Source organism: Syzygium oleosum, unplaced genomic scaffold (assembly GCF_021117445.2).
Source record: "Syzygium oleosum isolate NSW1041296 unplaced genomic scaffold, Sole_v2.1 Sole_v2.35, whole genome shotgun sequence".
NCBI classification, from domain to species: domain Eukaryota; kingdom Viridiplantae; phylum Streptophyta; class Magnoliopsida; order Myrtales; family Myrtaceae; genus Syzygium; species Syzygium oleosum.
This window is the reverse complement of record NW_026607519.1, coordinates 1,977,648-2,046,921: the sequence shown is the minus strand read 5'-3', so window position 1 is coordinate 2,046,921 and position 69,274 is coordinate 1,977,648. Positions and strand designations below refer to the sequence as shown.

The window sequence follows — 69,274 nt, the reverse complement described above, 5'->3', positions numbered from 1 at the left end:
ATTTTGTTTGTCATTCCCATTGCATTCAAAAGGGAGCAGATCTGGAATGAGAGTGTGCTTTTGTGAATTATACATGTTTGGTTGCCATTACGGGCATGGTGCATTAATGCAGATACTTCCTTCAGATGCTGGTCTAATCTCATGTCTGAATTTAAGGAGCTGAAAGTTCTGTTGCTCGCATTTCTTAGATCTGATTGTCGTTCGTTCGATCTTTCGCAATCATAATTATCTGCATGGGGGCTTTTGTAATATTATGATTAACCATGTTCACCCGCCATGTCATTCCACAAAATTCTGATATGGAAGTTGACGTGATGTTTGTTTTTTGATGCTTTTCAGGAAGGATCTAGCCATGATCGTGGTCTATATGCTCGTTGTTTTGAGGAGCTCTTCGATTTAGCGAATTCAGATGCAACTGCTACATCTAGATATGATTTTTCTGTCACAGTTTTTGAACTCCACAATGAACAGGTTTCTTTTCTTAAACTCACCTTAAATAGCTTCAAGTTTCTTCAGGTGTTACCGAACGCCTACGTTTTGTTTTGATGTGATTGTGCTTCCACATGTTTATTTATGTAGGTACGAGATTTGGTGCGTGAATCAGGAAGGAATTCATCGAAAGTCTGCATGGGGTCTTCGGAATTTTTTGTCGAACTTACACAGGAAAAGGTCGACAATCCATTGGATTTTTTGAAGGTCCTGAAAGAGGCATTTCAAAGTCGAGGAAATGATGTTTTAAAGTTCAATGTTTCTCACTTGTATGGTTTGAATTCTAAGCACCCTCTCTCATTGCTTTTTTGGGTTTTGTGATTTCTTGATATATTATGATGACAATGTTAGCTAGAAACTATATTTTGCTGAAGGGTGAATAACTGTGCAATTCTTTTTGAAAGAATTCAAGATAAATTCAGGAGGATACAAAGAATGAAAAATAAATGTGAGCTATTAGTACAGATATACCATAATGTCTACTGCTATCAATTACCCCTCTTAAACAGGTTCAATCGATTGTGGTGCCAAGCTTCTGAAATGAATGATGATGTTTTCCTCAATTAGATGTTAGGAACAGCATTTGTGCATACCTTTCATAATGAGAGTTTCAAGCCCCCCTTGGCTACTTTGTCCTCATTTGCTGGATTAGTTTGTTAGGCTGAATTTATTCATAGGTATTGCATGGAAGAGGATGCTGCTCAACCTAGCTGTTTACTTTTACTTTCAGAGAGTACCACACCTTAATAATTTTCAGAAAGGATGTGTTCTTTTATTTTTTAAAGCAAAAGCTGAATACAAGAGATACACATGATAATTACAAAATGTTATTACTTGATTAAGCACTTGGCAGTGGCCTCTAACCCTACCACCCCCAACCCTTTGTTGAGTTTCTAATTGATACTTTTTGACTCATTCTCCTGTTATGTAATCAGGATTGTCACAATCCATATATCCTACAACAACTTGATTACTGGAGAAAACCTGTATAGCAAGCTTTCTCTTGTTGATTTGGCTGGAAGTGAAGGGTTGAATGTGGAAGATGGTAGTGGGGAGCGGGTGACGGAACTTCTACATGTTATGAAGTCACTTTCTGCGTAAGTCTTGGCATGTTTGCTATCATTCTTATTATTATTTGCATACTTGACTTTATGTTAGTATCAATATTTCAGTAGTGGTTGCAATACTGTTTCTGGCTTTCTTTTCCCCATTTGATGAGTTACTGCCAGTGCTTGCTTTCTAGCAGTGTACGAGCATCCGAGACACAAATCTTGCATGACACTGATTATCCGCTACTTTCAAATTGTTAGGCTTTTCTACCCCATTTTGATTCATTGATGTGTTGGTGCTTCAGACCTATCTCTGTCCTCAACTATAATTTAGTCAATGAAAGAAGTTCAAACTCGTCACTTTGGAAATGCTAATCTCGCGGTTCTTTACCTTGTCATTAAGTGGAAGCAGATCTTAATTGCAGATTGAATGTGTAGAATGGTCTATTGTTCTCTAGTAAAATAACTCTGATATTCTGGAGTGCCCTTGGGCACGGGTTTGTTGAAATAGAAGGGAGACATGCAGTCATTACCTTTTAAGATTAAAAGTTTGAATTAATCTGTTTTTTTGTTGATATAACGTTTTATGACTTGTCTTTCATTTTGTAGGTTGGGGGATGTTTTGTCTTCATTGTCGTCAAAGAAGGATATCGTTCCATATGAGAATTCAACGCTAACTAGAGTACTTGCTGATTCACTAGGTACCTTTTGGCAATGACTTTCTTGGTTGCATACATGATGATTGGATTTTCTGAAGGTGATGGATCTGACAAGTGCGTGTACTAGCTTGTGCCTGTCAGGATAGCACAAGCTATCTTTTTTTTTTTTTCACTTTAATGGTACAAAAAAAACGAACTGTAGTTGACATCTTCACATTAATAATTTTTGACAGAAAGAACTTAAAATTTTGAAGTGCCTGATGAAGAGAAATGGAATTTTAATTCCTGATACCTCTTCAATGGATCAGAAAATTCATGGATGGGATATGACATATCTGGTGCAAAAAATCTCGCAAAACTATTCATACGATACTGTGGAGTGAATACATATTTCACGGGGCTGCATTTGCTTTGAAATATTTACCCTTAATATATAATGGAATAAGTTTGTGGATGGCCTTTCCTTTGTTTTATCTTTTAGCTTATATTCCATCAACATACTCTTTGGTGCTTTGGTGGTGCATAATCTAGGTTGTTATTTAACAGAAGTTATTTTGCTTAGAAAAGCTCCTGACTTACCTGCATTGATGTTACTGTCCTCATAGCTGCTAATAGGTGTTCATGACAATACCTGCACTGTTTTTTGGATAAGTGTCTCATCTTTGCAGAATGACTGTTTTGTACACCTTTTTTATTTGAGCCTAAAAACAAAAGTAGCTCATTTTCTCTCCTATGGCACCGAAGGACCATTATGAATTGGACGCTTATTCACAAGATATCGACTAGTCATTCTAGAATGTTGTGTGAGCTTATGCTGTCAGTGTTTTCATGGTATCCTTGTTGCAGCTAAAATTGAACCTTTTCTCTTTTCCTTGAGTCTCAATTTAAACATTTGAGCAAAAACTTTGCAGTGACAGTCATTAATTTCTGATGGCTTGTTCATTTTCTTTTGCTAAATGTCTCTACAGGCGGAAACTCCAAGACTCTGCTGATTGTTAATGTGTCTCCTGATGCATCAAATGTATCTGAGACGATATCATCCCTTAATTTTACTTCCAGAGCACGAAATGCTACGCTAAGCCTTGGAAACAGAGATACGATAAAGAAATGGCGGGACGTTGTATGTTCTGTATTCCCTGGTAGACTGAACCTTGGTTTGGGAATTTTGGTTGAACTAGTGTCTATGGTTTATGGGCACGAACCCACATTAGAAAGTTTTGTTTATTTCTCCCCTTGAATCTTTTTGATTTTAGTTGACGTGAGAAGATGTCCATGTTTGACTTCACCTTTTGGTCGTCTATTGCTTGAATAACTGTCTTGTAAATTTTTATTAAATTGCTAGTTATCACGAGTATACTCTTTTCAGCTCGTCCCTTGTGATGTGATATGTTCAATAATTTGTCATCATAAAAGAATGTAAAAGCATTTTAATACAGAATTTCTGGCCCTTGTGATAACACGTGTCTATTGTTTGTCATCAAAGAGGAAAAAGCACTGAACTTTTGCAGGTGGATGTCTTTATCTTTTTTAGGCCAATGATGCGAGGAAGGAGTTGTATGAAAAAGAGAAAGAATTACAAGATGTTAAACAAGAGGTTTTGGGGCTAAAACAAGCGTTGAAAGATGCAAATGATCAATGCGTCCTCCTTTTTAATGAAGTTCAGAAGGCATGGAAGGTCTCCTATACTCTGCAGTCGGATTTGAAGGTGTGCAACTTTGTAGTGGCATTTCTCCAATTGCGTGGAACTTGTATGATGATCAATTACTTTGGTTGATATGATATATATGTCATTTGCACTGCTGATTAATGCTGGCTTCTTTGAGGAAAAATGTGTACCAGATTTATTTGAGCAACCTCTTTGAACAAATGACTTTGTTTGGTGCAAGATTTCCGTGTGGTTGTCCTCCAAATGACCACCTTTCCCCAAGGGAATTAGATACTATTCTCCCAAGAAAACTCTCTCTCGTAATATTAGTTCAATGGATGCTTAGGGTTGGTAGACATTGGTCTCCATCTACATCATTCTTTGCAAAAATATATTCTATTCGTTGACGACAATTTTAGCACAAGAGTACGAGGGATTTCTCTTATGTCCTGCAACTTTTATCCTCTATGAATTACATTTTTTATGATGGATTTCTGTGCAGTGTTGCAATAGGTTTTTATGAGTCTTTTAGTGCGAAGTTTTTATCAAAGTTTTTAGTTATGATAAAGTTTCTGGGAAATATTTAATGATGTTAACACCCATAATTAACTTTGTCCTCATCTTTAGTATGTGTGTGAGCAGTTCAATATAAATCCAGGAAATGTTGTTTTTTAATTTGAAATGATTTCCATCTGTGGTTTTCAATTAGGATTATGTACTGAAATCATAACTTTTCTGATGCAGTCTGAGAACATAATGCTGGCAGATAAGCATAAGATTGAGAAGGAGCAGAATGCGCAGCTCAGAAATCAACTTGCTCAACTGGTCCAGCTGGAGCAGGATCAGAAGCTGCACATACAGCAGCAAGATTCAACTATTCAGTCCTTGCAAGTTCGTCTTATTTGAAACTTAATGCTTTTCAGCATGTGCTTTTTCATCTATTTCAACACTGAGTTGATCATATGCTTTGCTGTTCTCTTATGGATCTTGGATTCTTGGAATTTGCCTCTTGGAACTCTTGAAACGTGCCTTTTATGGTTATAGTTGCTCCTGGAAAGTTTTGACAATGGTCCTATATCTGTATAATAAACCACCAAATATTACTGAAAAAAAGTCGATATAATTTTACTTTGTATATGATGGGAGACAATGATATGGCTCCAATGTTTTGTTGAAGTACAGAGATGTTGGCGTCTGAATGTGGTCTTTGTGCACCTTTAAGTGGGAGCATGTGCTTGTGTGCCCATGCTTTCTCATTGGTGTATGTGTCTGTGGGCTTGCAGAGCCTGTCTCAGCATCCACAAAAGTGCATGAGGGTGTTTGTATGTACCTCAGTTTGGTACACATAGTTCTGCTGCAATAACATATAATTAGAATGCATTAGACAATTTGTATCTGTTAAGTACGTTGGTTGCTTTTCCTTTTTATGTCATGATCTGTACACCCTATCTGTGCTACATGTTATCTGGTCGCTTAGTTACTTTTTTAATGAGGAATAGCGCATCCAAGTCATTAGGAAACTAGTTTTTGCATCTTCTTGTCCTGCCATGAATCGTTTTCCCTCCTTTTTGGTTTAATTAGTATGTGACTTCACTTAGATGTAGAAAAATATATACATGCTGTACTTCTTGTCAGTAATAATGCTTTGGGTTTATGGTCATCCAATGCTGGAAAGTCAGATATTTCATGACATCTTCTGCTTCCAGGTTAAATGCAACTTTTATAATGAAATTTTTCTCTTGTCCTTATTTTCATAATGCAGGCCAATATTAGAAATCTTGAGCATCAGCTTAATGAAGCCCTTTGTTCAAGTGAAACTAAGTCAAAATCTGGCGTAGATTCAGGCCTTGAAGTACAAGCACTTCCGAAAGCTTTTAGTGATTCAATGGACTCTTCAATAGTGACCAAGAAACTTGAAGAAGAGCTAAAAAAACGTGATGCATTAATTGAGGTATGCTCATTCGCATGGATATTCTGTTGTATAATCAATTCTATATGCTAATTTTGCTGCTCTTTTCCCTCTGCCTCCAATTACTCGCTCCTTTTCTCGAGCATACACAAGAAAAGAGAAAAATTCGCTGTCTTTTTTACCCCATTAGGTTACTTTCTTGTTATCAGAAGTAACAATTACTAAAGTTGGTCTGCCTATATGCGTAATTCTTTATGCTGATCCTGTAATTCTTTCAATTATTTCCATGAGAAAATTATCCCACCAGAAAAAGGATTTGCTTGGTATTTTGCTTTTCTTTTTTGGTTAAAGGTTGACAGCCTGTTCAGTTGGTGGTTTCCTCTGCCGTGATGTGTGAGGCAGAGTCATTAAAGGAGTTATGTTGTTTATCTTTCTTCTCTTCGATTTGCACTTTCTGTACCTCTGATGTTATTTATTTCCGTGGGGATGGAGGCGTTGTGAGAGAGGTAAAGATTGGGCAGTACGGTTGTGTTGCTCACATATTGACAAGGAAGATACTAACAACCAATAAAATCTGAAATCGGAACCAGGGCTAGTGGCTTCCAGTGCTAGTGAGTGTAGGAAATCCAAATTACTTCATAAAAGCATGATGATATTTTCTTCAGCAAAAGGAGCAGCTGTAACAACTCTATTTGCAACAATTTCTATGTCAATAGAACAGCACTGAAGCAGATGAGTTGTTAATGTTGGAAACTAACACAAAAGCATAAGTTGATCTCATCGACCTTTTGGCTTGAGGTGATCATCATATTTTTGAAATGATCTGTTTGTTTTTTTATATGCATGCGTAGTTTGATAGCTGTGACCATGTTTGCCAAACGACGGGCTTCTTTGTTTTCAACATTGTCGAAATTTATGTGGGCGATATGTTGGGAAAGTTGTAGTTTCATAATGGGAAAATCTAAAACACACTCGTAAGCAGTTAATTTCTTATAAATCATGGTGTATATGCAATCTCTATCTGGATGCCGATAAGACTTGATGCTTGTAATAATGAATTACTCTTGCAGAGATTGCATGAGGAAAATGAGAAACTATTTGATAGACTCACGGAAAAAGCTTCGTTGACAAGTTCACCCCAGGTAAACTCTCATTCCAGTTAGAATTATAATTTTACCTAGCTGTGCCATGATGCAGGGGAAAACTGTACATGGACTTATGTAGTATCTCAGTTTCTTTGAGTGCTGTATTCAGTTCATATCTCTGACTATTGCTCTCGTTATCCTCTTCCTTGACTCTTTTGAGAGCTGCAATGGCTCTTGGGTTGCATAGCTGCTGTACACCACTGTGAGGTCCCACCTAGGGCTTGAGTCGATTCACAGTTGGTCAGACTTTGGATTGGAGTAGCACAGTTGTGCTTAATCTTCACTGCCTCAGTTATCAGTTTATAATTTCCTGTGCAATTCAGTAGGTTCGCTTATAGTCATTGTTCTGCAAATATATTGTTGAACCTTTGCTCGACTCTTCTGCTTTCAGCAGCACTTCATTGTGATGAGATGAGATATATGTTAGTAATCTGGTTGTGACTTGTTTGTAAGTTGTAGAGTTCTCATGGTGCTGAACTGGCAGATGCGATGGATGAAAAGATACTTGCAGAAGCTATGATATGAAATTTATTGCACCATTCACATATATTGTCGTGTGCATCAATTGACAATTTTCTTTTGCTCTCTCCGGTTAGAGAAAGTGTTTTCTATTCTCTATGCATAATGGAATAAAATTTCTGGAGGTCCAAATGTCCAGATAGGAGAATGTCAAGTCTTACCTGGTGTTAGTTTGATAGCATTGAGAGCTCATGGTTTGAAATACTTGTGAGAGTGTGCAATCTGCTCATGGTAGTTCAAGGCATCCTTAATCATATGTATATCTGCCTGCACGGTCCAATTTATGAGTTGAGGCAGTATAATTTGGGTCATAAAAAGGGGGGTAATTCGGGTCATCTTTAGGTTAGAACTGCACTGACAATGAATTTGGCAAATAATATGTTTAGGGAAATTAAAATTCATTTGGATGAAACCTTTGAACATGCAGTAAACTTTCATTTGAGTTCATCCATGCTGACTAAGAATCAACTCGGCCTCTTTGAACTCGTTGGCTAAAGTGAAAGGCATTTGACTTGTCTGCTTCCTCTATTGTTTTCATGGGCTTATTGGCTTTTCATAGTTGGAGGCTTCTACTCCATTGCCTAAGCTTTTGTATATTTTAGGGTGACTATGCAAGGTGCTCTTCAGTCTTCTTGTTTCTTTTGCTAAGGATACTCTCTCAGATTTCTGACATGCTTGTCTATTTTTTTAGATATCAAGTCCAAAAGGAATAGCAAATATGCCATCTCGGTACGTTTCTGAGATGAACGTTGGTTTGTGTTATTCCAGCCGACAGCATGTTACACATTGTATATTCTTCCATTGTCGGTTTTTCAGGACAAATAACAACAGTGTTGGACGTACTCTGGATGTTGTTCCTTCGCCATTAAATGCTGAAAAGTCAGTTGCTCTGGTCAAAACAAGTTCTGAGAAAGTTAAAACTACGCCAGCGGGAGAATACCTCACTGCGGCTTTGAATGACTTTGAACCGGAACAGTATGACAGTCTTGCTGCCATTTCTGATGGAGCAAACAAGCTTTTGATGTTGGTATGCTTACTTAATGATATTCCCGTGCATTTGAAAAATAGTGAGGGCTTAATCGCGTGTTCATTAAGTGGAAAGGAAAACACCTTCTGATGAATCTTTCATCCCCGGTGTGTCATTCAACATGTATAAAGTTTTATCTTTTCGTAGGTAGTAGTTTCATGATCGAATCATTGTCAATTGGTGTGCTTTTTCTTTGGTAAAGAAAAATAGCGATTGGTAATAGTTTGTTACTTAATCTTTTAATTTTTATTTCAGAATTGTTCATTTGCGTTTCTTATTGAGTGTGTTTTGTTCATTTTGTGGAAGACCAAAAAGTAGCTTTTGGTTTTCTCTTCTGAATAGTACGTTTTCGTAATTTTTAAATGATATTATTTGACTTCAAATGAATCTAAATGCCAAATTTATGTCTTTAAACATTTAATGTGTTCAATATCAAATAAAACTCGAAGCTCAAATGCTAAAAACAGAAGTATGAGAAAAAAGCTGAAAAGAAGTAATTGCAAGTAGAATATACATCATGAATACACAATTTCCGGTATCCACAAATTTGGGCTTTGAATGATAATTTTTTTACTATTTTAGAAAGAATTACAGCATGCCGGTGTTTCAAAAATAGAAAGATACCGCTGCTGTTTATGACATGTTGTTCATTTAATTTAGTATTTACTCCATTCTGCATAATTTCGTTATTTTGTTGATAATGGTGAACTCCTTAGAATATATCAAAGTTAATTTTTAATGTTATGGTAGTGCAGGTTTTGGCTGCTGTCATCAAAGCAGGTGCTTCCAGAGAGCATGAGATTCTTGCTGAAATTAGAGATGCTGTCTTTGCATTTATTCGTAAAATGGAACCGAAGAGAGTCATGGATACCATGCTTGTCTCACGTGTCAGGATATTGTATATTCGGTCTTTGCTTGCTAGATCACCAGAGCTGCAGTCTATCAAGGTAACAATTTCTGACCTCCTTTAGGCTCCAATTTCCGCTGTCAGCATTTTATGATATGCATGTTATCTAGATTTTTATATACCTGACCAAACATTTCATTTTACCCCTGGTGCTTGTTGTCACTCTTTCAACTGTAGGTTTTACCTGTTGATTGCTTCTTAGAAAAACCAAATTCTGGACGGAGTAGAAGCTCTAGCCGAGGTAACAGCCCTGGAAGATCACCTGTACGGTATGTTGACGAGCAGATCCAGGGCTTCAAAGTCAACATAAAGCCTGAGAAAAAGTCTAAGTTTTCTTCAGTTGTCTTAAAGCTTCGAGGTATCGATCAGGTTCGCGCTGTTCTTCTAGTGTTGCTAGTCTTTTGAAAGACATGAAAGATACACCTACCACCAATCTAAAACCAAATAGAAACTGACTATAATAACAGAACTACGTTGAAGGGCATCTTCAGTCTGGCCCCATATAACTTTATATCATGAGCTTCTTGCTCATATTTGTTCCTAGATGGTTCTTATCTTGGGATATTGCTCATGACTTCTTGGTATTTCAACCTTTCAATGTTTTACCGAATGCTATAACCCCTTTTTTAGGAAACTTGGAGGCAGCATGTCACTGGAGGAAAACTCAGAGAAATAACTGAAGAGGCTAAAAGCTTTTCTATTGGAAATAAGTCCCTTGCTGCCCTTTTTGTGCATACTCCAGCTGGTGAGCTGCAGCGGCAGATTAGATCTTGGCTTGCGGAGAACTTTGAGTTCCTCTCTGTGACTGGAGATGATGCAATGGGAGGAACAACTGGTCAATTAGAACTTCTCTCCACTGCTATTATGGATGGTTGGATGGCTGGACTTGGCGCTGCTGTGCCTCCCAACACAGATGCTCTCGGTCAGCTTCTATCAGAGTATACTAAGAGAGTCTATACTTCTCAATTACAGCACCTGAAGGTAGGTGTTGATCAATGGTGGACTTCATCAATTGGATGCATCAATCATGTCACTGCAGCATAATTGCCATAATTTTGAACAAGTGACAATGCAATTATCTGGCGATTTTAGGGACTGACCTTAGATAGGCGGCTGTGTGTTTTTCATTCATCCCCTTTCATTATGCATGTGTTGTAGCTCCTGAGAAACATTAGTTGTGTTTAGATGCGCAAACTGCTAGCATCAGGTATGCGATCATGGGGTGCCCATGTGAGGCAAGCAAACCTTCCTATAACCCACCCCTTGAAGGATATGAAACTTATACTTGAACAAATGACCAGTTACTTTATAAGGACAGTAGACCAATCCAGGAAAGAACAAAACTTGCCGTGTCGTCTAACAGAACTTATACTTCAACCAATAACAGATTGTCTTTATTATTAAGATGATCCTAATTTCCATGGCTTACATCAGGATATTGCTGGAACCTTGGCGACAGAAGAGGCGGAAGACTTGGCACATGTAGCAAAGCTTCGTTCAGCTCTTGAATCTGTTGATCATAAGAGAAGAAAGGTACTCCTCTCTTCCATATCACCGCTACGGCGCTACTTGGGCCTATATATACTAATTTAATGTGATTATGAATGGATATATGAACTCTTAAATAGCAGTTAATCTAAAAAGTGGCATACATACATACATACATACATACATACATGCATGCATGCATATATGTATGTATGAAATATTTCAAATGCTTGGAAACTCGGGGTTTTTCCATGGTCAAGTATGAAGTTATGCCATATTGGTGTACTAGTATGAAAACTTTTCAATGCACAATTTGAAAATTTGCTGATTTTAGATTACATTTTGGTTTGATAATATTGCAAACCATTATTTGTGAATAGAGCAGTTGGATTTACATGACGCTTTATCTAAGTTCTTCCTAATTATTGGAAGAATCTTGCTGATTATTGGAAGAATTAAGCGATGTTTATGATTGCTTAATTGGTGGGGCTATTTCCTCTCCCTTTCTGGCTGCAAATGCATATTTTCTTCTTGCTTAACACCCAAAATACCTTTCAGGTACAATTTGCCCAAGCCTTAAATTGTCACACCTCTCTTTTTCTGTCATCTCCTAGTACACCAGCTGTCATGTTTCCTATTTCAATCTACAAAATGATGTTTCCTTCCGTTTTGTGTTTATTCAGTGCGTTTAAGATGAAGAAAATTGGCTTCCTCCACCCAAGAAAGGTTAAAAAAAAAAGAACCAATTGGAATTGAGGAGTATTTTGGTAGAAACTGTTGCAGATTTAACATGTTTGTTCTTCTGTTCTTAGCTATCTTAAGATCAAGGAAAGATGAACAAAATAAGAGAAAAAGAGAGGGAAAGAACAGAACCAAAAGGGCCCATACATGGACCCTCAAACAAGAAAAGGGCGGTGGGGGTGGGGATCTATGCCCGGTGAAATAGAGAATGATGGTTTTTCTAGCTGATATCCTCTGCCCTTGTCGATGGATCGGTGGGAAAGGGGCGAAGCTGCGATGCACAACATGACTCGGTCCTCGTTAGTGAAGGCAATAGGATTGATGTAATCAAAAGAGCTTTTTGGTTGGACTGTAGTAATTGAGACCCAGACGAGGAAAGAAAAAAAGGAAAATATAGAGAGACAAATTTGATCCTACTGTCTTCGGATTGTGACAGTGCTTGTCTGTGTGTGTGGATTCAGATAAACCGACTGCTCAGAGGGCAAGAGAATTAGAGATGGGTAGAGGATGTAATAAAGCCATGTGTTTGTAGGTCGTGGTGTCATTGGGAGGTTATTATATCTGAAAGAGGAGAAAGAGTGTTTAACAAGTGTTTGACGGTGCTTGTCTCTGCGTGTGTGGGGATTCAGATAAACCGACTGCTCAGAGGGCAAGGGAGTCAGAGATGGATAGATTATGTAATAAAGCCATGTGTCTGTAGATCATGGTGTCATTAGGAGATTATTATATCTGAAAGAGGAGAATAAGTGTTTAAGAAGTGTTGTGCTAGGTAGGGAGGGAGGGACATTTCGACAAACATAGTTAAAAAATGACAGGAAACTGATTGTTGGCCAGATAAAATAGAGAAGAAACTGACAACATGAGAAGGGATGAGAGAGAGGCGTGGTCTATTAGACGCTTAACTAAAAATATGGAAAAATATGGGTGTTTGAAATAGTTATCGGAATTGGTTGACTGTCGATTTGCATCATATGGTTCGATTCAATGCAAGGTCTAAGCGATATGTATCTATTTTTGTTAATCTTCTTAATCGCAAGTGAGTCTATCGGTTCACTTGCAAATCTACGATTCTCTACGTATCTATCAATTCAAGTGTTTCTCTTTTTCGTACGTTTACCTATAAAATAATGTAAATATTGTCGTGTTTTAATCTGCAGGCTCCATTTTGATAATAACAAAAGGGATAAGTGCATTGAAAGTCCTAAAACTTGTCATGAAAGTGCAATTGAGTCCTAAAACTTTCAAAAAGTGCAATTAAGTCCTAAAACTTGTCACAAAATGCAATTGAGTCCTACAACTTTTAAAAAGTGCAATCAAACTTTCAATGCACTTTTTGAAAGTTTTAGGATTCAATTGTACTTTCGTGATAAGTTTTGGGACTTCTAATGCGCTTATCCCATAACAAAATAATTGAAAATGCGCTTTGTACTTTACAATAAAAGACTAAATAATATACCATAGAAATTTGTAATTTACATTTAAGTATAATCCTTATGTTAATGAAACAATGGGAAATTATCTTCTTATCTGTAGGATCATAACATGTTCTTGAATTTTAGTTTTCTTTGTCATGGATCATAAATATTACATATTTCATATTTTATAACATTGTTTACAAAGTTTAGAAATGCCTGACACAAAATTCTAATATTAGGAACTCTACTCAATCTTACTATTAGATGCGATTCGATCCTCGATCCAAGATTCGTGAATTTAAGATTTTGATTCACGATACGCATCGATACGTATCTTTATTTGACAACTATATTGAAGGTGCTTTTGTTAGTAGACCACAAAATGTGTGTTTGCATCCAAAGATAGATGTGCCAAAGCTCAACCATTGCTTAATTGGGAAAGTATTGGAGTTATTTTTAAACTATGTTCATTTGATAAAGGCATAAACTAGAGACAGTGGCACTTTTACTCATCTCTATTACATATAATTAAAGTGACTTTCCTTAGTGAACGTAGGGTCCATCTTTAAATAATATTAATATGCGGGTGGAGGTCTTGTGTTCCGATTTGGTGTTGGATTAGGTGCAGATCTATGCATATATCAGTGGTCACCGGACTTAAAATAAGGAGTAAGGTCTCAAGTGATCAAAACATGGGTGAGTCACAGAGTGGCTCTGCCTTGAGAGTATCCTCAATCATTGAAACACTAGGAACATTTTAATTTGAGTATGCTAGTGAAAGCAATAATAGGACGTAAAAGCTTCCATCCTTTCTCTTTGTATGGGGACTGATTGACATTGCTAATGGAAGGTACAACGAGGACAACAACAAACCAAGCCTTATCCCACTGAGTGGGGTCATCTATATAAATCCTTTCCTTACCATGTGTTAGAGCTTCTGTAAGCGTTAAATGTCTTATATCTTTTCTATCATGTCATGCTCCTCCTAGTTAGTGTCCCTGGATCACACTCCTCATTGAAGCATGCAAAGTTATTCGGTTAACTTGAGCAAATGTTATTTCTAATGAGTATATAGGAAATAATAGATAAATTTGAGTTGTTAGGCAGTCCAATTATATATGTGCATCTATTATGCATTTATAAGTTAAAATAGAAATAAGAAATCGCTAATAGATATAACTTGTGCATTTTCTGTGACTCTTACTCAAAATCGTTGATGACACATATCACCAAAAGATGTCGAGTATACATGATATTATCAACCTTAATGATTGTCACATCTCCATTAAACTTTATCCTTGGATGCTCTGACTTGATTGACTTAGTTCTTTCTTTTTGCTCCTTATGTTTCTAACAAAATCAGATTTTGCAACAAATGAGAAGTGATGAGGCCCTATTAACACTGGAAGGTGGTGGTTCACCCATTCGCAATCCTTCCACTGCTGCTGAAGATGCAAGATTAGCATCTCTTATTTCTCTTGATGGCATATTGAAGCAAGTCAAGGTTTTAAACTGTTCTTTGTACTTATTTCTCATTGTGTGTGTCTAGTCTATGTACAAAGTAAGGAGGCTGGTTGATTTTGAGCAGGATATAATGAGGCAATCATCCGTCAACACCTTGAGCAGAGGTAAGAAGGCAGCAATGCTAGCATCTCTGGATGAACTTGCAGAGCGGATGCCTTCCCTCCTCGACATTGATCATCCTTCTGCCCAAAAACAAATCTCTGATGCTCGTAGTGCTGTCGAGGTTTGTTAACCTTCAAAAAATCCTCAATCTGCAGATTCTTTTTTTCTTGGGTTACTGTGGAATTCATGTGCAGCTATATACCATATTGCTAAAAATTATGCAGGATCTCATAAATACTAACAATGATTGTCAGTATCAGTAAGTAAAATGTTGGATGACTAGGGAAATGTCCTATAGATCTGCGTAACAATAGCAGCAAAGTCCTTGGGAAAGAATCAGACCGCAAGTTTTTTATGACGGGACTTTCTGATGGTCCAAGTGTTCGGTTGAGATGGTCCATCAGAGGTCGTTGTGGAGACTTTCATGCTTCCTAAGACCTTGCTCTTGAACTTAATCTTGATAGAGGGATAGTCACCCTCGCTCTAAACTTCTATCATATAGAGTAATCCCTAATTGTTTTCAACTATTCCTGAAAGAAGTATTCAGAAAGACAAAAGCAAGCAACAAGAATTTGATTAGGATTTGCACCTCATTGATACGACATAATAGACCCACATTGTTTTTATGGGTCATTTATTCTTTGATTGTGCTGCTGCAGTTGATTCCCGAAGATGATAAGCAGGAACAGTTGCATGCTTCCAGACCTGCAGATTCGGGGCCTGTGGTAGACACAGATGTGGCTCAGTGGAACGTCCTGCAGTTCAACACAGGCTCGACGACTCCATTCATCATCAAATGTGGAGCCAATTCTAACTCAGAACTGGTCATCAAAGCAGATGCCCGTGTTCAGGAACCCAAAGGCGGTGAAATCGTGAGGGTAGTTCCCAGGCCAACTGTTCTGGAAAATATGAGCTTGGAGGAGATAAAACAGCTCTTCTCCCAACTACCCGAGGCTCTAAGCTTGCTGGCCCTTGCACGGACGGCAGATGGGACCCGTGCTCGGTACTCCAGGCTGTACAGGACCTTGGCCATGAAGGTGCCGTCTCTTAGGGATCTAGTGGTCGAGTTGGAGAAGGGTGGCGTGTTGAAGGATGTTAGACCTTGAAATCAGCATTCCCTTATGTATTCCCACTGCCTCGCTGTCGCCGAGGTCTTTTTGTAAGCTTGATGAGGAGATTTTTCTTCTGTTCACTTGGTCCGTTCCGTTCCTGGGGTAGGCTTCTTCTATTAGTTTTGGTGGGTTTTGAATGGTGAGCGGAAGTGTGTAAGTAACCGTAGGTACTGTAATTTTGTCGAGGGCTAAGCCGATGGGCTTCTTCAATGTAAAGATGAGATTATTGTATAGCTCGATTCTTGGGGGATCGGTTGGGGCGATAATTATGCGACCTAAGCAGCTGTTTCCTAGTACGCCGAATCCTATGTACTAAATTCGTATGTCTTGGATGCGTGTTCTCATCTAATGAGCATGCGATCATCCCAAATTCGGAGACCATGTTGGGTGATTCGTTAGTCGATAGCCACTCACAAACGGTCTATCACTTTATGTGGTTATTTAGAAAAACTCCTTTCGTGGGCTTGACTCATGTAGAGCATGTCCTTTTGAATATGCATCCATATCTTCAAAAATTGGAAGTCGAATGTATTAATACAATATTTGTTTTTAAATCATATTTGCCCGGAACAATTGGGGGGAACATCTATGGTCCCGCAGCTCGACTTTGTGGGATCGGTCTCGTAAAGTCCAAAACTTGTTGATGTTTGATTTTGTTGCTTGAAAGCTGTAAATCTTGTAAAATCTAAAAGCTAGGAAGTGGTAATTGATAATTTGATTGGTAACTTACCGCCCACTAACCGGACCTATTAATAAAATAAGGAAGTAGTTAATGATGATAATATTATTATTTCGTTAGTAACTTATTAATGACTGATTGGGCAACTATTTGCCAAGCAAATTTTTATTATCGGTTAATTTTAGGAGCAATGTCACCATAAGTGCAAGAATTTTTGCCTTTTTACTTGTGTGTACAAACTTATACTTGTTCTATCATGTATCTCTAACTTTCCTAATCTGGCTCAATGAGGAATTCATTAAATAAATTGCCATGTTATGTGATTGTGTTGAAATGACTCTGCTTACTTCTCAATAATTAAGCACAATTGGTGACGTGGCTCCTCTCCTTAGCTAAAATCATCTCCTCTCTCTTTAGGTGTTGGGTGATGAGAAAAGATAGATAATGCAAACTAGGATAATCTTAGCCGTTAAATATGTCTCTATTTAGGCGACATCATCTCAAAATGGCCACTATGGACATCAATGTGGATTATTACCATCTATTTGACGACCTTAGTGTTCGTGTTAGCATTTTCATCTCTAATTTTACCGGAGGTTTCAAATTGACCCATGTTTGAAAATTTGATATAGAGATCAACAATATTGTAAAGCGGGCAAAAGTTCAAATATTTACCATATCACTACCTTAATTTTACTAACAAATGAAACTATTCCGATTTTTAGCGCACCTCGACAAATGGAGTTTTGCCGTTTATTTAGGGTCTGTTTGGTGGGAACAATTTTTGTTCAGAAATAGCTTTTTCTAATTTTGCTCTCGGGAACAGTTTCTAAGCAAAAAATTGTATTTAGTAACTGCACAAAATTTCTATTCCCGAAATAGAAAAAGAACAGAAATGCGGTACGACCTTAAAAATTTCTACTCCCAATTTTTTCATTTAATTATAAAATGTGAGTGGAAATTTAACAATTCTTCATATTTGGATAAAATTGGACTGGAAGTAGAATCAAAATATATTATGATATAGAATTGGATGACCTTAATACAATCATAAATAAAATTACTCCTTATAGACAAAATAAATACCGGATGGTGATCAAGGAAATTGCAGTTTGGAATTTAGGGGTTTGGGTATAAGGGTTTTGGATTTGGAGTTTTGGGGTTTGGGGTTTGGGGTTTGGGGTTTTGGGGTTTTAAGATTAGGGGTTTAGGGTTTGTGGTTTTAGGATTTTGGCTTTAGGGTTTGGGGTTTGCGTATAGAGTTTAGAGTTTGAGGTTTTATGCTACGTTTAGTAGACCGAATATAACTTTAAATAGGATATCAAATTATCCTATCTAGCGTTTAGGTGACTTGAGTTATGGATTTCTCCGATATAGCTCGGATATAATTCGTATAAAATAATCTCACCTCCTAGGTGGGATAAAGCTGTATAGGATAAGAGTATAAAAAAGGGAATTTTTTTTTAAGGAAAATAAGGCCTTTCTGCTTTTGCTAAATGAAATCGCCAGAGATCAATAGATGGAGGAGAGAATGAGTGAGAGTGCATCAAGTCCACGGCAGTTTGATCATAACGTCAACTCCACATTCAAAGACCAGCTCGCAAACTCCACCATTGTTCAACGTTGGAGCGCCGCCTAGCCATCGTTCCCCTGTCTCACACACACACTCTCTCTCTATCTAGACCCGTGGGAATTGAGGCTTGCGACCTTGGATCCAAGGTTGCCGGCCTCAGGAACCCTAGGACTAGGGTCGCCTGAGGGTGGCGTTGGCCGCAGCCAAAGGTAGAGGTCGCAACCACGAGCTCGCGTTCATCGAAACTAGAGTCTCCAACGCTTGGAGGCCGCCTCACATTAGTCATGGTATCTACGTCTCATTCGGTGGCCTTTACGATGTTCACATTGTTGAGAAACGCTGGAAACGTTGCTTCGGTTAGCATAGAGGAAAGCAAACTAAAACAACAAGGTCTAAGAAAGTGATAATTTTGGGAAGAATGCAAGAAGGGAGGAGATTGTGATTGAGACTTGAGAAGATTGTGATCGAGCAAAAAGATTGATATTTGATTCGGGTGCGTCTATATCCGGGTTATATCCGGTATCTATCAAACATTATATAAGATATAATAAATCCCATCATTATCCTATCCGATCTTATCCTATTCGATAAAAAAATTCAGACTACCAAATGCAGCCTTAAAGTTTAGTGTTTTGGGTTTGTAAGTTTGGGGTTTGAAATTTTGCGGTTTGTGGTTTTGGGGTTTAGTGTTTCGGGTTTTAGGGTTTGGGTTTTGGGTATAGGATTTTAAGGTTTCGGGTTTTAGGTTAAAGGTTTAGATATTGAGATTTAGGGTTTAGGGTTTAGAGAATAAATTGATTCTGTTCCAAATCTATTCCCTTGCCACTTTTCTGTTCCAGGGAACAAAAAAATTGACCGACGTTACCAAATAGATTTCTGTTCTTTTTTTGCTCCGGAGAACAAAAAAAAAAGAAAATCAGAGAATCTGGAGCATTACCAAATAGGCCCTTAGCGTCGGTTTGTTTGAAGGAAACCTATTTTTGGGAAATTATTTTTCGATTTTCCTGTGTTTGAATGACGAAAAATTAATCTATTCATGGAAAATGTTTTCCATGAACTGAAAATGATAAGTTTAGATTAAAGGAAAAAGATTTTTCCAGCCCGACAAGAACGAAATCACTTTTTTCTAAATCACAAAACAGATAATAATTTAAAGAAAATGAATATAATGAAAAATATTTTCCAAAACCCACCCCTAAACTCTCACACGAGCCGAGGAGGTTTGGTCATCTTCCTCCTCCTCTGCATCTGTACGAGGAAGGCTTGCGAGGATTCGTCGAGCGCGCGGGAATGTCTCCTCCTTCGCTTACGTGCTCCAGATTCGCCGCAATCGCCGTAGCCGCAGTCCTCCTTCAATCCCTCGGCCTCTCCCTCTTCATCTTCGGCTTCTTCCCCACCAAACCTGCTCTCTCCGGCGTCAGGTACGTTCCCCTAGAGGCACCCGCGATTCAGGCAGTAACGTCGCACGCTCGGTACGAGGTCGCAGATGATCTGGATGTGAGGAGACCCATTGCGCAATTTGTGATTTTTTTTTTTTTTTTTTGCATTCTCTCTTGTTGGGTCTCTGGCCTTCGCATCGTCAGTGGACCGGAGAGCTTCCGCGCGCCGTGGCCCGACAGCGTTGACAATGATTCGGTGGCGGCATTGCCTCCTGAGAAGCTCAAGCGACTGTATCAGGTTCGGTATTCGCTACCCCTGTTTTCGAGATGGTGATTTTGTGGGTCCTCTGCTTCGGGAGGAACCGCGAGGCATGGCTGGGTTTTCTTGTTTTTTAATGATGCCTTTTTTTTTTTTTCATTTCTAGGAATTATCTGAGATCAGCCCTCCGTTCGACCGGCTTATCCTGATGGTATGTAAACTTTCTCGTACTTGAGATGTGTGCTGATTGAATGTAACTTAATAGTAAGTACTAGCTGCCCACTGCAACCATGTCACTTTAGGTTATTGATGGCCTTCCAGCAGAATTCGTGCTCGGAAGGGATGGTAAGCCTCCGAGAGACGCGTTTGTTGAAGCTATGCCTTATACTCGGTCGTTACTAGCGAATGGATTTGCGGTTGGATACCATGCGAAGGCTGCACCTCCTACTGTTACAATGCCGCGCTTGAAGGTTGTTGCTTTGGGCTTGCTTCTATGTTTTAGGTTGAGGTTTCCCCTTTTTCATTAACGCCCTAAGTTTCTGCGATTCCAGGCTATGGTTTCTGGGGCAATTGGAGGATTTCTGGACGTGGCATTCAACTTTAATACACAAGCTTTGCAAGATGATAATATTATTGGTTGGTGAAGTCGGATTTTTTAAACTTTTTTCTATGAAATGCTCTTGTTGATCTGTGCATATTTTGAAAATTTGGTGGACCATTTCAACTGTTGGAAACGGTTAAATTGTTAGATGGTGACGTGGTTTAATGTTTAAATGATAAATGTTGTTGTGGTCCCGCCATGTACGGGTTGGGCTTTGGCATAAGATCTAATAGGGGAAATATATAATTGCAAAGGGAAATAAGGGATCCAGAGATATTTGAATTCAGAACACTCTGGTTTGGTACCGTGTGAAATTTTGTGAACCACCGTCTGCTGTTCTTTAAGCTGTTAGATGATGGCCAATACTATTTAGATATTATAACACACGTCACTTGTATACTTCTTGTATGGTAGGTCAATTCTTTCGGACTGGTAGGAGGATGGTCATGCATGGCGATGACACATGGCTTAAGTTATTTCCAGGATCATTTATTAGGCATGATGGAGTGGGCAGTTTTTTTGTGAGTGGTTTTTGCTGACAACTGTTCATATGGTTTTGGGTATATGTTCTTATGGTTAATTTAATTATTGTCTTCTGCTATTCAATTAGAGTGTTTTTTGACTACAGGTTAAAGATACTGTTCAAGTAGACCAAAACGTTTCACGACATTTGGATGAAGAGCTTCGCAGAGATGACTGGGATCTTCTGGTCAGTTTTTATTAAATTTTTTACCCCTTAACTTTTACCTTTGTTCAGCTTCAGTCATCGTTTGAAGTCACATCTCTACTCTTGTTCACACATACTAGAGGAATACTTGCCTATTGGATTAATTATCTGTGCAGAAGAACTAGTGGTTGACACAATAGGCATTATAATCTCATTCAAAATAAGATACATGGTGAATTGTTCTTGATCAGTTAGACCGGTAGATGGGCTAAGGCCCTTTAATCGATGTGCATGTCCCCTTCCCAGCATTAGGAGATGGCATCTTATCGTATTGAAAAGTTCAATATGACTTCAGTGTTTTAAATAAATGCCAACCAAGAAAAATTATAAAAAAAAAAATCTGGAGTAAAGAGAAAGGCTCCATTTTCATCTGCTTTCATGTTTATTACGGATGACAAGTTGATCTTGAGAGATTGACCTTAGGGACCCAACAATATTGGTTTGTTTATAACTTTTTCAGGTTAAGGATCCATCGAGTCTTGACTTTTGAGTTTGATTCTATTGTTCCTAGAAGTCTCTCTCTTTATGGCTTTATCTACAGCCCGCTATTTGATTCCATCTCAAGCACGATGGGAGGTTGACTTTCCTGTGTTAAAAATCTCTCTATCTTTGAGAGATAAATTGCTCAGCCCATTTCCGTTCACAATGCTGCTAAATGCCGATTGCTACTTACTGACTTTATCGTTCAGATTCTCCATTATTTAGGTCTGGATCATGTTGGTCATCTTGGTGGACGGAACAGGTACACTTTACTCCATTGTGATACTAACGTTTTTGCATATCTGCTTATTTAGAGTACATCTTAATGCTTGAATTTGATTGTATCAGTTTCTTAATGGGCCCAAAACTCAAGGAGATGGATGAAGTAATTGAGATGGTTCATCGAAGCAGCCTTTGGGATAAAAAAAATCATCAGACAGGGACTCTATTGGTTAGTTTCACGCTGAATTTTCCCATTCTCCTTTGCTTCTTTTGGGGAAAGTATGCTGTGTATTATTTTCTTAAATTACGAAATTCTAGTTGACATAGTTATACAGGATGTTTGCTTTTGCTCCACTGGACGCGCATTATAATAGTGGCAAATGAAGCAACTAAGAAATGTTTCAGTAATAGGTTAGCTTTTCTTTGGAGGCATATGTTGATATATGTGAGGAGATAACACAGGGTAATCCATGAGCATGTATAAGGCGCTCGATCCCTTTGCCAAGTTTGCATCTCCATTGTTGTATAGGTGCTTACTAAGATTAGTTTAACTAATAAAGGAGAATTTTGACTGCCCAATTGCTTGACAATTGCTTTGCAATTTCTTGAGATTTTGGTACTTGATGGTAGGAGTAGGAAAAGAGAGAAAGTAAACTGGAATGCTAGGAAATATATTTTTCAAAATGTTGAAATTCTACAATACTTTGACAAAGTTTTATTCCAAGTTGTTAGTGATGAAGAATCAATATATCTAATATTTACGAGACATGGATTTGAATCTATGAAACTCTCTTCTAGATGTGTTGTCAGATATAATTATGTAGAGTATTCCCACCGTCTCCTTTCAATTTGACATAACATATATGTTTTATTAGATGCTTGTTGAGCTACCTTTCTGGCGCTATACTTGAAGAAATTATATTCTCTCACATAATGTTACTGAATTTCATTGAAGGTGATAGTTAGTGACCACGGCATGACTGAGAGCGGTAACCATGGGGGTTCTTCATTTGAAGAAACTGATTCATTGGCTGTTTTTGTTGGTCTGGGTGATCACACACTTGACTATGCATCAGCTACAAGCAATTCAGCAAACCAGGTATTCTATCAATTTCCACAATTTATCTTTTCCAGGGGGAGTAGAACTGTTTTGTTCATGGGACAAACTGTCGTAATGAAGCCAGAATTGGATTGGAATTTCTTGCAAACAGTAATCACAAAAAGTTTCTTTAGGCACCACAACGCGGCTTCTTAAGTATCAAATTCAAGAAGAGATTTGCATCAAATATTTCAAAAGAAAACTCTGGCTTTAATTTCATTGAACTTCGTCAACGCCTGCGTGTGTAATGTATATGTAGTGTATAGAGTCATAGTCCAAGGAGAAACGAAGAACCTTGGAATCTTACTCTAAGTAGGAATTGTAAACTTATTAGGCGTCCTATTTGATGTCTAATCTCTCAATAGAATAAGCAAACCTGAAAGGAACTTTCAACCTCAAATTTTCGTGTGAAAATTCGACAATATACCCATGCTAGCTGGAAGAATAAATTATAATTGTGCATTACTAAAGGAAGGACAAGATTGTAATTTAAAATGCAAATGGACTTATCATATTTATTCAATAAATCTATCTTTTTGAGATTCTATATTTAAATAAGTGTCCTTATCCTTCAATAGTTTAAAGCTTTTTCATAAAATAACTCAGATCATATTGTTCCTTTCCTCTATCAAAACATATTCCATATTTTGCACACACATAAGAGTGCCATTTTTGCTATTGCTATTATATAAGACTGCCGGTTAATATTAGGAAATTAGATATATGTAAACGCGACATGGAGAATGGAATTTCGTGTCACTGTTTCATGATTAAATACATCCTTAGGGTGCTTAATCTCCCCGTTATGTAATTGTTACTGGTTTGTGGAGTACTTCTTCAAAATTAACTTAATAACAAAGTAAATGCGAGAAGCAAATGTTGAAATTTCTTGCAAAACTTTTCATGAAAAGCGATGTGGTGCAAACAAGAAAGTCAAAATTTTCTGAATGATGACTTGTAAAACAAGCAGTTGATTATTTTTATAGTTTCTAGAGAAGTACAAGAAAATGGACCTGACCCTGAAATAGAAATTTGTGAATTCTGAAAATAAAGTAAGAGCTGAGGGGGGAGAGAATTCATTTTCCGGATATTCTAATTTTATTATATCAAGTGCCTATCTTTGACTCTCCTCCCAGGCTCCCACAGTTGGGCTGATAGTTCTAATTACATTAATTCAAATCGCTTGGTCAACTTTTTCTCATTATTGGCTGAGCATCGCCTATTGTTTTACTAGAAATTTCTGGCAGAACTTCTACCAAAAGATCTTTTAACACCTACAAGCTTGTTGCTATATTTTAAATACAGGAAGCTCATATAAGAAGAGTGACTGACATTAGTCCTGTAGATCTTGCTGACCTGTAATCAAGTCTAGTGTAATGCATGTTTGAACAGCTTCTCTAACCTGAGGTAATTAAGCTATTTTGTAGCAAGTCTTACTTTTGCCTCATAGGCATTTATATACATCTGATTTCAACCTGCATTAAGTCCAAGTGACAGCATCTTCTAAATTAAGTAATAGTGAGGTTACTTTTCTGCTAAAAGACTGATGAATAGCAGAAACACGATCTTTTTCAATTTCTGTCCGCTATTGGCAAAACTCTTTCCAAAGGATTGTACCAAGGTCATGAACCATCGGAAATATGTTATTTTGTGGTTTCCTCATTTATTTCGACAGACAACAATGGTTTTAGTTACAATCCCGTGATTTTTATGATTTTAATATTTATGACCAACTTTATAGTTCAACAACCTTTCATTCTTCACTTATTCTTTGTGATGCAGATTGACATTGCAGCCACTTTAGCTCTCCTCTTCAATGTACCGATACCAAAAAACAATATTGGGGTTGTCATCCCTCATGCTCTTAACTTTATGACAGGTTGTCTCTCTCTCTCTCTCTCTCTCTCAGCCCACGAAGACTATTGGAGATGCACTGATTTATTTTCTCATTGAGCTAAGTTACTCTGTATGGACATGCATGGTTCATCAAGTCAACATTTTTCAGATATTATGAATTTTAATTATCCCAATATTTTCCGATCAACTGCTGGATGATCATGTCAAGCATTTCTCCCCATATTGGCTTTGTCCAATGGGATTTTCCTTGGTGCAGATAGATGAACTGATCTTGAGTCTTTCAAATCGAAGAAGCCTATTTTCAACTCGCCCATCAAATGATAGATTTGATGGTATTCGTTGTGGACATTTCTCTTGGATTCATACGTTGTAGTTTGAGATCTATAATAGGAAAGCTTCCTTGACCAGAATATTGACTTCCAATAATCTCAATGATCGTAGCGTTTTTCTTGGCAGTTAGTGGGGTTAATGGGAAGACCACATCAGTTTTTTTTTGTGCTCTTTGTTGTCTATGAGAAGAACAAGGTATAATTTTTCTGTTTATTTTTGGACATAATTGGTGCAAGTGGAAATCAAAGGAGAGTAGTATTGTTGATCGCGAGTACTTCTTTGGTGCATGTGAGTATGGATTTTCGGGAACTTAGCATGACACATCTGTATAAGATGAAGATTCTCTTTGGTTCTGTTCCTTCTTCTGTTGTTGTATAATTATGATATATCCAGAAATATTATAAGTATTATGCATTGTTCTTTCTTTTCCTTTTCTTTTCTTGAAAATTATTTATGTGGAGTTCTAATACATAACAATGTCGATCTGTTACGTTAGTTTAGTTGTCTGATTTAATTTTCAAATTGTGAAGAAAGCCAACACTAAATTGGTCGTAAATAGCAAACTGAATCAGTATAACCTTCCATTTGTTCTTTGAAAAGCCCCTGAAGCTAGGATACCAAGTTTGCATCTATTACTAGGTCAGCAACTTCAGGCATAATTTAACAGTGATTGTGAATAATTTATGATGGTGTGGTAGCTGGTGGGGGTCATTTGTGATTTAGCAAGGAAAAGGTCGATTACTTAATTTTTGCGATTTTCTTTTCTTGAAATGGTCTTTTATGTCCACATTAAGTGTATCTTTTAGCTAGTTAGTGGAAACGTAGGGCTGAATCAAGAAATGCTGGATTTTGAGGTATTCTAGATTGGTTGCTAGGTGGTTGGTTATTCCTGTATTTGAGTGAAGAGGATATTGGTTATTGTCATGTAGCTTCTGTATCGACATGTTTCATAGATCTTCCTTTTATTACTTCTATCTGGGTCCTTTTTTCCCGCGATTTATAAAAAAGAATAACCACTGTATATTCTTTGAATATGTGCAGATGCTGAAAAGCTGAGAGCTTTAGAGTTAAACTCTTGGCAGTTGTTAAGATTGTTACAGGCCCAGTTATTTGGTCTACCCTGTGAACATGTATTAGTAGAGGACTTTACTGGAGATAGAAAATCAGTGGTCAGTGAGTGCAGTGGAAACATAGAGCAGGTCTTCTGTTGCTTATATCGGAATGCTGCTATCCTCCGCAGATCCTGGAAGTTCAAGAGGATCTCCATGTAATAATTCTTTAAAGCATCACAGATTCACATATCGAACGAATGTTACATGAGCAAAATTTTACATGAGCAAAATGATGATTCTTTGTTCTCTTTGGCACTCACTTTTAAAGGTCAAACATTGAAGACTATAATAGCGCTGCCGCAGCATATTATGTGTTCTTGAGGACTGCAAGTCAGTGGCTAGCTCGCAGAATGACTGATGTATGTATCTTTTTGATCCACCGACAACAGAGGTTCTTTGTTAGGATGTCGATCCAATTTCACTGGTGAACGTGATGCACATAGTACCATAGAAGAGCACACAAAACCGGATGTGATTTAATCTGTCTTTTTCAACTTTATTTTTTTCCATGCAGTAACAAGTAAGCATTTTGCAGAAACCTGTCAGCCTGCTTGTTGTTGGAATTTCAGCAATGCTTCTTTCATGTCTGATCTTTCTGGGGCTTGTATTTCATATGAATAAGGCGCTGTACCTTAGTAAAGACCGTCATCTTTCCAGCTCGAAAAAATATGCCTTTTCCTGGCATTTGGATGAGATCTTCCTTGTGGGTGCTACATTGATTCATGTCATAAGCATGGGATCCAGTTCTATGGTAGAGGAGGAGCAATATATTTGGCATTTTGTGTCGTCGACATTTTATCTGTTATTAATTCGGAAAACTGCACAGACCATTCCGGCAGATAGAACTCAAAGTTCACTCGGCTTGTCCATGTCTCAGAATGGAAAGATCAATTATCCAATTATATCCATCTTTTCTGTACTTGTATCTGGAAGAATTTTAAGAGCCTGGCACCAGGGTGGTATAAACTGGGCAAATCTTCCTGATATTTCTAAATGGCTAAAACTGGCAGGACATGAATATGTGAAACAACTTTGGCTGCTGGCCTGCCTGTTGGTGATCATCTTAAGTATATATGTTCTGTCATTCTTATGGACAAGGAGGAAAATGGTTTTAGTGGTTGGATTCAGCTTTTTTATCCCAGGATTGATGGTTTTGAAATATATAATGAGTCACAAGGATGATACATCAGGGTCTTTTACATACAGCTACGGTTCCACTCTATCAGCACAGAAGATATTGGGAGTTCTTGGTGCTCTTACAGTTGTGGCTGTTGTAGCTGTACCGTGGCTAATACGTATTTGGACTTCCAAGGCATGCTCTAATGGTCATATCTGCTTGTCTACTTCTGTTTCCCATGACATTCTAAAGTTGTCTCTGCTGATGGAGATGAGAGACTCATTTTATGTCATAGGGTGGGCATACATATTATGTTGGTGTCTCCTTCAACTTTTGCTCCAACAGCCAACGAATTCGTTGCCAGTGCTTTTGCTTCTTGTGCAGATCTATGCCAGCATGCTTCATTCTTTCAGTGCTGTGCCTGCTCATAAGCATTGGATTGAGGTCAGTTACATGGCATCTTCTGTGGTTCCATGCCAGGTTTAGCATGCGCCTGAGGGCATTTATGTGCTGGGTGGATCATAGACAGAAAATACACTTTTTCTGCGATTTCATTCTCTGCTTGCATAAATGAAAAGATATTGCCAGATCAGCTGTTCATCCAGTCTCAAATCAGATGTAATAGTCATTCAATTCTTAGGTTTTTAAAACTTCAATATTGATAAACTTGACTTCTAGCTCTATCAAAATGCACGTGCTTTTTGTCTCATGAATCGCAATATGCATCTAGAAGAAAGGATATTTATATTTTACAGAACAAGAATTTCTAACAATATACTATTTTCCAGTACGAGTTTATTTATTTGGGGTAGCTCTCTTCAAACAGATGTACTTCCATTTGAGCACTTGTTGACAGCAAATGCCAAGTGCAAGGGGTTAGGGAAGCTTGTGACTGTACTTACTCATTCCACATAGCAGTTGGTCAACTGGTGGTTGACTTTCTTAGCGGTAGGAAGATTTATCCTGAAAAGCAGGGAGAGTTTTGGGACAGGTTTTTGTGCTAGTCTCCACTGATGTTGTCTTCATTTTTTAGCGAACTTTCTCATGGAGTGTCTTTAGCTGCATCTAGTTTATGTATTGATTGATTGTGTCGGTCACAATCATGTATTGACATTGGTGGTTTTGCTGTTTATGTAGGTCGCTGCACTTTACCAGTTGGGAATGGCGGGTCATTTTGCCCTTGGGAACAGCAACTCTCTAGCTACAATCGATGTTGCTGGTGCATTCATTGTAAGCCTCTCATAATCAGGAATTTTTCCACGGTTGGGGCTGGAGTAATTTTACCGGTTAAAAGATAGTTCCCATAGTTCCCTAACTTCTTTAGGTCATTGGCAGGGCACTTCAGATTTCTCGATGCTCTCATCTGGCGTCTTGATGTTTATGATCACCTATGCTTCGCCGCTGTTGTTTCTCCTTAGCATGGCAATGTGGATTTCTGTGAAGGATTTTAGTTGTCTGATTACTTCGCGGAATGCTAATTGTGGAGATCTCCTAAAGATGATGCTTGGTTTTCCTTGTGTAATACCTTTGTGCCTGAATTCGGTTATGCTGACTGCATACACTATCATACTGCTACTGATGAGAAATCACTTATTTGTATGGAGTGTCTTCTCTCCAAAGTAAGTCTCTCTATCCTTTAACGTGCATTTTTTAATATATAACAGTAGAATTTCCATAGAAATGTGGGGATTGGATATAGCTAGTGTGGATAAGACTATTTTGTTGGGTGTTCTTCGTGGATATTTGTACTCTACTAGCAATCTCGTCTCCAGGATTATTCTCATCGTGCATATTTTTGGAGTTTTGTTTTTCAAATATAAATTGTAACAAGAGTGTGGATTCAACATCTATTTTATGCTTGTTAGTGGGTTCTACTTTGGTTTCTTACGTGTGTCGAGATAAATTTGTCTTGATTTGTTGGTTTTACTCGTATGGCAATGTTTTCGCCCTTTCCGTACCATACCCTCTACCCTTCTTTCAAAGACTGCATATTTTTCACTTAAGTACGATATTGCAACCCTTTCTCTTACCTCTACCGAGACAATTTATACTAAGTCAATACTCATATTTCATGAAGGTACCTTTATGTCGCCGCTGCAACAATTTGCGTTTATGTGGGGGTTTTCGTCATAGCTGCTTCTGGAACTTATATATACCTGGTGGTGATTTATCGGAAAAGATAAGATTAGGAGCTTCAATGGCGGCATGAGGTAGATCTGCTAGTACTCACCGATACAGAAAATTTTGGTACTTCTTAGCAAATTTGTACCATTCTTTTGGCTTGGAGCCATTGCTCATAGTAAATTTAATTGGTAATTATTTCAAAACGTTTCTCTTTGCAATGATGAGTTGGACGTGTTAAGGTGTGCGTTGGTTTGAACAGTAATAGAATGAGTGAGACAATTTTCCGGCAATACTACGTGTAAACTTCTTTGTTCTTTTATAGGGATGGTGCACTCCATAGATTGAAATTTTATTTGTGGTTTTAAGAAATTTGAGTTTGTTCGATCCTAGTCATTCTACTTTCAAGATTTGTGGGATCTGAGTCCTCACGTCATAAGCATATTTAATTATGTTAATGTGGTTGATGACATGGCTACTTCAGAAAAGAACAGTATAATATTCAGTTAACAAAAACCAAACTCACTCTGCTTAGAAGAGAAAAAATGCAGGCAATGAGGGCGAGATAAAGACACTCTTATCACCACCACACCACTGCCTGTCGGCTGTTCGCCGTCACCACCGCCAGCCCCTCTTTGAAGAACCCTAACCTTTCTCTCACAAAGCTTAATGTTGTTTCTGTGCGAGACTCCTCTGCATAGGGGTTCTCTGGCAACTCTGAGCAATGGCTGGACTGGCTGTCTGTTGTGGCGAGCCTCGTTTCATCCCTACCTATATCGCCTGTCGTTAAAATGATGCTCAAGGCAATTGTAGCTCCTCGGAATCCAAGATTTTGAGGTGGTAAAACAGATGTTGACATTACAAGAAAATCTTCACAACACTTTATGGCAGGGGAGAAAACGGAAGTATGCACGATGCTACCTTCACCGTTCTGACGAATCTGAGGATCGCCCTTGACAAGTACATTACGAGACTCACGTGTGTGGCCGTTGCAACTTCTGAGTTCAAAATTGTAGGCGCACTGTGGAGAAAATATTAGGTGAGACTGTCTTGTCATGTCAGCGAACAATCACTCCATTCAACGTAAGACACGTGTCCGGACGGTCCTACTCGTCAATTTTTTTTGAAAGTCCCTCTCTTCTCTCTCTCCGTTATCTCCGTTTACCGTCCCTATTATTGAGAAAAAAGAAGATATTTATGCTCTCTCTCTCTCTTCCTTCACGAGTTCACTCCCAAAAAATGAGAAAACGTGTCTTTGCTCTCTCTCTCTCTCTCTTCACGAGTTTACTCCCTCTTTCAATTTTCTCAAAATGTCATCTCTACCCTAGAATCGCTACAAGTTCACTTCCTCTTCTCATTTTCTCAGGAATTTCAAGGAGTTTCTTTGAGTGAACTTGTTGCGATTCTGGGGGAGAGACGTAATTCTAAGAAAATTAAAAGAGGAGTGAACTCGCGAAGAGGGAGGGAGAGAGAGAGAGAGAGAGAGAGAGAGAGAGAGCAGCGACACCTTTTCTTTCTTAGTAACGGGGACAACAAACGAAGAAGTAATGGAGAGAGAGAAGAGAGGGACTTTCAAAAATTTCTAACGGGTGGGATCATTTGGACACGCATTGCATACTCAATAGAATTGCTGCTTGCTGACTTGGCAAGATAGTCTCACCAACGGATAATTATACAAACAGTCCCTGAACCTTGACCCAATGTGCAATTTGGTCCATGAATTTTTAATTTGTTCAACGCAGTCCCTAAACTTTAGGCTAATGTTCAATGTGGCCCCTGAACTTTTAATTTGTTCAATGTCATTCCTGAACTTTTGGTACATGCTCAGTTCAGTCCCTGAATTATATGAAAATGTTCAATATAGTCCCTGAACTTCAATTAATGGAAATGACTGTATTGAACATTTTCATATAGTTGAGAGACTGAATTAAACATGAACTAAAAGTTCAGGGATGATATTGAACAAATTAAAAGTTCATGGACCATATTGTACATTAGATTAAAGTTTATCGACTATATTGAATAAATTATAAGTTCATGGACCAAATTGCACATTAGGCCAAGGTTCATGGACTATTTGTGTCATTTTCCCTCTCACCTAATATTTTCTCGGTGTATATGGTCTGGAGCAATCCTGGAAGTTGGATTACCGCCCAACTTGATATAGCTCTAGAAATCGAATCAAGGGGTTTATACAAACGGTTATACACCTTCCAAGCCACGTCGCTACATGCCTGATCGATCCAAGGCATTGTTGGGCTAGTCTCGAGAGGGTGAGCTTCGCACTCGGGTTTTCTGCTCGACCTCGGTTGTGGATCTAGCTGGCTACTTTGATAGCAACTCGCTTGCCGCGGAGGCAACATGCGATCGCGAATTCGCGACTCCTTTTGTAGGACTTTACAAAAGAAAGGGCACTGACCCGAAATGTTACTTTAGACAAGCTAAGACTACAAGATCATTAGCTGGATTTGCTTGTTGGGAGTGAAATGAAATCGAAAAGAAGGATCAAAAGTGGTGGCGTAAGTTAAGACGTGATGGATCAACCAAGTTGAGCGGTGGAAATTGATGCTGGGCCTACAATGCGTCGTGGGAGACGGACCACGCATGGTGGACATATTCAAGGAACCATCATAGTACACCCAATCTCTCTCTACAGCAAGGATCAATTCCCCAGTAGACTTCCAATTCTCAAACCAGCACAATGATTGGACAACCATCCATCTCCACTGGTTCATTACCATTAAGAACAAGAACAAGAACAAGGCATCGGATGCTCCCGACCACGGCGAGCCCCCGGAGCCCGCCCGATCTGACTGTACATATGAAACAGGGCTCGGATGTATCGAAACTCCGGTATGGCTAATTGAGAACTAGAACAGAGCATCGGATGCTCCCGACCACAGCGAGCCTCCAGAGTCCGCCTGATCAAACGGCACATATGAACTGGGCTCGGACGCATCGATAAATCCTTGTATCAGCGGAACCTAGATAGGTTTAGGCACTTCTTCAGACCAGGACCCACCCTCATAAAAATGTCCTAAACTGATCACTTTGGACTGGCGGACTCCACACGGGATTAGCTGATCGTCACATCTTTTTGAATGATCTTTGTGGAAGAAAAAGAAAAATCAGGGTCGCATCGCCAATCCCAACACGAGAAAAAAAGAAGGTATATGCCCATGAAGAATTCCATCGATTGAATTTGAACCCAAACAGGCAGAGCAATAAGGAAGAAGCCCTTCGTCTTTCCACAATCTCCGGCCACATATTCGACTCCGGCGCCGCGGCGTCAAATTATTATTCAACAAATCATCTAATTTGCGACCGCAAAAGAATACCATCGTAATTTGTCTGTTGTATATCTATTTCGTTCGGCTCTTTTGAAGAGGGGGGAATTTTTTTTTTGACATTAGTTTATGGGAATGACAACAATGGAGAAATAGAAAGCAAGATCTGGCGCAGGTTGCACTGTGATTGCAAGCCTCTTCCTTCCCAGATTCCAGGAGCTACACGAATTCATCCACGGCGCAGGACAGACAGCACACAGGAAAACCGCAGTTGCAAGTCACGTAATCTAAATTAAAAACTATATAGAATTCATCTTATATTATTTTGTTCCAATCTTTATTTTATTCCCTAATTGAAGAAATCCTAGAATTATCGCCATCATCGTCGTCGTCATCAACGTCTTTAGAAATCCTTGAGCAGCTTCCGGACCTGCTCGAGGGTGACGAAGAGCACCACCGTGAACGGCCCCTGCCGCGATATCGTGGGGATGAACCCCTTGTACAGCGCCATCGGCCCTTCCGCCCTCACCGTCTTCAGCGCGCAGTCCGCCGCCCCGCTGTACGGCGGCTCCCGCCCCTCCTCCACCTTCATGTTCATCACCCTGGTCTTGATCACGTCCACGGGGTTCGACGCCACCGCGGCCACGAACCCGGCCGCGAAGCTCGCCGTCACGTGCGTCCCAAGCCCGTCCTTCATCAACCCCTTGGCCAGGATGGTCTCCTTGATCTGGTCGTACGACGCCAGCTGCGACGCGGTCACCAGCATCGCCCGGTTCACGGTCAGCGACGACCCCCGCCACAGGCTCGCCACCCCCTCCTGCCGCGCCATCCGTTGGATCGCGTCCACCACGCTCCGGTAGTTCCGGCGCTGCTCCGGCGGGAGCCGCCCGTCCGCCTGCATCCGCACCATGGCCACGTCCGCCGGGTTCCCGACGGCCGCACCGATGCCGCCAGCGATGAGCCCGGCCACGATTTTCCGGGTCAGCGGCATGTTCCCGGTGGCCGGGTCGGTCCACTTCTGCTTGAGGATGTCGTAGAGTCCCATCCGGGTGGTGGAGTAGAGGGTCTGGCGGAGGACGGTGGCGGACACGCCGGAGAACAGCGCGGCCACGCCTTCCTGCCGGAGGATCCGCGCGCCCACCGCGACCGGCCCGACTCGCGTCAGCGGCGGCGTCGGCGGCGGCGGCGGGGGCGCCACGTGAGCCCCGGCCGGCGCCCGGAACGCGAGGGCGGGGCGCAGGTTCTGGACGGAGGGGTTGGGAGGAGCGTGCCCCTCGCCCTGAAGCTGCATGCGGACCTTGATAAGGTCAAGAGGGTGGGTGGAGCAACCGGCCACGATCGAGGCTATGCCTCCTTCCACGAATCCCTTGACACCCATCCTACAAAACTCCGGCCGAAACACACGACCAAACCGGAACTCGACGTATTATATCGCCGCGACGCCTCGCCGGAATCAATGCCGGGATGGGAAGGATATCTTCCTGCTGCCGGTCTCCTTTCCTTTCCTTTCCTTACCAGTTGGAGTTGGGGTTCATGTCGCTGGAGACGAGGAGACCGGAGTGGTGGCCGAAGGCGACGGAGGAGGAGTGGGGGACGGCGGGCCTCTGAGACATATGCCGGCGGATGATCGACGTGTGGGGAAAGGGGAAGAAGGAAAGGAAAGGAGGAAAGGAGGAAAGAGAACGGTTGCTTGTGGTGGCGTGGGTGGAAAAGAATGGTTCAGGCGAAGAGGGAATTTATAGGAGGAGGGGAAGCGAAAGAAGGTGGTGGGAAATAGGCAAATTAGCGAAAGCGTTTCCGCTTTTTGCCTATTGTTGCTTCGGTAACGCGGTTCGTTCGTGGGGTTTGATTTTTCTCTTCTCGATTTGGGATTTTTATCTTCTTGGAGAGTCGATTTAGATGCCTTAACAAAAAAAGCCAAGTAAGGAAGGAGGGGTTGTTTCTTGACGACAGTTTAATGGTGTCGCTCTTTAGAAAGCGAGCACTTGGGCCTTTAAAGTTTGGCCGACCATCGACCGAGAAAAAGGTGGTGAGCACCGTCGAACACTCGGGAACAGGAAAATTGTCCAAAATATCCTAAATTTATTATACCTTTTTTTTTTATCAATTTAGTAGTAAACCTTTTGATTGTGCAAAATTTTTTTGGTCGGAATTGTGAAATCGCTGATGTAGACATCGGCTGTCTTACGTGGCGCGACTAGTACTGACATTGGCGGATTTTAATAATATTTTTCGAATTTATTTTAATTTTATTATTTCCTCTTTCTTTTTCCTTCTTTACTTTACTTTTTTTTTTTTGGTTAATGCCAGTAGGGGCCCCCTGGTTACTGGCCGTGGCTTGGCGACCCTCGCCGTGCACTGGGCGAGGGCCTGCTGGACCCTCGCTCATAGTTGGGCGAGCGAGGGCTCGTGGCCCTCGCCAGCCGTTACGAGTGCATCAAGCCCTTGCCCCAACTTTGAGCGAGGGCCACTAGGGGAGGGCTCGTGGCCCTCGCCCAGCTTTGAGTAATAGCCGCGAGCGCTCACCTAGTGGGGGTTGCCGGGTCTTGGCCGGTGGTCGGTGGCCCCCTACTGACCTTAACAATAAAAAAAAAAAGTAAAGAAGGAACAAGAAAAAGAAAGAAAAAATAAAAAAATATTATTAAAATTTGTGTACGTCTCCATCGACCGTCCTATGCCACATAGGATGGCCGACATCCATGTTAGCGATTTTCGGTCAAAATCGGTCAGATGTACTCAATTGACAAAACGTGAAAAGGTTTAGGACTCAGTTGACATAATTAAAAAGTTAATGACTGAATTGACAAAAGTGCAATAGTTATAGAACTTTTTGGACAATTTTCCCCTCTGTAACACGACCTCTTCTGACTCGGCGCTTTGCTTTGAAAGGAAAATACGGGACTTGTTGAGATCCCGGTTTATCCATCTAGTTGATCAGGTGATGAATGCGTCGGATCGTCGTTAATAATTAAACAGCGCTCACTTGCAGCCCGACACGTCGCCTAGTAAATCGGTTTTTTTTTTTCTTGTGTGGGTTAGTGTGCAATAAAGGTAGCAATTGCTCAACTCAATGGAGAAAAAGCAAAGCACGAGATGAGAAACTTCTGCATTTGATTACTAATGGAGAGTCTCGTGGACAAAATAGTTTCGCCCGTCGATCTCCAATCTCCGCGTAGGAGTGGCTCGCTGCGTTTCCACAAGCCCCATTGGTCCCAACTTGACTTTTGCTTCCTTGGAGCTTCGAAATTAGGCATCGTGTCGTGAGCCTTCTTTGACTTGTCTGAAATTTTTTTCTCTCTTTTTTTTTTATTACGAGTAATAATGATGTTTTTTTAAACTGGAAAGAGTGCACAAAGAGGAAACGGTGTCGGCAACCCTCTTCGAACTTTACCATAAGAATCTCACGCCCGCCACGAAATGTTCGACTTGAGTTATAATTACTCTAAATTGCTTAACTCCAACAAATCTCGCTCTCCGGTCCGCTCTCTAGGACGGCTTCGCATCCATGGATGTCACAAGTTATATTTTGAAAATGATTTGCGGTTTTTCAAAAGAGGAAGTTATTTCACTGAATTAGAGTGTAGATTTTTCGCTGACCGTGAAAAGATTTTTAGCCGACTATATGCTTGAACGATCTGAATATCGAAAAAACGAGGAGACTATTTTTCCGTTAATATTATCTTTTTTCTCAGATTCGAAATAGTTTCTCTTAGGCATAATCAGAAATTAATCATCCGTAATAATTTAGATAAAGCGGTCAAAATGGTTATTGAGTGTCGTGGCAGACGGAAATGGTCAAGGGGTCATACAAAAGGAGCTCCCAAGTATTTTATTAGCTTCTCTCCAAATGCCAAAGCCACAAATCTCATGAAGAAAATTCTTGTTTTGAGTATTTAAGTTTCGGAAAATCACTTTCTTTTTTCAATTTGAGCACCTTATATTCATGGACGAAAGTTAAAAATAATATTTTCATTTCAACGAAGCTCTCGGAATAAACCCGAATCAAACGCCATCATATTTGTCATTTCCGTTTTTCATCGGGCGACTCCTCATGATCGAAGTCATACCACGTGGACCGATACCATCCGATCCATTAATCATGCGGGTACCGCCGTGGGGCCAACGTGAAAAACGGACCGGGCGGACTTGATCTCCATGATCTGCGATGTGCCGTGTGACCTATCGTTGAGGCAAGTGTCCAATGTAAATCTGGCTTTATGACGTTCCGTGGAGGCACGATTTCTCCTTCATCTAGATGGCCGTCGATTGATTAGGACTAGGATGGTTTGAATGGGTATTGCTTGATGAGTCTCAAGCAGAACTTTGCATATGTCACGGCTCAAATCACATATAATCAAGTGGTCCGGCCAGGGTCAGAGGTAGGAAACATGCCTAACGACTTTGTCTTCTCAGCTTTGATTAAAGAAAGGGTCCTCAGCCAGACGAAAGGATGGTCGACCCCAACTGACTTTTCGCCTCTTGATCAAAGGGGTCCAAGTTCCATAATTATAGGAAATTCCAAGCACCACCGCAAACTCCGTGCAAAAGAGTCCAACACCGGTTGCTTTCGAGCGTGCTTTTCCAATTTGGTTTTAACACCGTTTCCCACCGAGTCGCATTGAGTGATCGGGCGGTGGATTTGAATGCAATGGAAGTTGGGTTCGAATCATTGAGTCTCCTATTTAAGAGTAGCCTTTAAGTGCCGAGTCTGTATTCTCATTATGGAGTCTTACTCGAGTCATGTGAACGGGAATCATGAAGATTAATCGAACCAATAGATTCCGCTTCAGAAGGGGAAAAAAGAAGTTAGTAATAATAAGCATGGAAGAAGCGAAAAAGTGGAAAGTCATCTCTGAGAAGTTGCAGAGTAGAATCGCCTGTAGTGCATGAAAATGAGACGCTTTCATAATCTTAATCAAAACCGATAAAGAAGTTTGGAACAGTGGTAGGGTCATTCGGGAGCACTCCTGCTTTTCAGTTTCCCCCATTTTTTCTTAATAATCCAAGAACATGAGCATGGAGATCTAGCCATTTGAAGGACCGTAAATATCCTGTAAGTCCCATAAACTAGTTAAGTTTAGACCTTTAAGCATGTGCATGTAGCCTTAATCCATGGCATTTTACACCCAATTTGAGGGATTGAAACGAGTGACATCCAGTTCTTGCGCTAGATATCCTCAAATGTCCTAACCAACTCCGCCAATTGTAAGGGATTGAAGCACTAATACTTAAATCACATAGGATCATGTTGCCCTGGTATAAAAAGTCCGGTTAAAGCTTAAACGAGTTTGAGTTATTAACAAGTTCACCCATTTATATGCGGATAATAATTATGTCGGTTGCCGTTCGACCATTTGAACCCGTTTATGAGACATTTTGACAAGTCTAAGTATACAAATTAACATGTTATTCATGTCTGCTTGGCATACACTATATACGTTTTAGACACTTTTTTAGTTACTTATATCTAAGAGTTCAAATCTTACATATGACTGTGTTGGTGGCGTGTAGCGCGCTCTTAATGGATGGGTCGTGTTTGATTTTAAAGTCGTGACCCAATCACTAAACGCATCGCATTCGGGTTATTAGATATAAATTCGACATGAAACGAAAGCACGAGTTGCAAGTCTAATATGAACTCAATATTAGCCAGATTTTTCTTTTCATTTTTATGTTATCTTAATCTAACGGTAAATATTTGCCGCAACAAATTTTACATTGTTAGAATTTGACATATCTTTAATGTATCTTCAAACTTCAATTTGGAGAATGACAAAGATCTACCCGATCCCACAACTCAGGTTCATAACCGATGCGTATCGCGATAAGTCCGCTGTCCTACTACAGGTGCTTCAAAGACTGAATTTAGCAGCTAACCCCAATTAGCAAGCTGAAAAAGCTCTCCCCCTTTCTCGAGTGGTTCTTTGTTGGTAAACTTCATAGCTCCATAAAGAGAGAAGGTTCTTGCCTCTATGCACTTATGCGGTGCAAAGGTCGTCTTAGGGTGCCCCACAACTCTCCGAGTACAAATAAATTAAGTTAGGATTTACATATAATGGTTCATGACAACCGCCAGTTGATGTAGATCCCACGCGAAGCACACGTCTTCACACCAGCACTTCCACACGTACATAGGTGGTCCAAGAAGGCTGTCAAGCACCATCAGTTATTGCCCAATGACATGAACAAGCACTCCTTTCGGCTTTTCATTGAAGCTTTAAAGCCCAAACAGACACCATGGGGGCGTGAATCCTCACCGTTTAAAGCAAGTAAGAAAATGGAAGCATCCAATCTCTTGGAACTTCTATAGCCAAAATAGAAAATGCGTTGGGGAGTTCCATTGCCTCTTTATATTCAACCCCAGTTAGATAAAAAAGCTCAACAATATCATATTAATTGTCAGGAAAACGAATTCATTCCAGAGAGAAATGAACCATTTGATATGCCAATAAGGCAGAAACGAAAAATGGAGGAAAAGAGATAACAGAACTCTGCTGGAGAATTTTCTGAAGCAAGGCTTCTTCCCCCTCTCTTCTGCAATCAGAGTTCAACGTCCAGAGTGCACTGAAAGCAGATCAAGGGGTTACCGCTCGACGGCGAACCTTCAAGGCTACTCTAGAAGCCTGCCCACATTACAGAAGTCATCGTGGACACCGGTGAATTAAAGACTACCGGTCGAAGGAAGAGAGAAGCTACATCAACCTCAACCAACCTCGAGTACTAACAATAGTAAAGTTCATAATTTGGGCGGAGCTTTTCACAGATAGCAACGGGATAGTCTCCTATGTAAATCCCAACTGGCAAAAACATGAACATATATATTTACTTTGAACCCAAACAAAACCGATATACATAATTCTGTGTGTCCACTGGACTAAAACCCAACTTTACATCTGCCTAAATAAAGCAAAGTCATGATGAATAGGTGATCTATGATTGCACTATGTTACTTGTCGTTTGAACCAAGAACCTGCTGCTTAAGCTCCTCTATTTTGGTAGCCAATTCTTCCCTACTTTCCTGCAAAAATAAGTACAAATTCAGCACGAATACTGAATTTCAAAGAAGAATATACACATGTTGCAAAGGCATGTACAGCACATAACAATTACCTTGAAAAGCACATAGCGTGAAGTAAACCAGAAGGTGTAGCCAAGACCCACCACTTCCATCAGCTTAGGGAACTGGTTTCAAGAAAATGGACAAAAATCAACACGCTTATATGGGACACCAATTTAAGGGTGTAAAAGAATAAATGTCACTCCGCATTTAAGTACATACCAATGGAATCGAATCAATGGCCCCAACAACGGCGGACACTAACCACAAGGCAACCACTGCACCACCAGCAAATAAGAGAATAGGAAGTGTATCCTCTGGGTCAACCTGAATGAAGCAAAAAGCAAGTCAGAATTTTCGCCTTCGTGATAAACAAAGCCTTTCCAATTCAAAGGAAAATACAGCAATAAAACGTCACACAAAAGAAGCACCGCAACAAACTGACATAAGCAATGGCTGAGGAAAGTCAAGTGCATATGCCATTACAAAAATAGTCCTCAAAATAAAATATTGAAAAAGGCTGCATATATTCACAACCTTTCCATTCTTTGTTTGATTTAACCACCACCAGATTACACACACCAGAATATAGCACAGATACAAATGAAAACAGTCAAAAGATTGTATGAAGAAGTAATATAATGCAGAAAAAGAAAAAGACATAAAAAACTGGAATTGTAAAGTGGAGTTCACAAGATCACCTCTGAAAGGCGAGAGAGGTCAGTGTCAATAAAAAGGAATGAAGTTCTCAAAACTCAAAAGAATGTTTCAGTGTTGAAAGAAATGCCAAATTGAGTTGCTCAGGTAACCGCTCAGATTGACATAATTGTCAATGTCTCATCAAGACAGAAGCTTTCATATAGAATTTAGTATCATCACAGCAACCAATTTGTCTACTGGCATTTCAGCACTTGGAAAATTCTTTAACAAACAACACCACCGTAATAATATGAATCAACAAACAAAATGAGAAAAGCCAATTGAATAATCAGAGTGTTGAAAGGAGCAGCAAATTGAGTTGCTCAGGTAACCGCTCAGATTGACTAAATGTCAATGTTTCATCAAGACAGAAGCTTTCACCTAGAGTTCATTATCATCACAGCAACCAATTTGTCCATGAGGCATTGAACACAACATAAGGAAAAAAAATCTATTACGAACCAAAAAAGACTACAAATGTAACTATAGACAAAGAAAGCCAAACAAATGATCAAAGATGCAACACCACATTGGAAGTATGTCAACCCCATATAAAGCATGATCTTGTAAAGACCTACTAAAAATTTAGACAGTCTGCCTGCAAACTGACAGTCAAATGAGCTTTATAGCTTACTTTATTGATGGAACACATGGAGCACAGACATCTATCAACATTAGTGTATAGAAGGAGAAGATGCTGATTATGCCACAGAAACCCTTTGACACAGAGTCATTTCTATAAAGAATTACACAGAGATAAGGAGTACGCAAATCAGATATGATATCTTAGACAACCTTTGAATTGATCTTCTCCCATAAGTCAAAAGATTGTTCTTGTACATCTGCGGGTGACTCTTCTTTGGGAACTTCTGATGAGAAATTTTCAGTGTAGGTATTTGTTTCAATCGGAACCTCTTCAACAATTGTCACACCATCACGATCTTCACCAGGATATCGACTTGATGTGTCTTCTGATGTAGTTGCTCTCCTAACTACTTTCCTGCAACACTCAAGTCCTACACAGAAAAAGGGAAAAATAAGGGTCGATCGGCCATGAGTCCACTCTGCGTGCACTTTATCTTTCAAACTATTGTGATGGCAGCTACTGCAAGATTAATCCTCTATGTAATTACAGTAACACAGCATGATCTGCACATTTGGGAGGGGGGGTTGGGGGAGGGGCAAGAGAGAGAGTATAGGAGTATAGGCAATCTAAAACACAAACAGACAAACTATACACCACTTACACAAGGAATGATGCGCCATTCAGATTGAACATCAACAATTCAAACCACCATTTGCATCTACTTGTGCACATCTTTCCATGGCCATTAAAATAATGGATGAGCAGGAGATTGTGATTTTCCAAAACAGGTAGTGCTTCTAATAATTTCCTTTTAACTGAATGTACATTAAATTGCAGAAGGCTATTGCTTAGTAACTCCAGAAGGACGAGCCATGTATCTTTTCGAGCATAATAACATAGACTAAACCAAAAGAGGCCAATATCAGCACAGGTTTTGTCATTACATCCTCCATATGGACGCCATCAAAGGAACAATATCACAATCAGATTAAACCAACAACATGGTATACACTCAACGTGAATACAATAGTTCGAATGACATCCTAAGAAGAAATCATTTTCGGGAGCTTTTGACTATTGCCTCTTTTCTCCTTCACCCCACAACAGTTTCCGCGACGCGAGTTCAGCACCGCCGCTCACTCCCACTAAAACCCAACACATTTCATGGAGAGCACACGGAGACCGTATAGCCAAGCGGTGCAGGCCAAAAATCAAGAAAGACCCACCGAAAGACAGCCAAGAAGGGAGCAAGAAACGAAGCCGGGCAAAGAGCTCAGCACAAGGAAACGAGAAGCGTCGGGAAACGAGAACCCACCATTGTTGCGAGGAAAGACAAGGGACCGGTTCTTGAGAAGGGGCAGAGGCTTGGAGGAAACGCGAGGCGGAGGAAGACCGGAGATGGGTTGAGCGAAGGAGGCCGACAGCAGCGCCATCTCTGGGGTACTGGGCGAACACAGTGAAGCCAACCCACGTCCAAGTATTTATGCTTGGTGGGTGTGTCTGCGCGCGTGTTTTATAGAGGGCTTCGACGCTTCGCTTGAGGCTGCCGTGAGGAAGGAAACGGCTAGGGTTGCGAACGAGAACCAAGAACCAAGAACCAAATGATGCGGTCCACCCACAAAGCTTCGTGTCCTGTTTAGAACAGAAACGCATCTGTCTTCATGCATCGAGTACTTCCATTTGGGATTTGGCCTCATCTGGTCCTATGTTCAAATTTGTGTGTAGCTCTTTATTCGTTTTCAAGAATAATAAGCAAGCAAGTCGGATAAATTAGAACGGTAAAATGAAAAGAGTAGCATCTGATCGGTAAAGAAAAAAATTAGGTAGGGACAATGTTATGTTCTCCGATGAGCAAAGAAGTGGTTTTGTCACGACTTATGTACCGCAGGTTACATAAAATTTAGGTGCCGCTCATGTAATTCCTTAGTCTAATGTCTCATTCAAAGATATTGTAGCTATGTTTCAAAGTTTTATATGTTGAGGGGTGTGCGAAGGGAAAACGGGGGTTTGCACTGATGTTGTTCATGGTTTTCCCTTCTCATAGAGTTCAAAGGCATTAACCCTCTAGAGATAATGTCGCCCTAAGCACGGGAACACGGGACTACGACGAGTTCCCGGCTATCCTATGTTTAGATTAGGAGATGAGATTTGAGTACGAGACAGATTAAACCTCACTTACATTTTACTAGAGTATTCCCCTCGAATTTGGCCGGGCCTGAGATACAAAGGCCGCCTTGGCGACACACGATGGACTGGCTTGGTAGATAATAGTGAGTTTTGTCTAAGAATCCACAAAGCTAGTAGCGATAGATGTACCGAGCACAAAAACTCTCATAGCAAATGATGGTCGAGTCCTATATGTTTCGTGTTACCCTAAAACGCTGCTTTAGCTGCCGTACTTCGCATCTTTGCGACAAATGACAGGAGGGTGAGAAACATAAGCACCAATCACGAAGTACAAACGAAATCCCAAGTGAATTCAGCTGTTGTTGGGGACTATGGATCTATATACTCGGCTTCGGCGCTTAAAGTAGATCTCCTTGTGGTCATCGGACACCAAAACCGAGCTGCATTAGAGAGAGCATATAACTCGGGCAAATACTCCCATTCCGTCACCGGCCAAAACCACCACTCAAACCGGATCATTAGCCATCACCACCATCACCATCCATTTGTCGCCATCACCACAGGTCACCAGACACCGGCTGCTCATGCCAGTCACCACTATCTCCAAAAATTCCCGACAACGCCACGGTCATGACCACCATGCACAACAATTCTACATTGTCATATAGCACACCCTGCTTTCCATGAACAAGTTTGCCAATGATAATTTGCACCGTAGATCAGTTTCACTGAAGCAAACTAACCCTAATTTGTCTTTAATGCACTGCGGGAAACCTAATCAAAATTTATCCAAGAAGATAAGCCATCCACATGTCGTGCATATAAGCCATCCACATGTTATATAGTACGACCTACTTTCCATGAACATGTGTTTAGGCTCTTTTGTCTCAGGCTATATGCAGTTAAGCCATCCACATGCATATGTTTATTGTCTCCTCATGAATACAATGTAAAATAGAAGAGATTCTCTCCCTCACATACCATAAATCAAGTCTATCTTGTAATCGATGAAACATATAGTACATATGATCTAGTATTGTACTCGAACAACACGAGTCTTCTGAATGAAATTCGCGTCCAGATCATTGGAAGATTGTTGATCTGCAGTATTATTCTCAATTTGGTGTATTTCTTCTATGAAGTCAAAAAAATTGATGAATGTCCATCCTTGTTGTCCTTTATTTCTTCTGAACAAAATGAGCAAAGCCAAGAGAATCTCTATCAATCAACTCTTGGTTTTTTGCGTCCATTTAAACTATACCTGCTGATCGCCATCAGAGGAAGTCTCTTTAAATGAAGTCGGGCTGACCCGTTGAGGTCAAGCAACGATGCCACATTCTGCTGTTTGGATCCACAGACCTAGCATACTGAATGACTTCTGGAATGGGGAAGTAGACATAGTGAGTGTTGCATATGCCTACTGTAATTCCACTGTATCCAGCAAATGCCCCGTGGACCTGCCAAAACCAGCATGTTAATAAAGCAAACCAAAGGAGTTGCTCGTTTGAGGGCATGTTGTTTTTATTTTTACTTTGTGCTTAATCTAAATCTAACAGTGGACACATGTTGGAAACACCCGAAATTTTCACGAAGTAGGGATGTTCACGCGTAAAATGACATAATTTTTTCATATTTTTTGAAATTTAGATAATATTTTAATATTTTGGCGGAAAGCAAAAAAAAACACGAGTCTCAAATAGCAAAACCCCCCTCGTAGTGTGGTCCTGGATTCAACTCTTGGCAAAAACAATTCCCTTGGAGTCAACCTGACCTCACGGGCCTTCTGTCCTAATAATACTCGGTCCGGTGGAAAGGCATGGAACTGAGGAACAGTCATGATATTTGGACTCTCTAAAAGGTCCAGGTACCCAACACTTCAAAAAAAAAAGAACACTGAAAAGAAGCAATCCTAAAACCCAGCGACTTAGTTTTGGAGAAGGCATTGAGGATAATGTGAAAATGATACCGATCAGTGCAGTAATTTTTGAAGGTTCATCTGAACTGTCACAAGAAAGTTCTACACTCCTTCAAAGTCTACTCCACTGTACATTTAGCTGAGTTACACAAGGTTATCAACTAAAACTGGGAAGCAAGTTGAACAAGATAAGAACAAAGTCATGAAATGAAAACCCTATATTTAGGATATGAAAGTATTTCAAGACCTTTTGGAGTGGACTTCATCATAAAACACTCTCAAACTCAGAAAAGAATAGACGAGGAGGTTGACTTACAGCATTTTGTCCTAGAACAGTACAGAGAATCCCATCTGATGCGTTTGCACGGCACGCACGGATCATGTATGTGGGATCAATATACTTCACATCAGCTGGAACACCAACTTCTTTAAAGTACTTCTTTGTCTGCAAGAAATCAAAGGAAAATATTGCAAAAAGGTCCATAATTTAAAATGCCCCATCCAAATCAGAATATCTTTTCATTTGGGCCAAACAAAGGAAATCATTTTCTCCTTTCATGCAAAGACAGAGGTCTGTTCATAAAAAAATGTTAGTCCAGCAGAGCAATTAAGATGCAAAAATACAGCATGACTGCTATTGTATGATACCAAAGTGTAAACACAAACTATTGAAGAGGAAAGGGCCTGGCTGGCTTGAAATTGAACTACACCACTAGAGATCCAAACACTTACATCCTGAACTACAGAGAAAATGAATTAAGTGCTTGAAAAACTTGACAACCAATGTTGAGAAACCTATATGATTTATCACAATCTCACCAAAGGATTTGATATGTTCTTTGAGTGAATACAGAAGCAAAAATGCAAAATGGAACCATGGAAATCCGACTACATTCAAACTTGATAATGACATGGACTACGTGCTGAGTTTACATGAAGGCATTCATGCTTTCAATCTTAAAATATCATTAAATACTTTTGAGTAGGACTGACAGACACTAATGTGCTAAATGGAGAACTAAATCCTAGAGAAGGTCCAAGTTCTACTATGGACTTTCCATATTTAGACCTTTTTCATGGAAATTCAAATATTTGCGACCTAGCTCATGGCATTTAATTATACTGGTCAAAGATTTTCCCAAACCCAATTTGATGTGAAATCACATGTTATTAGTTGATCACCTAACAACAAAAAGCATCGAGATTTCATGCCTTCTATACAGGAGTATATTCAGCTGGTGACAAGACTAACTTCAAAACAATCGAGACAATAGATTAGACGAGATGTGGACTTAAACGCATTGAAATCCGAGAAGAAAACAATGGCTAGTAACTCAAACACCCCCCTTAGAATTCAAGGTGTGTAAACACATCAAGAGACATTGTGAAGACTACCAGTTGACTGCGTGTACAATTGCCAAATATACATGCTTTCTTGAGTCAATTTATGAGATTCTTACTTTAAGGAGTTTATGATTACATTGTAAATAATTCATAAGTATTTGTTTATCATTTGCAAACACCGGGAGAGAGTGACTAAAATTAGCAAGAGAGAAAAGTCCACCGTGAGTTATTAACAAAAGAGGTATCGGCAGAAGTTGTAAATTCTGCTCTGTCATCAACAAAAGCAATTTGCAAATTCTACTGTGTAGGCGTAGTAGAAAAAATGGCTCTAGTACTGCCCATCAATAGAAGGTTGAAGTTCCGCTACGGGGCATTAGAAGAATGAAAAAGCTACACACGTAGAAGCAATATTCTAATACTTGTTTAGCTAGCACATTTCAACTTAATTGGGCTGCTAGAGCTAGACAACGAAATATAGGCACGTGTGACAGACTTTTATAAACAACAATGCTCGATCGAACTTCTCCCCATGATTTGTTTACTAATTGAGACACACTAATGAAAATTTTTTAAGATTAACATTAAGTCCCACCACAACCAGTCCACTCCCTTCTTGGTTTCAAAATGCTTAGACATAATAGGTGTGAAGTGGGGATCCATCACTTAGAGTTGCAAAAAGACATTTAGAAAAGAAAGAAGACATTGTGCTTTACCTAATGCATGGGCACAACTCCTGGCTATTGTGTCAAATAAATGCTTTCTGTGGGAAACATCCAATCCAAAATATGTTGATTAACACTTTAATGCTCTTATCTTTGAACAAGAAATCCATTTCTTAGACAAAATAAATCTTTTTCCATCACATAAACTATATATTCATGAACACTGACTGCCAGATATACTTTTCATAAAAGGGAGGTTAACTAACCTTTTTTGTCCACTATGCTTAGGTTATTTAATAACATTACTAAGCGTAACATAAAATCCACACATGGCATGAGTTTCTTTTCAGCCAATAGTATTCATGAGGATCAATCTGCCAAAGGGAAGGGCAAACACCAACCTCCTGTTGAAAATGCACACCGATATCACTCAGTACAATATTTCCAGATGCATCCTTAGCATTAGTTTTCTCGAGAAAATTCTGCAAACGAAAGAATAAAAGTCATCGATTGCTCAAGTCCTTGCTTCACGATCAAAGAAGTCAAACACTAATCCATCTAAAAACATAACCAACAGAAAATATAAAAAGAAAAGTACAAGAAGTGTTCTTTGACAATTTGGATGTACACCATCTCTTACTATGTGATTTATCATATTATATCCATGCTTAAAGCCTTCTAGTCAACTTACTACACACATTGTAAACTTTGCACATTCTCCCAGTAAATGTATCTGAGAAACTGGTAATAAAAGTAGGTTTTCAAATGAAAAAGTAAAGTGGCAGTGAATGCATAGAAGAGTCATTTGCTTGAAGTCACAAGGCTAATTCTGAAAAGAAAATACGTGCTCCTGTACTGAGCATACCAACTCAATCATGCCGATCAGATGGTCACATCTAGATCAATTAACCTGAATAAAATCATCAAACAATGATTTACTAGGTTGATTATATTGATGAGCCTACCTGGCCAGCTCCCTCTGCTACACAGACGACAGCTGATCCCTTTGTCTCAATCAAATATTTAAGATGCCTTAAAACACCATGAGGTCCATGCAAGTGAAATGGTACCTAACAAAAGTACTAGTTAGGCAACTAAATAATTAGAAATAAGAAATTAAGAAACTTCCAAGTGCATACCTCTGGAATCAGACATATGTCGATTTGTCCACTGGCAAGAGATGCATGCATGGCTATAAAACCACTGCTACGTCCCATCAACTTCACAACACCAATCCCATGGTACGCACTGTGCGCCTGATAAATGGAGGAGCAGAATAAAGTACTAACCAATCAATGACATATCAGCATTTCCACACCATCTAAAATAGTTGTTGACATGAAAAACCAAGGACAAGAACTATTTCAAATGAAAACCTTTGACTTACCGATATTTATTGCCCAGAAGAGCATATATTCTGTAAGCAATAGTTGAAATGATAACATTCAGTACAAACTGACTGCAAGATAACAATTGCCCTAGCGATGGATAACTTACAGAAGGACTGCACTTTTATGTCTTTCAAACAACCTTGACTATCTTCAAAGAAATATATAACCTTGACTATCTTCATAGAGATATATAGAAAAGGCCTAAAAGGGGGGAGGGCGTCATGAGAATTATCATTGGAAGGAATATAGAGGATCTGCAAATGATAACCACTAGGATGTGAATGAGTATCATGCTTAATTGGTATACGTAGTTAAAGATGAGTCTAAAAACTGCCGTGTGTGCCTTTCATTTTTCTCCTTTCTTCTTGAGAGAGTGAGAGAGAGAGAGAGAGAGAGAGAGAGAGAGAGAGAGAGAGAGAGAGAGAGAGAATGTGTGTCGATCTATGGGACTTTAGAATCAGTTCACATTAATAAAAATTGTAGCGGCCCAAACCAACACGTACCTCAATGTATGCAGAATTTATAGCTCGCTGCGCTTCTTCAACAGCAGTGTCAAAACCAAATGTTTTATCCATCAGCAATATATCATTGTCAATAGTTTTTGGGACACCCACAACAGCCACCTTCAAACGTCTTTTACGGCACTAAAACCAACAATGTAACCGAAAAGTAAGAACCTGGAAGATCCATTTTCCGAGACTAAAGTTAAAAAAAGAAAGGATATGCCCATGGCTTGGAGTACATTCGATCACAAAGCATAATTTCACTTCTTCCTCTGAGAAAAGGCACATCCAAGCTATCCCAAGCTAATAAAGTTTGAAGAATAAGTTTCTTTTTTCATAATAAATGTATATTCAACCAATTAGAAGGCAGAATTTGAGAGGAAAAGAGCATGATCATCGAAAAGGAGGACCAAATTAGAAGTTCTTTGCATTCATGTGTCTCACATGATCTATGCCAACGAAGTTCAATATTAATGTCGGTCCATATATGACAAAAACAAAATGACTGTCAAAACCTTCATTACCATGCCTGGCAGGGTGGATCTCTAACATGGCAAAAATTTCGTCAGGTATAAACATTTTCGTTTAATGCTAGAAATGAGATAAACCATTCAAAGATTAACACAGTACCCCATTTAATAATGCATCTCAAATGAGTATGCTCAAAAGATATAAAACCTATAAAGTAGATTAGCAATTTGATTTTCTAGTCTCTCAAGTTACGCTGGAAAATAATTACCTTCGGGCATGTTTATCTTATAACACGCACAATCAAGACATGGCATATTAGTCCCTCAAATTACTCATCTAAGAGAGTGCTGTGTCGTCTAACAGAAGCATTTTATCAGCATTAGGCATAAGGTCACATGAGAGGGAGAGGTAAACCAAGAAACAGAAGTAGATTTTAACAACTGAAAAGTATCCCCAACTGACAATTTAGTTCGCCGACTTTGAGTTTAAAATTGATTGTCCATGGACATCCTAGAGCACAAACACATCCTCCACCGTGATAATAACCAGACACAGGGAAATGCATGACGAAAAGACAACCAGAACACTTGGCTGCAGATCATTTGGTGCTATATGCCATTATTTGCCACACTGACATGAGAAACCTTATAGGAATGCAGTGAGGATGAGATACGCTCTAACAATTCTGTGTGATGCATTTAAGCATTTGTTTGCCCAACTCACCCCAGTTAACTAGCTTCAGAACATATGACAAACTACTAGAAAAACACAACTATTCCTCGTTATCACTAGGTAGTACACAAAGAATGCTTATGTCAGATCACAATTTTGACTCTACTAATTACCAAAAATAACTGGGTTGATCTTACCAAGCATGAAGGTCGAGTGTAACTACCTCGTTGTGGATAGCATTCGCCCCAGCATGTGTACCATTCCCACCCAAGACAAAAAGCATGTTGATGCCTCTTTTCTGCATCGATAAGCAAATTCATATATATCAGAACTTTGGATAGACCTGCTATTACTGCAACAGCTATGCCACCAAATCAAGGATTACCTCCATAGTGTCCACAATTTCAGGAACACTGGGTCCTCCACGTGAAACTCCTAACAGGCTTCCACCAGATAGATGAACATTCTGAACAACTTTCCTCGACAGCTGATTGTCAACACCATAAATGGAAAAATTGATTCAAAATTGCGAAAACATCGGAGAAGCTGTACATATTCTCCTTAGTTATAGAATTACAGATTTAAAGGGCTGATTGATGTTGAGGGACGAAAAAGTAAAGAGCTGCAGAACGTACCGGCATTTCAGTCAATTCTTCATCGCCAAAACCACGATAACCAAAAGGTATGCCAACAATCTTTTTCACTCCGTATATTTCTAGAGTGATGACAATCTGCATAAGGATTAAAGTCAATCCATGTCAAATGTAGATCTCAAAAAGATTAGATCTCATTGAAAGTAAAAGATGAACTTCTGTAGTTTTCTCGTATTATCCTTTCCCAGAATTATAAAGTGCCAAATAAATTTCCCAACATCATCCAACATACAAAATTATTCTTTTAATAAGGTTATACACCAACAGTTGATAGATCTGTGCTTATATAACAATGCATGGCATTTTAGCATCATAGTCCAACCTGTCTGATGACATCATTTAGACCAGGGCAAAGTCCTCCACAAGTAACAATGGCTGCCTTCACCTCTTCTGGCCTAAAATATATTTCTTCTCGAGGTCCAGCACGATGAACCCTACATTTGAATTATTGATGCATAAGGAAGCCAGTCAATTTGGAAATGCGTGGAACTAGGTAATTTACCAAGTAAAACATAGAACAACTAAACAGCATCTTGACAAACAAACAATCAATCTGCCAAGATATTAAAGGGACATGATTCCAACTATGACAAACTGATAACATAGTGCCTTTCTATTTAACTTTTTACGAGTGCAACACTTAACATAGAAGTCGAGCTTTAAACATCAGCTACTCGTCCTTTCTATGCATATATATTCCCTCGAGTAAGATGCTTAAGAATCAGTAGTTACTGCTATCTAAGCCATTCACATTTGCTCCAGTAAGTTGATTTTTTTGTCTTGGTGCATTTCTTTTTTTTTTTTTTTGATGACCCGGACTCCCGCACCGGCCGCACTACAAGAGTTCAACCGGCCAGGCACTAACTGGGGGAGAACTAGCCAAACCCACAGACTAGCCCCCATGTTAGTCAAGGATGTGATACGGTGAAGGGCAGAGGAACTCCTTGAACTTGGGATCAGTCACCCACAAGCCCACGGCCCTTACCGCTCCACCAACCCCTTGGAGGGTATCCTGGTGCATTTCTTGACTGTTCTTCTCCAATCTATGCTTTTTGCATCATGGAATGCTGAACACACATGCCATGGAGCTATGGAACCATCAATCCCTAAGGATGTGCACTAATGGGTGTGATACATTAATGACAATTATAGCATGTTACCTCTAGCTAGGGTGCAAATATTCACACTACCATCCATATGTGTGAATTTTTGACGTCGCAGAGTCAAACCTAGCAGCGATTCAGACATTTGGACATACCCGTGGTTCTACACAAATTGATAATAACAGCCACAGACATAATCAATGTGATTATCATTCTACAAGAAGTTAACATTATTGCTTACTTCAATATTGCACCGTGACTTTCGAATACGATCCCATAAAAACAAATTTCTAACATATCTTTAATGCAATAACCTTGCCCGCCAGTGAGAACCAAAATGAAGACCCTAAAAATCGTTTTTTCAGCTCTTCCAGCTGAAAATACCTTATGATTGCACATGTGAGTTAGTAAATATTTAAAGACACCCCATTTCGAGCTCTGGGAGCATCATGGAAATGTCCTATAAATATTCCAAAAGAATTACTATATAGAAGAAAGCTGAGTTGCAAGCGTGTGCATGATTCATTCCAATAATGCCCACATGAATGCTAAGAAACACAACTACCATTGTTCCACCCAAGAACAGTCGGGGTCAATGCACTCTGCGCCAGCAGATGTAGGAGATGAATAATGTATAACCTGTCAAATTAAAAGGTAAACTAGGAATTAGGATTCTCTCATTTGAGATTTACAATACAGATCGCTGAATTCCTCATTGAGGGGAAGAGTATTTTCATTTATAACCAGCATACCAGTTACTTCCTTTCAGAGTTTTCAGGCTTATCATTGCACTAACCAGTAAGCTCTCCCGAAAGGTTCATTGAACTTAACTTTCTTGTGTTTTCATTTCCAGGTCAACTACTCAAGCAGACATCACTAACATGGACAAAGTCAGATACTAGAAGGTCTGTTTGATACGGAATAGACCATCAGGAGCACACATATGCATCTAAACTAGCAATATATTTGATTGATTCGTGAACTTCAAGCATACAATTTCCCCAAAAAGCGAGTGCGGGGAAAAAATTGAAACCGACAAAGCTCCTTAAAAAGATGCATAAATGGCAGCTTTAGATGGAAATCCCGGCAGAACATAATTTTAGAAGCAGCAATTTCCCATCTGCTAGACAACTGATTCCTTTCCCAACCAAATGAATCCTGAGACCCTACATTATATGTCGAAAAGGTAGTCCTCTTTACGCCGCAATGCCATGACTAGCGACTCAAAGTTTGCAGTCCTTGCACACTGTATTACAGGATGGTGCCTTACAATTCCCCAGATTTGTAGGTACCACTGATAACTAGTATAAAATCATGAAAGGCAAAGAAAGGTGCAATCACCCGATCGCCATTACTCGAACAACTGTGAAAAGCAGTGAAAGGCAAAGAAAATGCAAAGAAGATCACGAAAAAAAAAAACAAAAGGTTTCTTTACCAACAAATTTGAATAAATAGAATTTCCTCCACGAAAGATAGACACTTCATTTTACCAAAGTTAGGGCCAAGAACTAGAAAAACACACCATTCTTCTCCAGGAGTCCAGACAAAATCAGACCTTTTTTCACTCCGATACCTTAAGAAGAACCCTGTCGCTATTGTTGATGTATCCATGCCACTTCTCATCCGACGGATAACCATCTGCAAAATCCTCCGTTGGTGACCTGCAAGAGCAAACTAGAAAACATCACCAACCAAATCAAGAAAACCAAAGTGCATGCAACAGCAGCACTCAAGAAGGCTCCTGAAGGGACCTCATCCTGAGGCAGAAAGTGGAGGGTATGGGGACAGCATTGGGGAACACGTCCGTCAAGTGGGGGAGATTGAACCGGCTCTCGAAGTCCCTCTGGAACTTGGGCTTCCAATCCGGGTCGCTGAAGTCGGTCGCCTGGTCTCCTCGACTCCGGTTCTTGATCTCGTTCTTGACGGCGCCCGGACCAACGACCCCGCGTCCAATCCTGCGGCAGCTCAGCAAAGCTCCGCCGGGTCCCTCGTTCTTGGCACGGCGGTACGAGAGGAGGCCGCTGCCGTGGCCGTGGCGGTGGCGGGGGCGAGGGGCGGCGGCGGCGGCAGCGAGTTTGACTTGGTGGGGGTAGGTGATCGCGTGGTGGGAGCGGGAGAGGGCGTCCATCAACCCACCTGGAGCGGACATTCCAATGACCAGGCGTTGTTGGAACCCAAAGAAAGAAAGAAGAGCGACGAGCAGAGCAGAGCAGAGAGAGAGAGAGAGAGAGAGGAGGTGAAGGCAAGGCAAGGCAAGGCTGAGACAGAGACAGAGACAACAGAGGGACTCAGCGAGCCGTACTTGCCGGACTTTTGAACAATGAACAAAGGCAAGCGCAAGCGTGCCTTTTTTGGTCGCTTTCGCTTTCTTTAGCGAGCCTTTCAATGACGTACCGTAGCATGTGTGCGCTCTTCTTGCAGCCTTCGAAAATAAAAACGAGGAAACCCGGAAAACGACAACAAATTTCGGTTTCCCTTGAAATTACGATTTTTTCCGTATTTCTTTTTTTCATAAAATATAATTAATATTGCGAAAAACCTCGAACCGGTTGTATGACAAATGTATCCAAAACTAGTTTTTTTGACCGCCAAAAACCCCGATCAAGAAAAATCTCAAATTACCGTGACAAATTTACCCTCCGTTAGTTTCCGTTAAATTAAATTAATATATTGAAAAACCACGAATTGGTGTACCCGTGACAAGCGAAAGGTTAAACCCCAAACTGGCACGGGTAAAATTTAACGGAAACTAACGGATGGTAAATTTCTCATGAGTGTACCCGTGTTTGAGGTAAATTTATCGTAGGTGTACCGGTTTGAGGTTTTTCGTGATATTAATCATTTTTTTTTATAAAATATGATAACACATATTGTTTTAAAAATCTTGCTATCAAAATAAAATTTACTCTTCTTCATTCGACTGTCCATATCATTTTAAAGTTGATGATTTGCTACTTTCACATCATTTTTCTTTATAATTGATCCTTATTCGTCTCATCATTCCATTAATTTAGTAAAGATGGCATCTGGTGTGGCATTCCGAACTTTAGTTGCTCGATCCGCATGCACCGATATGATTGCTTATGTATGTGGACGGACACATCAGTAAGTATTAAAAACGAGAAAAGAAAGAGATTGAGAGAGAGAGAGGGCCTGGACCCAGCACGACCATCGGTAAGTCGGCCCGGAACTGATGGTTCCCGTGGAGACCGGTCCTATTCTCGATTCCAATTTACTAGAATCGGTAGGTGTAGAACTCACTCGAACCGGATCGGTAATATATATATTTTTTTCCAACCAAAAAAAAAGGAAAAATTTTAAGAAAAATAAAAACCTTAAAATCCCTAATCTGAAGATCAACGCCCATTAATTAAGTGCTCGTGCTCGTGCTCGTCTCACTGTTATCTTTTCTGAGTCGTCTCTTTATCTCTTACCTCATGGTCTCGACTCTCAAGCTTAATGCCGATTGACTCACATCCTCGACACTTAACTTTCATCGACTCACGGTCGCGCCTCTGGCCATTCGTTGCCTCCCCCTCTCTTTCTCTTGGTCACCTCCATTTGCATGAAGCTTGGCGGTTTCAGGTTCTAAATTTTCGGAAACGGTCCTTAGTGGGCGTTTCCCAATTTCATGATAGGAGCCGCCCACTCGGACCATACTCACCCCTAGCTGAGGCCGGCCCTGAGTGGCGGTCACAAGACCCTCGCCTGGTGGCGGCGAGCCGCGACCGCGCGACCGCCGATCGCCTCGTCGAACTCCGAAAAAGGCGCTCTCGGGGCGAGGCGTTGACCGTTTGCATTCCCCCCCCTCCCGCCCGATTTAGGGAGATTCCTCTGGAATTGTCTGATGCCAAATTTCCATTGCGCGAGATCAACGGCGAAGATTCGCTCGTGCCTTCCAAAAAGTCAAAGTTGAGACTTTAAAAGAACGGACGGATCCGCGTGTGCAGCTGCCCATCAGTAAAAGTCGTTGCAGCTTTCGCTCCAACCATCCACGTCGAAAGCCCCACGGCTCTTCCATTCTCGATCACCTGGGCTTTTGCTCGATGACGCAATATTTAATTCTAACGTATACTTTATTTGCACGATGACGTAATATTTTGGGAAAATAACATAAATGGTCCTGAACTTTGGTCTAATGTGTAATATAATTCATGAACTTTCAATTTATTCAATGCGGTCCATGAACTTTATCCCAAAATGCAATGCGGTCCCTCGATTTTTAATTTGTTCAATGCTGTCCCTGAATTTTTGGTACATGTTAAATTTAGTCCCCGCGCTTTTATGAAAATGTTCAATGTTATCCCTGAACTTGATTAAATAGAATGACTATATAGAATATTTTCATATAGTTCAGGGACTAAATTGAACATGTACAAAAAGTTCAATGACCATATTGAACAAATTGAAAGTTCACGGATCCCATTGCACATTTGGATAAATTTTAGGAATCTCGTCGAACAAATCAAAAGTTCAGGGACCACATTACACATTGGGCCGAAGTTTATGGACCATTTATGTCATTATCCCTAATATTTCCGATCGGGATGTATTTTCAGTCCATGTCTTCTTGGTGGGATGAAATTCTCTTTCATCAGTCTTGTGAGAGCTTCCCAAGTATGTATATTCTGATGGCCATAAGATCTTCCGACTGTTTAAGGAGACCTTTCGGTGCTGAAAACATTCCAAATTTCCGTTTCGAAAATGCTATTTTGTCGAGCGTAAAAGTTTTCTTCCGAAATCAAAATTGTGAAAAAAACAAGGCATGCGCTCATCAAACTTTATAGCACGCTTTTCTAACTCTCCCTCTTCGATTTGAAATCAAATCAATGAAAGCACGAAAGAGGTTACTGCATTAACTCGGCCAAACTCGCTTGCATTATGTATAAATATATTTGCACCCGTGACCCGAACTTTATAGCTATACCAAGTAAACAATTGTCATGATATTAGATTGCTTGATATAATTTAATAATTTCAAAATGAAATCACGAATTTTCTACAATAATTTCCAATCAAAAGAATCACTTTTCATAAAGTTAGCATCGAGTGGTCCGTGAAATTTTTAGTCCCTAATACTTTCAATTCATGACAGGTTAAATGCATCTAGGCAGTTTCCAGCACTAATTCTGTGAAGTTTGCATAGGTGGATGTCGGAATTTGACGGCGGCATCAGTTAACCAAACCTGGCATTTCCTCTGTCCCAATTGAACCCGACGAGCCAAGCCGGAGTTCGAATTTCGATATTGGATCGAAAGAAAGGGAGTGATGAGGACTGTCGGCTAGGTACAATCACGCATTAAGTCGAATTCCGAGTCGAATTAGTATTGAAGATTGATACCTACCGGTCGTTATCCGTAATTCATCGGATTAGAGTCGTAAGGCTGCCGATTATGACAAGACTCACGTAGGCAACGAGCTCAGGTGCTTCTCTTACACGGGTTGCCATTTCTGGCACAAAGTGATCAGTACACCTTTCACATGAAAATGCTGAATACTAGAGTCTGCTCTCTGTTGATTACTGTCTAAGCATTATGTCCGACGACTGGACATGGTCTATGATAAGCCGACTAAATCTCATGATTTGATCCGACAATCCTTACTATCTAACCCCACTTTGCGTCCGAAGATTCTGTAATCTTTTGCCGTATCAGGATATCTCTGGAATCGGTATTTCTCCTACTTGTTCATGTTAATCTTGACAATTCCCGTTACAGCAACCTGTTTATCCCTTCATCCTATCATAAAGAGCCTGAAATTTGACAAGATGGTTAAATCTCTAGGCTCTTCGTGATAAAGTCGAATGGTATCCTCAGTTGGAGAGTGACCGAACAGTTTACTGGAAGAACACTGAATAAACAATCTTAAATAGTGGTAATGAACTCGGTATTAACCATAAAAAAAAAATAACAAAAATCACTGTCATTCCCAGTATATGTTACCGTAGACAAGGGACTATGTTGTTTCTCCAACGTTTTTCAGCAACAGATCAGATCATGCATCCCATCATTGTTATAGATTTAGACAGCAGATCAGCCATTGTAGGGTAACCTGGAGAAAAGATTAAGAAAAGTCGATTTAAGGTTGATTCAGAAAACAGACCATATTTTTGCCTGGAGACGACCAATGAACAAATGAGCTTACCCTAACTTAAGGGAAATGTCAGAGCAATCGTCCTCCTGCGGAGGACCACTGCTGGAGTTGCAGACATACGTGCCAGACTCTGACGAGAGGCCTTCTTCGTTAATTATCTCTGAATCAGTGGCGACATTTTTCCGGCCCGAAATTACGGTAACCTGACCCAGACATTCATAATGCCATTGGCAAAAAATTGCATGGACAATTTGAGTTCACCAACTACAGGGACAGTTAACTCTAGGACCATTGCATACCTGTTGCTTTAGTCTCTTGTTTTCTTCCATTAGTTTCGCTCCCTGAAACAATGTGAGGTACAGAAAGAATTATATAAATATGCATTCTACCGAGTGTTCTCGCAGCAAGGAATATTCCATTTGGTGTATACCACAAACAAATCGCCACAGCAAACTCTGACCTTTAACAGTTAAAACAACAGAAGCAAATGACTCCCATCTGACCATTTATTCAAGTATTTGTTTGGCTTTGCAATGACAGTTGATCCTGATAGAGTATTTATCGATTCTTGCCTTTTGTCTGCGAAAGAACTGTATACTGCACACTTCATGATGTCCTAACAATTCATACACCCAATTAAGTGTTCTCATTTTGATAACCTGCTGAAAGATTACAATGAACAATGATGATTGATGTCTGCCACCACTCCACGTACTTTACAGAGAAGACTCTCCTCTTGTCCTAACTATGCTAATGCAAACACTGAACCACCAACCGCTTAGCAGCAGAATGTAAATAAATGCATCTCCAACCCACCCGTTTTTATAAAGAGCAAAAGTGCGTGATTGCATGAACACAATTCAGGAACCTCACCTTCTGTTGAAGGTCAGTGATCTCTTTCATGATCTTTTCGCCCTGACAAAAACCAAGAACACACAGTTAGAACGCAACATATTTCATGAAGCATATTACATCATAGAGAACATTAATGTATCTGCTAGAAGGTAACATATTTCACGAAGCATATAGGGTTGTGAGCCCAATGATATGTCTGCAACTAAGTATCTCATGACCTTCTTTTCTATTACACGATTAAACCCAGCTTCAAGCGATTTCTCTAGCTGCTGCAGTTCATCGATATTTAGTCCTTGGAGCTCTTCCCCTCTCATCTGCCTGCCAAACAGAGGGTTTCACATTGCGCATCAACTACAGTTAGAAGTGCAAAACCTATAGATTTGTACCTTAATTGGTGGCTTTTCTCTGAAACTTCCTTGCTTAACCTAGAGTAGTTGCTGTTTTCTACTAACTGCAAAGGAGAAAGAACAGAATCAATATGAAAATCCAGAAGGAACACTAGAAGAAAATTATGCTAATTCCTTTCCCACTTTTTTACCAAGTAGAAAGTAGATTGATCTTACTTAGACAGATGACTGATTAAACAATTCATAATACAAAGGTTCCGAAACAAATAATAAGGCCTTGAAAATTTGAAAGCTGGTGCATGCTCATTGAACTTAGTGGACTTGTAAGCTGCACGATATGAGTATTCCCTCAAAAATTGAATCTTTAACACGGACAAGAATTCGTATCCAATGAAACTAATTATATATTCGACCTCTGGAAGAGGATGAATCAATTCTTTTCTTTTTTTGCTGAATTGCAGAATCTTGAGCAAATGAGCAATTTTTCTCATAATTCTTCAGTTGATTATAAGGAATTGAATGGACCAATGAATAATTTCAACAGAGAGAGAGAGAGAGAGAGAGAGAGAGAGAGAGAGAGAGAGAGAGAGAGAGAGAGAGAGAGAGAGAGAGAACCTGCAACTCAAGTGATGGTTGATCCAATTTCTCAAGATTCTTGGAGTGCAAATGATGTCGTTCGAGAATTTCCTTCATGCTTCATAATGCAAAAAGTTTAATGCGCGGAAGCAATACTGGATGAAAGATAAAAATAGCTAGTTTTCAAGTTACAGATTCTATCAGCAGTTGAGATACACAAAAGTTCAATGCAATATTCATGTTGGAACTCTATTGCACAGAACTATGTGGTTGGCCATCAATCTTCACAAGCATAGCCGAGTTGTACTCTGGCTCATTCTTCCATAACGGTTAGCTAATGTTACTGTTGGACAAAGATGCAGAAGCAAATACTAGTTATATCACTTCAATTTTCCACTATGAATGAAACTTATCCACAGAGTACTCTGTCTTTGATCGTCGAGGACATTCTAAAGGCGTTCATTCATCCAAACATGCCGAGGAGGAGTTCAGCAGTCTTGACATGTCTCATTTAGCACATTGTGTGTGATTATTGTTAGGAAGACGTTTGGGACATTCGAGATTGCAAATGCTAATTTTCACTTGCACTTTTTTGATGACATTGACACGGAAGTAGCATGAAAATGTAAAGAGTGTATACAACATCATTAATCCAAACTCGTTACCCAAGACTGCTTACCGACTTCTTCATATGAATATTCATCCCTCCAAGTTCTTTCCTCTTTTAAGAAGTTTGGTAAAAGGGAATAGGGCCAGAATGGAATCGCTGTTCTGATCCCATTACTTTTCCTTATTTAACTGCGCTTTACTAGATACCAAAAGGACATTCCAGATGCAACTCCCATTAATCTAGCACAGGAATTGGTCGATTCCGCTCCAATTAACAAAAGCAGTAATTATTGATTCCAAGTATATCTTCATTTTTCTACCTCTCCCTATTTCTTTCCAAGGTAAATTTTGACATGTAATATTATTCTTTTTAAATTCCCTGGTACTTCTTGGTCACACGTTTCTCTTCCATTCTTTTCCTCCCTCAGTTCCATTTTCATCGTATACTTCATTTCATTGTACCAAGCGTATGGTTCAATTGTTTCCCAACAAAGCAAAGCTGTAATCCCTTGAAGGGCCCTTTTCCTTGATCAAAGCTCTTAAGGGGCGTTGCTGGAGGCATAAAAAGTTTCTCCTCTTGGTGTCTTCAATATAGTCATCACAAACAATCTAACAGATGCTATATGTTTCTATTGTTGCAGCATGGAAGAGTAGATTTCAATATTTTCCATTCAAGCTGACTTCTCTGCCTTTTCCCAATACAAAACTTGCAATGTGGATATGTCCTGCGTTTCATAATTGCAACTTGCAAGCTCAGGAAACAAAGGAATTTGGACAAGAACAATTGTGACTGATGTTTAGATTTCTCCATATCCTGGAAACCCTATCCAATGATACGACTTAATTTGACTTCCCACAATATACGAAGGCAAAAAATGTTCAACATTACTCATAACTAGAACGAAATAGAAGTTTCACTAACTAGTTTTCGGGACTACAAATAGCTGTAGGATCATTTATCTATGTATCATTGAAGACAGATGCTCCAAAAGACTAATTCCAAACGAAGCAACTTCACGGGGAAAAAATTTCAACAAAAAGCACTCCGAAGGAGAACTAAAGTTCCACACCCATGACAAAGATCGGTAAGTACATAACATAAATCGATCTCCTCATCTCATGTTGTCCCTAAGCCTAAGTGGCTCATCCAAATCTCAAACTGATTTGCATTGCATTTATGACAGTGAAAAACCTCTCATGTTTCACAATGACCACATCATATCTATGAACCTTCCTTAAGAGTCAATAAGCAAATGCAAATGCGAAATTAAATGAGATCGGAAATGTCGAGCACATTTGCAAGTTCAAATACATAACCAGTAATGAATTACCATGTCAAGTTCAATATATTCGTGAAAGAAAAGTGTCACTCCAGACTAATTATACGAGATCGACCAATTTGCCCATCACAAGTCCAAGAACCGTGAGACCTAGATGAGATTTCACAAAAGAAATAGCAGACGTTTCCTGCTGTACAACTCATTCTATTCATCGTATCGTTGTGACACTTCCCGCAATAGTCTTCTAATTCCCATCATGGTAAAAAAACGACCATGATCTCAGGTAAGTGAATGGCATGAAATGCTAACCGGACGCATAGAGATCTGATGATTAGAGCACCGGTAATACCAAATATTGGATCCAATAGTTTTCCTGTACTTCAGTAAAGACTCGATGGTTTTAGATTCTTGTAAGCATCGCGTTTTAATCTTCACAAGCCGGCAATTCGTCTTAATCAGAATTTGCAACCAAACTTTGTTTATCAAGTGCTATCTTAGCTTTCCTATCATATTTCCATCAAAGTCAAATTATATTGAGATAGATACTTAAACAGGTGGACATTCAATAGTTCCCATTGAATTGATGCCCCCAGAACTTCCAACCGCAACTCTAAGCATGCATTACCTTCTAGATTTCTCAGAAAAGAGGCATCTGGTGGAGATAACATTTCCTACTATAGCGCATAGCTTTGATAAGCCAGAAATCAAGTAGAAGATCAAACTCTAAAAACCCATCTCCCAAATAATTACTAGTGACAAAGTTCATCCTATACAAACTTATTTTTATTTGTTTGGCTCATCTGCTAATTTGCAGGCTCCTGCATAGAAGGATTAATCAGTCGAGAGTGTTTGCATAAGATCTCCAGGTAATTTAGCATTCCTCATCCCAACCTCCCCCCTCCCCTCCCCTCCACAACAAAAAAGAAAAAGAAAATCAGATTGTGACATTTTATATTGCTCGTTCAATATTCTAAGTGGGATAAGGGTTCATTCAGAATCAAACGCAATGGCATAAAGGTCCAAATAGTCATTGCTGGTACTTTCTTTTCATGAAGAGAAAAAGCCAAATCTTAATTTCTGCAAGAATCTCAAGGATGCCCACATATAACTATACCTAGAAGCTTGATCACTAACTTTACCTCAAGGATACAACTCTTAATTTCTTCTTCAATCTAATGATATGTCCAACTGCGTAACTACATTTTGCTATAGTACCTGGTTGTGTGATATCAAACATTAAACTGTCGCTTATGTTAAGTAATAAGCTCACTTTAAAGGTTCTATAAGCCCCTTAAGTATCTTCCAATGAGAAAACCCTACCCATCACCATATTCTTCATGTTCAAAAGAATTTCACATATTTTCCAGAAAGACCCAACGTGCCTCAATAGATAAGGATATAGGAGTCTCAGAAGTAGCCTTCCTCATGCACTTAGGACTTTACTCTTCATCAAACCACATCTTATTCATCCAAATCTTCTCCCGCATCGTCCATTGTCTTGCCAAGTCCAACACTTCAGCAGTAATGTCATGAAGGAATAAATCCCATGACACTACTCTTCCATACACGCCCCTTCTCAACCAATCTCTCTTGTGATACTTTCATATTCTCCAGACACACAAGACAACTAGCTAAATGACAAACCAAGAGAGACACGTACATACTCTCCAAATCCAAATAATTATTTCCTTCCTCAAACAAGTCCCTTTCTGAGCAACAATCTTTCATAGTTCCATGATAACCCCAGAAGGCCCGTGAAAGGGAAGGAGACCCCGTGATGAATTCAAAACATAAACTTGCACATGAAATCCAATAAAAGAAACCACATTCACAATCAGCTTGAAAAAAGGTGCATGTGATAAACACCCATCACGGTATTATTTGAGTCTGATGGAATCCAGACTTCAACCTATTAAATCCCACCACTACTGGCCTATTTTTGTGTACCTACTGCATCACATCATTCTAGACATTATCACCTCATTTTCGTGACAATTTAGCATTCCGACGAAAAACAAACACCCAAGTTGCATATACGGCTAGTAAATACATGTATTTAATGCATATCACATTTTCTCCCACTCTCTAATCGGATATGCAGTCTAGAAGAAAGAAAACCCAACAGTGAGACGGATGACTGATGCGATAAGAACTTGAACACACTTGGAAGACTATAAGCTCTCACATATTAACATTTAAAGTAAGATGAAATATTATAGAGGAAAAAGGAGGAGGGGAAAAAAATTACCTCGAACTGCAGTATTCGAAGAGTTTTCCAGAAGACGAGAAGATGATGAGAGCGACATCGGCATCGCAAAGCACGGACAGCTCCTCGGCCTTCTTGAAGAGCCCTCTTCGTCGCTTCGAGAAAGTGACTTGCCTCGCCGTCGCATTGGTGATCTTCTTGATCTGAATCTTCTCTCTCGCCATTTCTGTCTCTCTTTCTTTCTCCTCCTCCTTCCTCACCTTCCTAAAGAAACCCAAAAAAGAAAAATATAAAAAAAAGTAGAGCAAGTGTATTCTTTTCTTTTTACTCTGTCAGTCTCCTTATGCAGAGAGAGAGAGAGAGAAAGAGAGCAATCGCCAGCGAACAATTTGCCAAAACAACACCACACAAGGCCAAAAAGTAGGCTTTGCTAAAAATGGGTCATGCTTGTAGGAAGAGAGAGAGAGAGGGAGAGAAGTATTGGGGGGAGGGGGGGCAAGAAAATGATCTTCTTTTTGCCAAATTTAGCCAAGAATAGAATCTTGGACGCAAACCCTAGTTAGAGGGAGCACAGACAGACAGACTCATCACGGAGGATACAGACAAAGAGCGAGCAATGCGCCCCCACGAGCACAAACCCACTTGGCGTTGCTGCAGCTTATTAAACGTGCAAGAAAAGAGAGGAGGGATTGAGATTGGCTGGGGGCCGAGTTACTGCAGGGGCACACTTACCAGTTTTGGGCATGTGGGTTTTGGTTGGTTTTGGTGCTGGTTTTGGTGGGTTGGTCCCTTTGACAGCAGACTCGCGAAGAAAAAGCCACCAATCCAATGAGAGAGAGAGAGAGTTTATTCGAGAAAAAAGCTACCATTGTTTAGGTACGATGATACCCAATGTGTTTTGGGGCTCTAGTTCCAATATACAGAGGGTGATTACATCGGTTAAAATCGAGCCGATCTATCCTAATTTGTTGCCCATTGAATGTGCTCTCGAAAGAAAAGAAAAATGGTTATCTCAACATGCCTTCGGATTTTGTGAAGGCGCATCGACGTCAAATCTAGTTTTTTCAAGTAATAAATAGGTACAAAGGTCTAAAGTACCGGGGAGATTAATACATGAACTAGTGTATGGTCCTATAGATGTCTATAAATTACTTTTTATGTGAAAATCCTGATTACATGGCAAATATATTGATTAAAGAAATCTTTAGCTCAATAATAAATTGATGAACAATAGTTTAATGGATGATAGGGCTTGTGACATGCAGAGGTCCCGGGCCACGTGGCAAGGGTAATTATTAGTCTACAAAGTCAAAGTAAGATAAAGCTGACTCGTGAACTTTAATTTCAATCACATAATGAATATTTATATACTTATCATGGAAATTACCACCTTATAAATTTATAGATATTATGTAGTTGTCCTTTTATTTTGAAACATGCATACATGGGTTCCTAAAATTTAAAGCCCCAATATTCCCTGTGTAAAATCTATCCGACCATACTATTTTCACAGGTCGCAAAATCTTGCGGATCAATCTATCATTCGTGAGGCTTTTGCATTGATTTATGATAAAATGACTATTAGTCAAGATTAGAATTGGCAATTGGTGTGGTGTCGTGTTAATCATACTGTGCATTACACAACATGTGTTAATCATATATTTGTCGAGTCATTCAAAGAGGATGATTACTAATGCCGTAGGTAAAGACGTATACTATAATAATGAGCACAAATGAAGATGGTACTTTTTGGTAGTGTTTTTTGGTATGTCTAAAATATCGGTGAAATACACTAGTTGAGGGGAAAACTATCAAAAAGTTCACAAATCTATTATACATATGTCAATTCAATTATTTACTTTTTAATTTGACCAATTTAGTTCTAAACATTTTGATGATTTGCCAATAAAGCCATTTTAGCTAATTTAGCCAGCAATCATTGCCGTGGATGGCGATCGGTCACAGGCGAGAGCCAACGAGGGTCAACCCTCATCGACCTTTGGCAAAGAAGGAAAAAAAAAGAAAAAGAGAAAGAAAATAAAATGAAAAGGAAAAAATAAGAAAAAATAAAACAATTCAAAAAAAGTAAAAAAAAATGCAAAAAATTGTCCGCAGCGTCGGTCATCCATGTCTGCGCAGGCTATGGCATGTACGATAGTCGATGTCCATGTCAGTGATTGCTGATCAAAATTGGCCAAAAGGATACATTGGCAAATTATCAAAAAGTTTATGATTAAATCGGTCAAATTGAAACATTTAAAACTAAATTCGTATACATACAATATATTTAGGACTTTTTTGGTAATTATTCCCTAATTGAGTTGTGAACCTGAGTTCAAATCCTGGTCCAACCAGTCTTGTCCAATTTAAAAAATATAGATTGGACGCCACACAGTCCAATCATCACGAGCGTCGTCTACATTAGCAAGGATAAATTCGTTACTATACGATGGCATGATGATGATCAACTTAGGCTACACAAGCCAACTCAGGCTACACGAACCAACTCATGTCGTGTGTAATTTATATGAATTTTATGTCCCTTCAACCTTGTAGAGACCTGTTTTCTAGATGGTGGAACATCCATCTTTTTCCGGAGTCTTTCACGCATACTCATACTTGCGAATCAGTCGTGGCAAAGATCTTCCTCACATGACATCATTCACATGCATTTCATAACAACATAAATAATTTGCCATCTCTCATGCAATTAATTACATGCACTTCAACATATATACTCTCTTTCTCTTCTCATTATACAATCATCGATGTAGTAAAATGCTCTAGTTAGGCAACCGGGCCAGAACTCTCTTATTGGGTAGGATCGAAAAATAGGTATAATCGATAGGCGGGCATAATCAACAAGCGGGAATAATCAACATGTAGGTATAATTGACAAGTGTGCATAATTATGTAAATATCACTTTCAAGTCCAGTTTTACCATTTTCATATTTTTCACATCCAACATGCTACTACACCTCGCAAAAATCAATCAAACACATATTAGATATGAAAGAACTAGTCGATATAAGTCAGATAATCACAATATCTCAACACACTATTATTGAGACTTGCTCACACTTATTGTCAAATTGAAACTAAATTAACAAACATCAACCAACCAAGTCAAAAGTACTAAATAGTACAATCTAACTTAGCTCTTAGAGTTTTCACTTACCTTGAATAAAAATTTAGACAACTTAAAGCCTCAACCACCTTCTAGGTTAAAAAAAAAAAGACTAACAATTCTCAATCTTTGAACAGAACTAGTCTAATAAAAGGGAAGAAAGCCCACAAGTTCACCGTATAAACTCTTGAAAGATGGAATTTCGAAACTTTGACAACACGAGAATTGAATCTTTCTTTTTACTCAAAAGATAGGAAAATGAAAATAGAATTGGAAAGTGACAGAATATCTCTCTCTTTGCAAGAATAAGTTGGCATTCTTTTTAAAGCTTGAAGACATAAAAAAAATCTATATATACGGCCAAGGGGGATGAATATAGAAGACTACTCAGTGACAAGATCATATAACCAAGGGTAAAGTAATGATGACTTTGGGTTAATAACACTGTGTGCAAAAGAGATATAAGTGTTCCAATCCAAAAGTTATAAGAGGCTTAATGTGAGCAGCTAAAAAATTGGAAAGAGAGAGGGCTTCAGTGGCCAAGTAGAATACATGAATGAAAACTCAAGCTTATCAAGAGCATTAAAGGGCTAAAGTTAAAAGAGGTGATGTAATGCATGAAATCATTTGTTAAGCAAAGTTCAATGTTACAAACTAAGAGCGTGTGGATTAAAATATTTGGTGAAAAGTGAAAAGAGGTGTGTACAAATTAAAGAGTGACAAATGGCACAATCATATAGTTTCAAAGTAGATATTTTGATAAGTTACTAAAATATCTAGTATATAAATACGTAAACAAGGAAAATAATGTTCGCTCTAAACACTAATAAATAAGAAAAATATTTTGGACCCATTAAAATTATTAGTGAAAGATAACAGATGTTTGGAAAATCTCAATTCAGTAAATTTTAAAACTGGAAAACCATCTAATACGTATATCTGAGCGTATCTCTTTCCGTCAAAATGTACTAGGGATGTAAATTAATCACCGTCACTCTACACAATCAATGTACATGCTGACATCTGTCCATTTAATCCTAATGCATCGTATTCCGAGTGACTACAGATGCAGAAAATCACTCTTCAAACCCTTTCGTATGTCACAAGCTTATAGTCTATTTATTAACGTTTCTGTTCTCAGAAATAATTTTTGTTCAGAAATTATTTTTTCTATTTCTATTCCCCAGACAAATTTCTATGCAAAAAAACACGTTTAGTAATTACATAAAATTTCTATTCTCAGAGTAGAAAAAAAACAGAAATACGTTTGGTAGGACACTAAAAATTTCTACTCCCAATTTTTTTCATTTAATTATAAAATTGTCGGTGGAGATTTAACAATTCATGTTTATATAAAATTGGACTAAAAATATAATAAGAATATATTATGATATAGAATTGTATAACCTTAATACAATCATAAAGAAAATTTCTCGACAAAGCAAACATTGAGTGGTAGTCGAGGAAATTGCAGTTTAGGGCGTATGATTTTAGAATTTGGGATTAGGGGTTAGGGTTTAAGGATTTCGGTTTTGAGGTTTACGGTTTTGGGTTTTGGATTTTAAGGTTTTGGGTTTGGGTTTAGGTTTTAGATTTTCTGGTTTGGGGTTTTGGGTTTAGTGTTTCGGGTTTGGGGTTTAAGGGTTTGGGTTTAGGGTATTAGGGTTTGGGATTTAGGGTTTACAGTTTAGGGTTTGGGGTTTATGGTTTAAAATTCGAGGTTTTGGGGTTTAGCGTTTTAGGATTTAGGATTTGGAATTACGATTTTAGAGTTTAGGTTTTAGGGCTTCAGGTTTAGAGTTTTGGGATTTAGGGTTTAGTATTTCGGGTTTTAGGTTTGGGATTTAGGGTTTATGATTTGGGGTTTAGAAGGTTTAGGGTTTGCGATTTGGGGTTTTTGATTTTAGAGTTGTGGTTTTAGGGTTTGGGTATTGAAGTTTAAGGTTTTGGGGTTTTGGGGTTTTGGGTTTGAGGATTAAGATTTAGGGTTTTGGGGTTTAGAGTTTGAGGGTTAAGGTTTAGGGTTTTACGGTTTAGGATTGGGGTTTAGGGTTTAGTATGAGAATATCTTATGAAAGAGAGAGAGCTGATCTTATTTCTCTATTGTTTCTCTTTTTGTTTTAGAAACAAAAAAGTAGATTTTTTTACTTCTTATTTCTGTTCCAAATCTATTCCCTGACCATTTTTCTGTTCCGGAGAACAAAAAAACTAACTGATGTTACTAAATGGATTTTTGTTCTTTTTCTTCTCCGGGTAACAAAAAAACAGAACAACAGAAACGTTACTAAATAGACCCTTAAGCTGCGAACGATAGTCATTCTATTTCTCCGTTTTTCTATTTTTCTATTCGAAAAATAGGTTTGGAACAAAAATCTGTTTGGTAAGACAATTTCATTTTTCTATTTATGGAATAAATTTTGATT

The 69,274-nt window shown here is 39.4% G+C and overlaps 6 protein-coding genes, 1 long non-coding RNA gene and 2 other non-coding genes across 14 annotated transcripts in view; 2 read left to right on the top strand and 7 right to left on the bottom strand.

Moving 5' to 3' along the window:
* LOC115676865 (kinesin-like protein KIN-14B) overlaps positions 1-16,027 on the top strand; it is an 18,404-nt gene extending 2,377 nt beyond the window's left edge. The window contains exons 6-23 of the mRNA XM_030599880.2: positions 340-471; positions 580-758; positions 1,425-1,586; positions 2,148-2,239; positions 3,166-3,317; positions 3,729-3,902; positions 4,587-4,733; positions 5,605-5,793; positions 6,822-6,893; positions 8,107-8,144; positions 8,232-8,442; positions 9,198-9,389; positions 9,527-9,718; positions 9,980-10,330; positions 10,784-10,882; positions 14,357-14,497; positions 14,582-14,740; positions 15,279-16,027. Of these exons, the coding sequence (XP_030455740.2) occupies positions 340-471; positions 580-758; positions 1,425-1,586; positions 2,148-2,239; positions 3,166-3,317; positions 3,729-3,902; positions 4,587-4,733; positions 5,605-5,793; positions 6,822-6,893; positions 8,107-8,144; positions 8,232-8,442; positions 9,198-9,389; positions 9,527-9,718; positions 9,980-10,330; positions 10,784-10,882; positions 14,357-14,497; positions 14,582-14,740; positions 15,279-15,725 (3,129 nt within the window). The 3' untranslated portion in view covers positions 15,726-16,027. The remainder of the gene's footprint in view (positions 1-339; positions 472-579; positions 759-1,424; positions 1,587-2,147; positions 2,240-3,165; positions 3,318-3,728; positions 3,903-4,586; positions 4,734-5,604; positions 5,794-6,821; positions 6,894-8,106; positions 8,145-8,231; positions 8,443-9,197; positions 9,390-9,526; positions 9,719-9,979; positions 10,331-10,783; positions 10,883-14,356; positions 14,498-14,581; positions 14,741-15,278) is intronic.
* Positions 16,028-19,188: 3,161 nt separating this feature from the next.
* Positions 19,189-29,676, top strand: LOC115676866 (GPI ethanolamine phosphate transferase 2). Of its 5 annotated transcripts, XM_056305146.1 has the most exons (17): positions 19,190-19,404; positions 19,567-19,660; positions 19,788-19,832; positions 19,924-20,091; positions 20,173-20,257; positions 20,637-20,743; positions 20,851-20,931; positions 21,639-21,691; positions 21,778-21,880; positions 22,607-22,750; positions 24,533-24,629; positions 25,979-26,204; positions 26,318-26,408; positions 26,585-27,610; positions 28,304-28,396; positions 28,502-28,785; positions 29,244-29,676. In XM_056305146.1, the coding sequence occupies exons 1-17, from the start codon at positions 19,274-19,276 to the stop codon at positions 29,347-29,349; spliced, it is 2,934 nt and encodes a 977-aa protein (XP_056161121.1). In that variant the 5' UTR covers positions 19,190-19,273; the 3' UTR covers positions 29,350-29,676. The 5 variants fall into 5 exon arrangements, 3 of the variants coding, with proteins under 3 accessions (XP_056161122.1, XP_056161121.1, XP_056161123.1); XR_008814893.1 differs by lacking the exons at positions 28,502-28,785; positions 29,244-29,676 and adding an exon at positions 27,993-28,114 and having other exon boundaries at positions 19,189-19,404; XR_008814892.1 differs by lacking the exons at positions 28,502-28,785; positions 29,244-29,676 and adding an exon at positions 27,993-28,157 and having other exon boundaries at positions 19,189-19,404.
* Positions 27,463-30,932, bottom strand: LOC130135607 (uncharacterized). Its single transcript, XR_008814894.1, has 4 exons — positions 30,209-30,932; positions 29,814-30,058; positions 29,248-29,322; positions 27,463-27,587 (listed from the first exon to the last, which is right to left on the bottom strand). It is a non-coding gene; the product is annotated as an uncharacterized LOC130135607 (long non-coding RNA).
* Positions 30,933-32,843: 1,911 nt separating this feature from the next.
* LOC130135606 (mitochondrial uncoupling protein 5) lies at positions 32,844-34,271 on the bottom strand. Its single transcript, XM_056305149.1, has one exon. It carries the CDS (start codon positions 33,950-33,952, stop codon positions 32,978-32,980), a length of 975 nt encoding a protein of 324 aa, XP_056161124.1. The 5' UTR covers positions 33,953-34,271; the 3' UTR covers positions 32,844-32,977.
* Positions 34,272-39,372: 5,101 nt separating this feature from the next.
* On the bottom strand, positions 39,373-42,510 carry LOC115676975 (protein CURVATURE THYLAKOID 1D, chloroplastic). The gene is made up of 5 exons (XM_030600024.2): positions 42,232-42,510; positions 41,126-41,346; positions 39,854-39,958; positions 39,685-39,756; positions 39,373-39,592 (listed from the first exon to the last, which is right to left on the bottom strand). The coding sequence occupies exons 1-5, from the start codon at positions 42,347-42,349 to the stop codon at positions 39,521-39,523; spliced, it is 588 nt and encodes a 195-aa protein (XP_030455884.1). The 5' UTR covers positions 42,350-42,510; the 3' UTR covers positions 39,373-39,520.
* Positions 40,428-40,515, bottom strand: LOC115676991 (small nucleolar RNA snoR128). Its single transcript, XR_004005224.1, has one exon. It is a non-coding gene; the product is annotated as a small nucleolar RNA snoR128 (small nucleolar RNA).
* LOC115676992 (small nucleolar RNA snoR128) lies at positions 40,650-40,736 on the bottom strand. The gene has a single exon (XR_004005225.1). It is a non-coding gene; the product is annotated as a small nucleolar RNA snoR128 (small nucleolar RNA).
* A 1,428-nt stretch (positions 42,511-43,938) lies between the features above and the next one.
* Positions 43,939-54,005, bottom strand: LOC115676986 (ATP-dependent 6-phosphofructokinase 5, chloroplastic). Its single transcript, XM_030600040.2, has 13 exons — positions 53,509-54,005; positions 53,331-53,418; positions 52,323-52,396; positions 50,977-51,088; positions 50,637-50,732; positions 50,387-50,488; positions 50,225-50,299; positions 48,859-48,999; positions 48,104-48,220; positions 47,930-48,034; positions 47,366-47,446; positions 45,275-45,403; positions 43,939-44,500 (listed from the first exon to the last, which is right to left on the bottom strand). Exons 1-13 carry the CDS (start codon positions 53,904-53,906, stop codon positions 44,333-44,335), a joined length of 1,686 nt encoding a protein of 561 aa, XP_030455900.2. The 5' UTR covers positions 53,907-54,005; the 3' UTR covers positions 43,939-44,332.
* Positions 54,006-57,592: 3,587 nt separating this feature from the next.
* On the bottom strand, positions 57,593-64,562 carry LOC115663964 (MADS-box protein JOINTLESS-like). Of its 2 annotated transcripts, none has more exons than XM_056305151.1 (9): positions 64,456-64,562; positions 63,766-63,987; positions 59,668-59,746; positions 59,092-59,156; positions 58,924-59,023; positions 58,724-58,765; positions 58,150-58,191; positions 57,902-58,053; positions 57,593-57,808 (listed from the first exon to the last, which is right to left on the bottom strand). In XM_056305151.1, the coding sequence occupies exons 2-9, from the start codon at positions 63,945-63,947 to the stop codon at positions 57,790-57,792; spliced, it is 681 nt and encodes a 226-aa protein (XP_056161126.1). In that variant the 5' UTR covers positions 63,948-63,987; positions 64,456-64,562; the 3' UTR covers positions 57,593-57,789. The 2 variants fall into 2 exon arrangements, with proteins under 2 accessions (XP_056161126.1, XP_056161127.1); XM_056305152.1 differs by lacking the exon at positions 64,456-64,562 and adding an exon at positions 64,308-64,322.
* Between the last annotated feature and the right edge of the window lie 4,712 nt (positions 64,563-69,274).

Bases quoted from the DNA above. Each gene is read 5' to 3' on its own strand.
- LOC115676866 (XM_056305146.1), top strand. From the start codon at position 19,274: ATGTCTCCTCCTTCGCTTACGTGCTCCAGATTCGCCGCAATCGCCGTA. The intron at 20,258-20,636 runs GTTGGTGAAGTC...CTTGTATGGTAG, and splicing joins GCAAGATGATAATATTATTG to GTCAATTCTTTCGGACTGGT. The intron at 22,751-24,532 runs GTATTCTATCAA...TTTGTGATGCAG, and splicing joins CAAGCAATTCAGCAAACCAG to ATTGACATTGCAGCCACTTT.
- LOC130135606 (XM_056305149.1), bottom strand. From the start codon at position 33,952: ATGGGTGTCAAGGGATTCGTGGAAGGAGGCATAGCCTCGATCGTGGCC.
- LOC115676975 (XM_030600024.2), bottom strand. From the start codon at position 42,349: ATGGCGCTGCTGTCGGCCTCCTTCGCTCAACCCATCTCCGGTCTTCCT. The intron at 41,347-42,231 runs GTGGGTTCTCGT...TTTTCTGTGTAG, and splicing joins TGTCTTTCCTCGCAACAATG to GACTTGAGTGTTGCAGGAAA. The intron at 39,959-41,125 runs GTTGTCTAAGAT...TGCTTCATTCAG, and splicing joins GGGAGAAGATCAATTCAAAG to GTTGACCCAGAGGATACACT.
- LOC115676986 (XM_030600040.2), bottom strand. From the start codon at position 53,906: ATGTCCGCTCCAGGTGGGTTGATGGACGCCCTCTCCCGCTCCCACCAC. The intron at 50,489-50,636 runs GTACGTTCTGCA...GTTGACAATCAG, and splicing joins AAGAATTGACTGAAATGCCG to CTGTCGAGGAAAGTTGTTCA. The intron at 49,000-50,224 runs GTAGTTACACTC...TGTTGGTTTTAG, and splicing joins CGAATGCTATCCACAACGAG to TGCCGTAAAAGACGTTTGAA.
- LOC115663964 (XM_056305151.1), bottom strand. From the start codon at position 63,947: ATGGCGAGAGAGAAGATTCAGATCAAGAAGATCACCAATGCGACGGCG. The intron at 59,024-59,091 runs GTACAAATCTAT...TCTGTTTGGCAG, and splicing joins GAGAAAAGCCACCAATTAAG to GCAGATGAGAGGGGAAGAGC. The intron at 58,766-58,923 runs GTCATGAGATAC...GGTTTTTGTCAG, and splicing joins ATCGTGTAATAGAAAAGAAG to GGCGAAAAGATCATGAAAGA.